Source organism: Ovis canadensis, chromosome 1, assembly GCF_042477335.2.
Source record: "Ovis canadensis isolate MfBH-ARS-UI-01 breed Bighorn chromosome 1, ARS-UI_OviCan_v2, whole genome shotgun sequence".
Lineage (NCBI taxonomy): Eukaryota > Metazoa > Chordata > Mammalia > Artiodactyla > Bovidae > Ovis > Ovis canadensis.
In genome coordinates, this window is record NC_091245.1 from 203,093,849 (window position 1) to 203,165,937 (window position 72,089).

The 72,089-nt window shown below is 41.2% G+C and overlaps 1 protein-coding gene across 1 annotated transcript; it reads right to left on the minus strand.

Moving 5' to 3' along the window:
• Window positions 1–27,780: 27,780 nt before the first annotated feature.
• RTP4 (receptor transporter protein 4) lies at window positions 27,781–32,616 on the minus strand. Its single transcript, XM_069579501.1, is given in 3 exon segments — window positions 27,781–30,088; window positions 32,436–32,589; window positions 32,592–32,616. Coding segments are annotated over 3 exon segments (1,509 nt in total). The 3' UTR covers window positions 27,781–28,758.
• Between the last annotated feature and the right edge of the window lie 39,473 nt (window positions 32,617–72,089).

The window sequence follows — 72,089 nt, forward strand, 5'->3', positions numbered from 1 at the left end:
AAGGATTAGTAGCTTGAAATCAGGTGTGATGGAAGTATCTACACTATGAAAATCAGAAAATGCTACAAGTCAGGGCTCCCCATCTATTGTTTCTCCCCCTGAGATATGGCTTACAGAGCACTACTCCCATAGGCATCTTTAACTCAACATTTTTACTGTTATATTAACATCAGTTCCCTCAAATCTGGTTCTGTTCCAGCATTTCCACAATACTGAGGGGAATCACCATCCATCAAGTTGCCCTGATTGAAACATTAGAGACAACCTTGATAACATTCTCTCTAACTTCTTCATTTCTACTTATTTCTCTGATTAATTCTTTCAATTCTATTCTGTTAAGATATAATTTTCATGTGATAAAATGTAACCATTTTAATCATATAGTTTGATGAGTTTTTGATAGTGATGTATACATTTGAAACACTAAACACTACCCCTTTTAAGAAATAGAGTATTTCACCACCAAAAAAAGTAAGTTTTTTCATCCACCTTCACAACTGGCTTCAGGTAACCATTGATCTGCTTTCTACAATTATAGATTAGTTTTACATATTCTAAATTTTTATAAAAATAGAATATGCAAATACACTATTTTGTATATGGCTCCTTTTGATAGGTGTAAATTTTTTAGATTAATCCATGTGTTGCATCCATCTGCAATTTGTTTATTTTTAATTTTATTCATTTATTTACTTTTAGCTGTGCTGGGTCTTTGTTGCTGTCTAGGCTTTTCTCTGGTTTCAGTGATCAGGGGCTGCTCTCTAAGGTGGTACGTGGGCTTCTCACTGAGGTGGCTTCTCTAGTGGTGGAGCACAGGCTCTGGAGCACGTGGGCTCCAGCAGTTGCAGTGTGCATGTGGGCTCAGTAGCTGCAGCTCCCGGGCTCCAGAGCACAGGCTCAATATTTGTGGCCCATGGGCTTATTTCGGAGAAGGCGATGGCACCCCACTCTAGTACTCTTGCCTGGAAAATCCCATGGATGGAGGAGGCTGGTAGGCTGCAGTCCATGGGGTCGCGAAAAGTCGGACACAACTGAGCGACTTCACTTTCACTTTTCACTTTCATGCATTGGAGAAGGAAATGGCAACCCACTCCAGTGTTCTTGCCTTGAGAATCCCAGGGACGGGGGAGCCTGGTGGGCTGCGGTCTATGGGGTCACACAGAGTCGGACACGACTGAAGCGACTTAGCATGGGCTTATTTGCTCTCTGGCATGTGGGATCATGAATTGGCAGGTAAGTTCTTTACTACTGATCCACCAGGGAAGCCTTATTTCTTTTTATTTCTAAATATTTTCCTACCATGTGTATGTACTGCAATTTGTTTATTCCCTTTTCTTGATAATGTTTATCTAGATTGTTACCAGCTTTTATTTAATGTAAATAACTATTCTTTAAAGATTCATATACATTTTACAGACTATGTTTAAGCCTGTCATGGGTATATGTTTTCATTGTTCTTGGAATTCCAGATACCATAAGGCTCTGTTAGGCAGAGAGGATTTAAATGATGCTGCCAGTGTTTCCTTTTAATGTCTTAGTCTAGCGGCAGAGCAATGTATTATTGCCTTCCTTATTCTCTGAATGTATAGAATTGTTATTTTTTCTTCCTTAGATGTTTGAAAGAATTCTCCAGAGAAGTCTCATAGATTGACACTTAACCTCCAGGAAGAGTCACTTGCTTTGTGATGATGATTAGGCACCCCAGACTTTGGATTGATTGGGAAATTCTTTACACTTGATCCATTCCGCTCTCCCAAAATCTTCTCAGATTCCTAGAATCAGCTTCCCAACCTTGACCAGCTTCTTTCAGTGCTGAGGTGGAGAAAGGAGACTCATTTCAGGCACATTCAGTAGCCCTATTAGAGTTTTATTATGTTTGTTTATCGCTTCAGCAACATTTGGCTTTCTTGGTCAGAGTTTCTGAACTGCACTCTAGACTAGGGTCTCCTAGAAATAAGATGTTAGCAATCCAATGGACCTGGCATTTTTGCAACTGTCCCTGTCAGAGGCTATCCAGAGGCAGAGGGTAGAAGTGGCATCACTTCTTTCCTTCAACCCTCAGTTTAACCAAGGTGAAGAAGGTCCTTGTCTAGAAGTCTTAAAACTTGGTTCTTGCCATCCACTTGCTGGGTGACTTCACCAAGTCCTGTTCCTTCCTTACATCCCATTCTCCCATCTATACAAGGCCATATTAGTTCTCAGGTTCTATGACCTGCTTGAGTTCTTTTGAAATGAATTTCAGGAATGCCTATATAGAAGAAATTAGAGAAATTCTTTATTTCTGAACTACTTTTTTCTTTTACAATAAAAGTTGAGAGTTGTTTAGCTGAAGTTTTTGCCTGAAGTGGAGGCTTAGTCTGTTATCTGGGAAAGAGCCTCGTGCCCTTAGCATTAAGGAAGGAAATGGATCTCAATACCAGAGGGACTCACCTTTGCATCCACCCTCAACCATCCAAGTAAAAGTGTCAGCTCCCACCTTGAAGGTTCCTTTTCTCAAATACTATTGTGGGGGATAATGACTCTTGGCCACTTACCCACATCAGAATGTTGTCACTGCACATTACTTAAAAGGCACTCTAGCACAGCACTTCTCCTGGGTAACTAAAGTGGAAAATGGCAGTCATCACAGGTGCACGTACCTCTGTGGGCTGCATTAGCCATGGTCCCTTGGAGGCAGTTGGGGGCTGCTTAACTGATAGAGAAATTGTAGGCGTGTGGGCTCAGGTTCTGTGAGGAGCAATTACAGCTCAGAATACAGAGCAATTGTGGGATAGAGTTGACAACTGTAATTGAAGAGCATTATATGATGTCAGTGGAGTGAAAAGGAAAGAAAAAAGTGAAATCCACAACAGCAGGATAGAGATGAAAGCCTTGTGTTTGATCATTCTGATGTCCTGTATCTCTGTCTCAAAAGAGGGACTCCATAGGAAACAGATCATGATTTGGGTCTTGGTCTTACTGTTTGCTAACGGTACCATCTTGGATGACTCACTTACACTCTCTTAGGCTTAGTTCTTTCCTCTGTGGAAACTAAGGTGGTAATGTTTTGCAAAACTATTCCAAGAGGTAAATTAATTGCCTAAGTAAAAGACGCTGGAGATAACAAACACCCCAGGACAGCAAACATATTTTCTGAGTTCTCATTGTGTACCAGGCACTGTACTAGCCATAGAGCAAATACAGATAGAAAAGAGACAATTCCTGATCTTCAGGAGAATAGAGGCTTCTGGATGAGATGGACATATACACAACTTGAGATCAGAAAGACTCCTGCAATGCAGGAGTTGAAGGAGATGCAGGTTCAATCCCTGGGTCAGGAAGATCCCCTGGAGGAGGAAACGGCAACCCCACTCCAGTATTCTCGCCAGGAAAGTCCCGTGGACAGAGAAGCCTGGTGGGCTACAGTCCACGGGGTCACAAAGAGTCAGACACGACTGAGCACAGTGCAGCTCTGTGACTGAAACTAGCTATACATATGAAGGCATACTTGTTGGCAATTAAAAGGAACAAACTACTTACTGATGAATGCTAAGTAAAAAGAAGCCAGACACCACCCACCACATAACACATGCTTCTATTTATATGACATTTTTAGAAAAGGCAAACTTCTAGGCAGAAGCTGATCAGTGGTTGTTGGGGGCTAGCTGTTGGAGTGGGGACTGACCACAGTCTGGTAAGAGGGACCTTTTTGGGAAATGTTCATTTGGAACATTTAGAACATTTGGAAATGTTCTAAAATGGATTGTAATGATGGTTGTTTAACTATGTGAATTTACTAGAAATCACTTAACTGTGCACTTATAATGGGTGAATTTTATGGTATGTGTTGTATACTTCAATAAAGCTGTTTAAAGAGAAAGCAAAATGTCTTGGAAGAGAATAAAAACATATCATGGATGAAAGAGAAATGCTGTCAGGCAAATTGCCCAGGAATCAATGTTTGGCACAACATTAGTTGCTCTGTGTTGTGGAAGCTGGGTACTGAATATAACTCCACTCAGCCGGGGAGAATGACTTTCTCAGGCGCCTCCTGCTTGCCAAATTGTCTCCCAGATTTGCCAGCTTTCAGCACGTAGAATGTCAGTGCAATAGGCATGTCAGGCACATGGGTTTTACAGTCCGTTAGACTCAAGTCTGAACTGCAGCTCTGCTGTTTATCAGCCATATAACATGGGCATGTAATTTGGCTTCTTCAAACTTTGGTTCTCTACACATAAACTTGGATTAATAATTCTTATCTTACTGGGCAGTGATGAGGATTATATGAGACTGTTTCAATTATCTATGGCTGTATAACAAACTATCCCAAACTTAATGGATGAAAACAACTAAATGTTACTACATCTAATGATTCTGTGGAAAAGAAGAGAAGCGAAAAGCGAAGGAGGAAAGGAAAGATATACCCATTTGAATGCAGAGTTCCAAAGAATAGCAAGGAGAGATAAGAAAGCCTTCCTCAGTAATCGGTGCAAAGAAATAGAGGAAAGCAATAGAATGGGAAAGACTAGAGGTCTCTTCAAGAAAATTAGAGATATCAAGGGAACAATTCATGCCAAGATGGGCTCAATAAAGGACAGAAATGATATGGACCTAACAGAAGCAGAAGATATCAAGAAAAGGTGGCAAGAATACACAGAAGAACTGTACCAAAAATATCTTCATGACCCAGATAACCACAATGGTGTGATCACTCACCTAGAGCCAGAAATTCTGAAATGTGAAGTCAAGTGGGCCTTAGGAAACATCACTATGAACAAAGTTAGTGGAGGTGATGGAATTCCAGTTGAGCTATTTCAAATCCTAAAAGATGATGCTGTGAAAGTGTTGCACTCAATATGCCAGCAAATTTGGAAAAATCAGCAGTGGCCACGGGACTGGTAAAAGTCAGTTTTCATTCCAATCCCAAAGAAAGGCAATGCCAAGGAATGCTGAAACTACTACACAATTGCACTCATCTCACAGGCTAGCAAAGTAATGCTCAAAATTCTCCAAGCGATACATGAACTGTGAACTTCCAGATGATCAAGCTGGTTTTAGAAAAGGCAGAGGAACCAGAGATCAAATTGCCAACATCCTCTGGACCATGGAAAAAGCAAGAGAGTTCCAGAAAAACATCCATTTCTGCTTTATTGACTATGCCAAAGCCTTTGACTGTGTGGATCACAATAAACTGTGGAAAATTCTGAAAAAGATGGGAATACCAGACCACCTGACCTGCCTCTTGAGAAATCTGTATGCAGGTCAAGAGGCAACAGTTAGAACTGGACATGGAACAATAGACTGGTTCCAAATAGGAAAAGGAGTATGTCAATGGTGCATATTGTCACCCTGCTTATTTAACTTATATGCAGAGCGCATCATGAGAAACGCTGGACTAGAGGAAGCACAAGCTGGAATCAAGATTGCTGGGAGAAATATCAATAACCTCAGATATGCAGATGGCACCACCCTTATGGCTGAAAGCAAAGAAGAACTAAAGAGCCTCTTGATGAAAGTGAAAGAGAAGAATGGAAAAGTTGGTTTAAAAGCTGGACATTCAGAAAACGAAGATCATGGCATCTGATCCCATCACTTCACGGCAAAAGGATGGAAAAACAGTGGAAACAGTGGCAGACTTTATTTTGGAGGGCTCCAAAATCACTGCAGATGGTGACTGCAGCCATAAAATTAAAAGACACTTCCTCCTTGAAAGAAAAGTTATGACCAACCTAGACAGCATATTCAAAAGCAGAAACATTACTTTGCCAACAAAGGTCTGTCTAGTCAAGGCTATGGTTTTTCCAGTAGTCGTGTATGGATGTGAGAGTTGGACTATAAAAAAAGCTGAGCACCAAAGAAGTGATGCTTTTGAACTGTGGTGTTGGAGAAGACTCTTGAGAGTCCCTTGGACTGCAAGGAGATCCAGTCAGTGCATCCTAAAGGAAATCAGTCCTGAATATTCATTGGAAGGACCTCAACACTTTGGCCACCTGATGCGAAGAACTGAGTCATATGAAAAGACCCTGATGCTGGGAAAAATTCAAGGTGGGAAGAGAAGGGGACGACAGAGGATGAGACAGTTGGATGGCATCACTGACTCAATGGACATGAGTTTGAGTAAACTCTGGGAGTTGGTGATGGACAGGAAGGCCTGGTGTGCTGCAGTCCATGGGGTTGCAAAGAATCGGATACCAATGAGCGACTGAACTGAACTGATTGATTCTGTGGGTCAGAAATTCTAGAAGTGCTTGTTCAGGTGGTCTGGGTCTAATCCGCGTGGCATCAGCACAGCAACTAGAGCTGGAAGATGTACTGTGAAGATGGTTTCATTACTCTCATGCCTATTACCTCCAAGATTTTGTTGTCTCTCTCCATATGGCATCTCACGTATGAGGGCCTCTCTGTGAGATCTGAGCTTCTCACAACACAGCGGTTTCAGATAGTTGCCCTTCTTACGTGGCTACTATCTGGAACAGCACCACATCAGTTCCACTCTGTGTTACTGGTCAAAGCAGCCACTTGGCCCACTCACCTAGATACAAGTAGACCCCATCTCTCGGTGGAGGTGAGGTAAGAAGACCACATTTTCACTTTAGCATATGGGTTGGGAGATACCCACATATTTGTGGACCTATTAATATTTGCAATATATAGTGTACCACAGAGCCAATGACAACATTGTACAAAAGTAAGCAAACTTTTACTCTAATGGCCAGATAGCAAATATTTTATTTTATTTCAATTGGAGGATTACTGCTTTACAATGTTATGTTGGTTTCTGCAATACAACAACTCAAATCAGTCATACACACACACACACACACACACACACACATATCTCCCCGTGCTCTTGGGCATAGACTTTGCAAACCATGTGGTCTCTGTCATGATTACTCAACTCTGCTGTGCAACCATGTATATAAAGGTAGTCATAGACAGCACCTAAGTGAATAGTTGTAGCTGTTTCTCAATAAAACTTTATTTATAAACCAGGAGGCAGGTCTGATTGGTCTCTGTGTTATCATTTGTGACCTCCAATATAATGCATGATATTCAATAAAGTGCTTGGTAATAAGAGAAACTACTATTGTCATTGTTATTAAGAAGCTTTGGAAATCACCCAATTCTCTCCTCACCTCTCCTATTTATAAATATAAACTGACTTAGCCAACATTCACTGTTCGCTGCTGCTGGCTATCCGACTCTTTGAGACCCCATACACCATAACCCACCCAGCTCCTCTGTCTATGAAATTTTCCAGGCAAGAATATTGGAGCAGGTTGCCGTTTCCTTTCTAAGGGATCTTCTAGACCCAGGGATCGAATTCGCATTTCTAGTGTCTCCTGCACCGGCAGACAGGTTCTTTGCCACTGTACCACTGCCTACCTGGATGCTCCCTCTTCTCACTTTCCTCCTTCTCTTGCACCTATGCCTCAGTAAGAAACATCAATCAGGCTCTCCCACTCTCACTGCCAGAGAACCGCAGGTTTGGTAGGGCATGAAGTCCATAAAATAAGGTCAGGTCCTCTTTAAGAAAAAGATTACAAAATTAGGAGCAAAAGTAAATATTCCTTTAGAATGAAAAAAGAAACCACAACAAATTGTAAAATGTAAACAGATATCACAAAATTCAGAAAAATGACATAGCCTCATGTCTCTAGAATACTTTTTCCTAAAATTGGATCAGGTTTTTATTTGATTTTGTGACATCATCTATTATAGAGAGAATAAAAAGATAATATAGTTTTCTCCTAACATGGTTAATCGATTTCTTGAAAAATTATGATAGTTTAGGAAAATTCCTTTCTGCTTTACAATTCTTTATTAATAATGCCATGCAAAATTTTAGACTTGTAGGCAAATAAAGGAAAAGTTTTATCAAGTTCCTTTCATATGCGAGCAGGAAGTTTTCAGGGCATTTCAGGTTTCTCTATACGATGACTCATCTTTAATGTTCTGAACCAAGTCACTCATTAATGAGTTTGTTGTTGCTGTCCTTGCTGTGGTGTATATTACCAGTTTTATATTATCTTTCACTGATATTATCATTCCAAGTCAAGTCTACAGAATATTTTAAAATTTTCCAGTGTGTTTATACCATTCACTTCACTTTGTTAATTGCATTAGCAAACAATGCCAGAACCTATTCACTAATGTGATTGGACGTTTCTCTCTTCTTAGTGAATCACTTCTTTGGTAATTTTGTTTTTGTTAGAATTTGCCTCTCAATCTCAGAAAATTTCTATCAATTTCTTTGTCTTGATCACTATTGTCCTGTGTTCCCTTAATTTTTTTTTAAAGTCCTTGAAATTTTTTAATGAAAATTCTCAAACAATCAAAAACAGTTGAAAAGATGGTACAGTAAATATTTACCAAATTTTACCTGAATTTTCCTTCAGTTCTTCAATAAATAATTTTCAAAGGAAAACAAAGTACCCTTCATGTATGTCCAAATCAATAATCAGTAAACTCTCACTTGATTTACTGAAATGCTTCAATATGCTTTTCAAATTGTAACTAATATGATATATTTAAATGTTACCAACTCTCTACATAAAATTGTGCATTTTATCCATGTTCAGAGATGTGAAATACATCAGTGTGGTCCATTCAGCCCAGGCTAAATGTATCTCCAATTCAACTCCCTCATAGCTGGATCTCCAAAAGCCTACAGCCTATTTGATGCCATCAGACATTAGTAAATTTGAGATGAAGCCAGATTTAGTGTGGGAAAAGATTGTGATCTTAATGTAATTAAAAAGCTTTTAATTTGGAAAATTAAGAACAAATAAATACATTGCAAATTTCTATACCAATGCCCAGGTTTTTTTCTTTGTTTTTTCTTTCTTTTTTAAGAGAGAATAGGAAAGACAGGTAATGTAATACAGCAAAAATCATGGGCTGGGTACAGTGATTTCTCCTACTAACTGGACTATGACGCTCTAAATTTCTTCCTCTCTGAGTCTGGCTCTGTGTCTCCAACTCAGTAAGAATTTACCTTAGCCCAATTCTGAGTGTAAAAATACGAGATTGAAGAGGAATACAAATACCCAAGCCAAAATTATGAGGAACATTTGGTTGAAGTGGTTCCCTTAGGTTTTCATTCTTTGGTATTATTTTTCTCCAAACTTCATCTTTCTTTAAAGCCAAATACCAGAAGATCTTTATAAAGTCTCCATTTTCTGGATCATAAATATAATCAAATATATCCTTTAGCTAGAAATATACTATCCCAGAAGTTTAAAAAAAAAATTCACATAATTTACTACACTAGCCAGAACTATTTGCAGAAGACAATTGATTTCCACCAGTACATTCATTAATTTTTATGACACCTTCCCTAAATTTTGGAAACAAATGAATTTATTAATATTTGAAGACACTGGGCAGTATTTTCTAGGCCACTTCATTAAAAAGGCTCCACTGTCAACCAAAGAAGAAAGTGGGGGTCTAGACACAAATTCTGGCATTAGGGCTGGGCTGATAAAAATCCAGGGTTTTGCCACTCTAAAGGGAAAATGGAGTTTGGAAACACCGGAGGCATCAAACTGATTTTCGAAATTGGTGTTTCTCAATCCCATGTGGCGGAGAAGGCAATGGCACCCCACTCCAGTACTCTTGCAGGGAAAATCCCAGGTATGGAGGAGCCTGGTAGGCTGCAGTCCAGTGGCAAAGAGTCGGACATGACTGAGCGACTTCACTTCCACTTTTCACTTTCATGCATTGGAGAAGGAAATGGCAACCCACTCCAGTGTTCTTGCCTGGAGAATCCCAGGGATGGGGGAGCCTGGTGGGCTGCCGTCTATGGGGTCGCACAGAGTCAGACACAACTGAAGCGACTTAGCAATCCCATGCGAACAGAAAAGAATATGCACAGGAGGAGGGCCTGGGTGAGTGAGACTGCTTGCTACTTTTCTAAAGTAAAAACAACAATTTCTACCTCCAGAAAATAACTGTAAGAAAGACCAAGCTACAGAATTTTTTAAACTATTAGAGCTATATAGCAATAGCTGAACTCAGCTGTGGGTGGGAGTAGGGGTGGATTTACTCTTTTGTAATTTCTGGGAATAACTCTGGAGTCAGCTCTGTGGGAGAAGAAACAAAGACATATTAGTTCCTTTGGCCTTAAGGGATAAGACTCCAGCCAAGGGTGCATAGTGGTTCTTATGAGAGACTTTCTGTAGAGAAGAGAAAACACAAGAAAGTCTCAGCAGGGGACCAGTAAACAAGACCCAGTGCAAACGGAAAGACCCCATGGGAGGTAAGCTTCGAGCCAGGGCTTAAGGATGGGTGGCATTTGGACTGAGACAAGAAAATTCTAGGAGTCAAGATAAGCCAATAACCAACAAATCAGTTGCCTTGCACATAGTCCCAGAAATAATGCCCCAGATTCTCAGGAATCTCTTAAAGTTTTGCCTCAGACTCTTGATTCCCAGCATCCTCCTTTGTACTGATATCTTTGTTCCTTCCCCTGTTGCTTCACAGTATATTTTGCTACCCTACCCAGCTCTCTCAGAGAATGTTTCCATTGGATTATCTGCCTAACTCATAATTCAATTTTCATCCCTGGACTTTGTATGGTTTAAAGAAATGAGTAATTTATTGGCTTCTATAACAAAGTCCAGCAGTAAGGCAAACCTTAGGGTGCATGTAAGCCTATAGCCCTGGCTCTCCCTTCCTCTGAGGTTTCATCCTCAGCCTATTAGACAGCTGTGGACATTCCAGACTTCAAATGTGGGTATGGGTTGTCCAGAGAATATATGCGGGTCACTTTTTGGAAATTCTATTTGAAAAGTAAGGAAGGATTTCCCAGAGACTCTCTGCAAACTTCTCCGTTCATCTTACTGACCTCCTTTGTACAGATGTTCATTTATAAACCAAGCACTGTCCAGGGTATGTGATTTTCTCTGGTTAAATCAGAACTTTCCCTGGGGTTGTGGGTGAAGCATGTGAGCTTTGCAAGAGAAAGGTAAATACCTAAAAAAAAAAAATCAAGCTCTTTAAGGAGAACATGAAAGATGAGAACTGGACAGGCCACCCAATGTCAAGGAAATCAGATATTTAGATCCCTCTTGGCTCTGAACTGAATGGTTCCTTTCACTTGCCTGTCTTCGATTTTCTGATCCCAGCTTGGATCCAATGAAGATGACTCCTACTTGTGAAGAGGTCAAAGTTGTCACCAGAGAGGGAAGCAGAATGAGAGAGGCATGATTTTGAGAAGATGAATTAATCATGAAAGATTACAAAGCAGAGTACTGAAGAGCAGAGTCCAGGAGTCCGACTTTCTGATCTGTTGTTATCAGCTGTGGGATAATGGGTATATGATCTCAGTATCAAAGAGCCTCAATTTCCCTGACTTATTCAATGAGACTAATAGCACTGGACTTGGTGTTGTTGTGAAGATTAATCGAGATATTAGTTTGGCATTTCTTAGTTTGGCATTTCTAATGGACGTTCAAAAAAATGGCCTTTTTATTAATATTTCTGAGGAGAAGTGAGAAGACAGTCCACAGGGAACATGTTGGGGAGCATGGTTGGCCAGAGAGACTGGCAGGATGCGCAGGCCTTAAAGGCAAAATCTCGGGAATGAAGAAGGAAGGTTTTACACTGAGAAGAGGGCAAATGGGCTGAAATTACCCCTTCTTGTCTCCATTCTGTTTTGTAGCTCAAGCCTAAGATAAATAAGCCTCTCCAGTGGGATAATTTAGTAGACAGGGTACTAGCTCCCATATCTTAGAATCACCCCTATAAATCACAAAACATGCACCTCAACATAGCTGTGTGAACTTGGGTAAATTGTGTTCCTTCTCTGGGTCTTCATCTCTCAACCTATAAAACAATGATTTCTCATATTCCCAAGGCCCTAACATGCTGCAAGTCAAACAACAAAAGTAGAATTTTGGCACAGCACTTTCAAAAGGCTTCTATCTCCATTTCAGACTTGTGGTGTCCACAGTATATTATGACGTTGGTGTTAAAAATAAAATTGAACTCAGTAAATTTTAAAGATCTTATTACTTTATTCAGTGATTTGTGAATTGAACAGAACCCATCTAGCAGACAGTAAGGAACTCTGAAGACCTGTACAAAATCAAAGATTTAAAGACAGAGGGAGTAGGACATGGAAGTTATACCAGCAAAGAATGGATTAGTTGTGGAAAGATCACCATCCTTTAGGGGCCAGCAGGGGTCTATCAAACAGATTACTTCACTGGTATAGACCAGGTGATTCCAGATTGACTGGTTTGAGGTTCTTTTCCTGGGAAAGGCTGAAGCTGTACTCAAACTAGGCATTTGGTTTAGGTTTTATGATCTGGAGCTTAGCACAAGTGACTCCATACTGGGTTTGTGGTCTCTCTTTTTTAAAAAACAAAAACAAAAAACTCTAACCATAAGAAATTCATCCTTCTTAGAAATTTTCTCTTCTTTTTATATAGAAGATAAAAAGAATGCAAAAGCAAGCCTAAAAATCAGGGCCTGCGGGTAGATGATTCATTCCCATCATGTTATCCTTTGAATGGTTAATAGCTACCCCTGCACAATTATCATTCCTTATCTACCTGAATTCCATTTTAGACAAACAAAGTAATTTTCAAAAAGACAATCTTAAAGAGACACTGAGAAGTCTGATGAACTCTGGTAAAGAAATTATTCCAAGCTCTGCCACCCACAAAGATCTTGCAGGAGCAAAAGGATGGATATTTACGCAGATGCCTTGTCATTGCTGGTAAGCAGCTTGGTGTTACTTGTCTCAGGCTCCCAAATCTTTTGGTAAATAGTAACTCACTTATCCCCAGAGCCTTCCAAAAATGAAGGACATGAGCATTCTCTCTAATGAAGAGACAATAAATTAGAGTTTTCTTAAAGCCAAAAAATTAACACAAGCTTTGCAAATCCCCCTGAGGCCTGGTTCTATATGCAAGTTCTCACTCCCATTTTGGGAAATACATTACAGAATACTTGAATTTAAGAAGCAGAAGGACATTAATGGATATCTGTGGCAAGCGAGTACCTTCAGTCTTAAATCTCTTTAGTTGATATCTCCACTAAGATGTCATTGAGCCTCACTGAAACACATATAATGAAGGCTTCAGTAAAGAATATGCAGAAAAGGAGCCTAGAGACAGTCAAGGACTGTCTTGACTGTCCTTGAGGACTCAGTGTGTGTGGTGGGTGAGACATGGTGATTAAGGACTCCTGTAGGGCACTGGAGGAAAAGAGAGGATTGAGATCACACCTTGAGTTTGGGAAATATGGGGACAAGGAATCAGTCTGGGCTTCTTCATAGGTCAGTGGTAAGTCGATTCTGTCATGTCCACTCCCCGTGACCCATGGACTGTAGCCCACTGGGCTCCTCTTTCCATGGGATTCTCCAGGCAAGAATACTGGAGGGAGTTGTCATTTCTCTGGGGATCTTCCAGACCCAGGGATCTAACCCAAGTCTATTACATCTCCTGCACTGGCAGACAGGTTCTTTACCACTAGCACCATCTGGGAAGTCCTCGCAGGTCAGTGTTTCATAAACAGCACCCTAAGTGAGTGGATGGGCCAGGCAGACCAGAGTAGGGAATATACCATTTCCTAAGCAGTCCTTTCTTCCTTTCACAATTTGGCTCTTGTGCATCTGGGTCTTTCTGGATGGGATGTGGTTGGTCATCCAGTCATGGCCAACTTGTTGTGACCTCGTGGACTGGAGTCCACCTGTGGCAAGGAAAAAATATTGGGTTGAGCATAATGAGACTTCAAATATTATCTGACATCAGATATTATCTTACATCATACTAGTGTTGTCTTGGACAAGTTTTTAAAATTATCTGAAACTTGGAAATAGGTAAAAGAAATTGTTGGATATTCTTTCAGTGCAGACTTAACTTTCAATTTACTGGATGACTTTATATCACTATAAGGCAAAATCTCATTTGGAAAATTTTGTTCAGTAAAGATGCAAATAATTTCTTCCCAGTGGAACTAATAGTCTGAATGTTTACAGTTTATGATCCTGTTAAACATAAGCCAGTTTTTGGATAGCTTGTAACTCAGCAAGCCATTAAATTGCATATACATACCTAGTTTCTCAGATGTTTTTGAGGCCAGTTTTAAATCCTACTGCTTCCCTCATTAATTAATCAGTTCAGTTCCGTTCAGTTCAGTTGCTCAGTCGTGTCCGACTCTTTGTGACCCCATGAATCGCAGCACGCCAGGCCTCCCTGTCCATCACCAACTCCCGGAGTTCGCTCAAACTCATGTCCATCAAGTCGGTGATGCCATCCAGCCATCTCCTCCTCTGTCATCCCCTTCTCCTCCTGCCCCCAATCCCTCCCAGGACCAGGGTCTTTTCCAATGAGTCAGCTCTTCGCATGAGGTGGCCAAAGTACTGGAGTTTCAGCTTTAGCATCATTCCTTCCAAAGAACACCCAGGACTGATCTTGAGCTCAATAAAATCTTTGAAACCTATTCTTTTAACATCTATATGTTCAGTTCAGTTCAGTTCAGTCGCTCAGTCATGTCTGACTCTTTGTGACCCCATGAATCACAGCATGCCAGTCCTCCCTGTCCATCACCAGCTCCCGGAGTTCACTCAGACTCACGTCCATCCAGTCCGTGATGCCATCCAGCCATCTCATCCTGGGTCGTCCCCTTCTCCTCCTGCCCCCAATCTCTCCCAGCATCAGAGTCTTTTCCAATGAGTCAACTCTTCGCCTGAGGTGTCCAAAGTACTGGAGCTTCCGCTTTAGCATCATTCCTTCCAAAGAAATCCCAGGGTTGATCTTCTTCAGAATGGACTGGTTGGATCTCCTTGCAGTCCAAGGGGCCCTCAAGAGTCTTCTCCAACACCACAGTTCAAATGCATCAATTCTTTGGCACTCAGCCTTCTTCACTGTCCTAGCCTCCAATAAAAATAAATAAATTCATATTTTAAAAAATCTGTATGTATATGTGAGAAACATGATTCTAGCTTTTTAAAAATTATACTTTAACAGGCAAACTTCTGCCACTAAAGCTTAGGTTTTCATATCTGTTAAAAAATACATTAGGACTAGAAGTTCTCTAAGAGCCCACTTTAAGGTTTCTGAGCCACTAAGCCACCTGGGATCTCCACCCCCTCTTTCCCAGCTTTCCAGGTTCTCTGGAGAAAGGGCCACACAAACTCTAGAACTGAGAATCAGCTCCTACCAGCACTGTTCCCAGTCATCCAGTCCCGACAGGTGGTCAGATCATACAGAACACATGCCTGCAGCTGTGTTCCCAGGAGCCAGAAGTTCCCAGGAGCGAAGTTCCCAGGAGCCAGATTGTATTGTTTCGCCCAATTTACTCTCATTCCCCTGCCTTTATCTCCTCCAACCATTCCCTATTTCCCACTGTAAACCTCAGGACTTCCTAATTCCACACTCCAGGCTTTTAGTTTAATCCTGAGGATAAGGCATCACCCCAGAGTGTTCACCTCTTTGACATCCCTAAGAGGAAATGGATGACATTTGGCCTCTGTTGAGACACCAGGGGTCAAACAGCTACACTCTTCCCTCCAAGTGCTGCAAAGGGATGGGTCAGGATTTCTCTCTAAACCTGCTTCTGGCTCTAACATCTGATGAGTCTGTCCTTCCAAACCTCCAGAGGCTTCTCTTCCTCTGACTTCTTGGCCTGAAGATGTTTAGACATTATACAAAAGCTGAACTTGCCTTGAATTAACCTGGGGCGGAGACATAAAAGATAGATGAGAGCATAGAACAAGAAAGGCAGGTCAAGAAAGGTCAATGGATGCATTTATCATTCCTTGAAATCCATAGCTTTTGGCCCTGGACTACCATTAATGACCAATACATAGAAAAACTTTTCCTTTTGAGAGAATGACTGATTTTGTTAACAGGAGGTGTTGTGTTTTTTTTTTTTTTTTCTTTTCCCTTTTCCCTTTTGCTGAGCCTTCTCAAATCAGATCTCTGTTTGTCTGAGAATTACCTCAGTGCTTACAGTGTTCATATAATACTTTGCTGTTTCTGTTCCCTGCTTGGCTGCCAGGCCTGACTGCTTAATACTTCCTCATGGCTTGGTTAGATGCTGCTGAATTTCTCTCCATTTCTTTCATCCCTCCAATAACATCTCAATCCATTATTTCATAATTCAAGGTAATTACCCAAAATGGAGATGGACTAATGCTTTCTGGGCTATTATGGGAGTGAAAAGATTTCCCCTTCTTTCCTCCTAGTTTCCTTGGTTGGCCTAATAATTAAACTGTTATAAGACAGATTAGCAGGAGGATGTCAAATAAATGTATAACCCACCTATATCTCCATGTATATGTGGGAAAGACCCAGGGAAACTGAGTAACCCCCCAAGATGGTCAGAATCATCATGTTAAATATTATCTCCAGCTAAACACTAAAGATGTTGAGAGTGGGGAGTCAGCTATAGCAGGTGACTGGGAAAAGCATAGTAAACCAGAGCAAGGTTGTTCAGTAGATTCACATTCTTTCCTTCGTCATTGCAAAGTGTTTCCAGAGATTTCGAATCATCGTCTCTTCCTGGTACAGAGAGGGAAACACTCTCACACGTGGAGATATTTTCCTTAAAAATATAAATATCCCTTACAAAATGGATACTTCTACTCAGTTCTCAGAGTTTTACCTCTGTCTGCTGTTTTTTTAAAAGAATAATCAGCCTAAAATAATGAAGGCTGAACCATGAAGAATAGATGCTTTTGAATTGTGAAGTTGGTGAAGACTTTTGAGAGTCCCTTGGACAGCAAGGAGATCAAACCAGTCAATCCTAAAGGAAATCAACCCTGAATATTCATTGGAAGGACTGATGTGAAAGCTGAAGCTCCAATACTTTGGCCACCTGGTGCGAAGAACTGACTCATTGGAAAAGACCCTGATGCTGGGAAAGATTGAAGGCAAAAGGCGAAGAGGGCAGCAGAGGATGAGATGGTTAAATAGCATCACAGACTCAATGAATGTGAATATGAGCAAACTCTAGGAGATAGTGGAGAACAGAGGAGCCTGGCATGCTGCAGTTCATGGGGTTACAAAGAGTTGGACATCACTTAGCAACTGAACAACAATAAGCTTAACATAATCTTTATGTTAAAGAGGCATGTTTTAGGATGACAAATTCTGCTCTGCTTCAGTCCAGCCTTTTAAACTTCAAGTAAGAAATTTCACAATCCAGAAGCCAAATTGATACGTTGCTTCGTATCTCATTAAACCAATCTCAGTCTTGAGAATAGATCAATTAAGTTAAATGGTTGTGTCTTACTTCAGGAGGCTGTCTTGTATTTGGGATCCCCAAATTAGGCCTTTATTGTGTGAGAAATCAGGTATTTAATATGGCATTTCTATAAAAACAGAAGAAAAACAAAGTTTAAAGATTGCAGCAGACTGAAAACCCAGTATGACTTCTGAGAGCAGTCAGTCTAGAAGATTTCTAGAGAATGTTTCCAGATGTTGGGATCAAAGCATCTTTTGTAGCTTGAATGTCTCACAATGATGTCATCACATGTTTAGGTCAACTTTCTGAGTAGCCAACAAAGCTACTTAAAGATCTTTTACACACAAACTGTTGTGATCTCTCTAAAGTTTATATAAAGTCATTCACATTCAGTTTGCAGGGTTTCAGGGAATGGGGGTAGCTTCTGAGTTTAGTGATTCCAAGTTAAAATGGTAAGAGATTGGTGACATTAGCTTGGAGATTTATAGCCAGATATTAGAGGAAACGAGAAGAATTTGGGATTCAGTCCAGTTTACAGGCAAATAAGAAACCTCAAAGACAATTAACAGCACTAGAATTTAAACTCCACAAAAGTGTGTTACTGAAATAAAATTTTTCTCTCAAAAATCACCCCCATTTCAACAAAAGATAGTCAAATTAAGTCCAAGTTGTAAAATACATCTACTTCCAAACAATTGAATTATTATGATTATTACTGTTTATTTACATAAGTATAGCAAGAATAGTCGGAGAAGGCAATGGCAACCCACTCCAGTACTCTTGCCTGGCAAATCCCATGGATGGACATGAGGTCGCTGGGAGTTGGACATGACTGAGCAACTTCATTTTCACTTTTCACTTTCATCATTGGAGAAAGAAATGGCAACCCACTCCAGTGTTCTTGCCTGGAGAATCCCAGGGATGGCGGAGCCTGGTGGGCTGCCAGCTCTGGGGTCACACAGAGTCGGACATGACTGAAGCGACTTAGCAGCAGCAGCAGCAGCAGCAGCAGCAGCAGCAGCAGCAGCAAGAATAGTGTTTGATCACAGACAGACACTCTTTTCTTAGAGGAACTTTTCTTAAATTTCAGACTGAACTTTTAAAATCCTCTTGAGGCCAGAAAGCCAAACCAAGAGCTTGCCATCAGACATTTCCTGCCACACTTAGAGATTTGGGTGAGTTCTTCTCTTCTCAGGGTACCTAGAGTATCCTGAGGCACTCACACCTCTCAGGAAGTAACCTTCCCTAGTCACCTGATTCGGTTGCTGGGAATGTTGTAAGCAAGGGCAGACCAATATTTCCAAGGGGTTTTATTGGCTTCATAATGTCAACCTTAGTCCTTTTAAGCTGTCTGGTTATATCTGATTCCATGCACATTCTCAGATCCTGGTCAAAGCCTTGATAATAAAACCAGGCTTTCCAATTGTGTCCTGTTAGAAGAACAAATTCTTATTGCATTTATGCAAATGAATATATTGGCATAAAAATAAAAAATGATAATTTCTGAATTTTAGAGGTATCAAGAAAGGAGAAAAAATAAATATGTCATCTTTGCTGATAACTTAAGAGAAAATAGGGAAGGTTTTCCTCAAATCTGGAAAAAGTAAAAGTTTTAAAAATCAACAATGTTTCAAATAAAAAGTCATAAAAATAATAATCATCCCCATCAGTTCATTCAGTCCCACATTATTAATTCTTGTTCTGCTTAAATCTAGCTTTTCTATTAATCTGGAAACTCCTACTCAGTTCAGTTTTATGATATCAAAGTTATTAAGAGTCTTCTCCAGCACCACAGTTCAAAAGCATCAATTCTTTGGCGCTCAGCCTTCTTCACAGTCCAACTCTCACATCCATACATGACCTCTGGAAAAACCATAGCCTTGACTAGATGGACCTTAGTCGGCAAAGTAATGTCTCTGCTTTTGAATATGCTATCTAGGTTGGTCATAACTTTTGTTCTAAGGAGTAAGCGTCTTTTAATTTCATGGCTACAGTCACCATCTGTCGTGATTTTGGATCCCCAAAAAATAAAGTCTGACACTGTTTCTACAGTTTCCCCATCTATTTCCCATGAAATGATTGGACCGGATGCCATGATCTTCGTTTTCTGAATGTTAATTTTCTATTTGATAAAGTGACAATAAAGTGTTTCAAAGGCTAATACAGGTGGTTACATAGTTGCTAACAAAACTTCATTCTTTTAATATTGAGGAGATTCAGTTTTCTTAAGTTATCAAAGTCTTGATTAAGATGACAAAGCACAGGAAATTATTTTGACAAAGCATAGAACTTTTTTTATAGACAGGTTATTTAACAGGTAAAGAAAAATCTTTCACAACCTCTTCATAGATAAGTGAAACAGACCAGTAAAACTTTGTCCTTTAAGTAGATGAAAAAAAATCAAGTTTAAAAAGCTCCATCTAGTCAAGGCTGTGGTTTTTCCAGTGGATGTGAGAGTTGGACTGTGAAGAAGGCTGAGCGCCAAAGAATTGATGCTTTTGAACTGTGGTGTTGGAGAAGACTCTTGAGAGTCCCTTGGACTGCAAGGAGACCCAACCAGTCCATTCTGAAGGAGATCAGCCTTGGGATTTCTTTGGAAGGAATGATGCTAAAGCTGAAGCTCCGGTGCTTTGGCCACCTCATGCGAAGAGTTGACTCATTGGAAAAGACTCTGATGCTGGGAGGTATTGGGGGCAGGAGGAGAAGGGGACGACCCAGGATGAGATGGCTGGATGGCATCACGGACTGGATGGACGTGAGTCTGAGTGAACTCCGGGAGTTGGTGATGGACAGGGAGGCCTGGCGTGCTGCAGTTCATGTGGTCGCAAAGAGTTCAACACGACTGAGCGACTGAACTGAACTGAACTGAACTGAACTATTAATATTAAGGCTTATTTTTAAAACCGTTTCATTTTACTCTGATGAGAGATGAGGTAAAATTTCCTATGCTCATGCTCAGTCTCCCTATCTCTCTGTAGATACAGATATGGCCATAATTTGTCCTCCATTTCTCTGTTTTCCTTTCTTTCCACCCTGAAATAATCAGTTTTACTTTAGGAAAAATTTACTTTCTTTTCCATTAAAAAATGTATATCTGTGTCTCATACCTTGTGTTGTTTTGTTGTTTAGTCAATAAGTCTTGTCCAACTCTTTTGTGATCCCCATGCACTGAAGCCTACCAGGCTCCTCTGTCTATGGGATTTCCCAGGCCAGAATACTGGAATGGGTTGCCATTTCCTCCTCCAGGGGATCTTCCTGACCCGGAAATGGAACTCACATCTCCTGTGACTCCTGCATTGGCAGGCGGATTCTTTACCACTGAGCCAACAGGGAAGCCCTCTCTGTGTTTCCGTCAGTCACTCAGTCCTATATTCCTTGCATACAAAATTGTCTGCCTTATTATTTCTAGTAGTTTACATATACAATTGACCTTTGAACAACTGGGGTTTGAATCTCGTGGGTCTACTTACACATTTCTTTTTTCAACAAATATGTATTGCAATACTACAAGGACCAATCTGAATAGGTCCTTCCATTGAAGGAACCCCCTACACCTGTCTCAGTACATGCATTTTTTTCTCTCTCTTGAACTGATCATTTTTCCAGATGAGAAACTGTCCATTCTTTGTGTATTTGAGCAGAGGGTGAGTAGGATATGACGCTGACTTCTAGGTTTGGTAGTGAGCTAAGGGAGTACCTCTACTCAGTATGCAGAATTTCACTATCTTTTTTTTTTTTTTTTTTACTTTACTTTGCTTTACAATACTGTATTGGTTTTGCCATACATTGACAAAAATCAGCCATGGGTGTACATGAGCTCCCAATCCTGAACCCCCCTCCTACCTCCCACCCCATATCATCTCTCTGGATCATCCCCGTGGACCTGCCTGTCAATACTCCCTCCCTTAACTATGCCCAAGTTACTAAGCCTCAAGTCCCTCTGGGTCAGGGTCTTCAGAGAATAAACCTCCATTCTTCACTCTAGAGTGTTAAGAGTGGTTACAAGGCTGCATTGCAGTGGAGAAAAGGAACTTTTTATAAAGGTTTTAGCCAATCCTCCTACTTCAGACTTCCTAATATCCACCTTCAGAGCTACTTATTACCTACAGTTTTTGAGCCTTTCTGAAACTATGCAACATTTTTTTGCCTTGCACCTCAGTTTTCCTTTGCCTAACTTCTATTACAGATCTCTGCTCTGTTAAATCAGTTACACATCAGTAATCTATCAGCTTGGAGTTTCCACCCATTCTCTTTACCCCTGTGAACTGATGCCTTGTTTCCCCATTTCACTACCATGCAGTGGGATTTTAAGAGGGATCAGAAGGAAATGCATGTGTTTAATCCCCCCATGTTTAATTAGGAGCCATCGACTTATTTTATAGATGGAGGTACTGAGGCTCAGGGAGGGATAATGACTTGCAACAGGTCATATCATATAACCAGACTAAAAATAAAGTCTCATCCTCATGTGTATGCTCATTATGAAAGAAACAAAATGGTATGAAAACAGGAGAAATGCAGACATTCAGTAAAGGGGCTTGAGGATAGGGCATATATAAAAGGAGAGTGCTTATAGACGTGGCATAAGAGGAAATGAAATGAGATGGCTGGAAAAAAAACAAAGAAGTGCTTTCATCCTTGGGTTTTCTGCCATCTTGCAGTTTATTGTCTTAAAATTCCTTCAAGATGTTTATATTCTACAAGAACTCCTCCCTGTGTTTGTGTTGATTTGTTGTTTAGTCAATAAGCCTTGTCCAACTCTCTTGCCATCTCCGTGGACTGAAGCCTACCAGGCTCCTCTGTCTATGGGATTTCCCAGGCCAGAATACTGGAATGGGTTGCCATTTTCTCCTCCAGGGGATCTTCCTGACCCAGAGATGGAACTAACATCTCCTGTGACTCCAGCATTGGCAGGCGGATTCTTTACCACTGGGCCGACAGGGAAACCCTCTCTGTGTTTCACTCAGTCACTCAGTCATGTCGAACTCTTCGCAACCCCATGAATCACAGCATGCCAGGCCTCCCTGTCCATCACCATCTCACAGAGTTCACTCAAACTCATGTCCATCGAGTTGGTGATGCTATCCAGCCATGTCATCTTCTGTCATCCCCTTCTCCTCCTGCCCCCAATACCTCCCAGCATCAGAGTCTTTTCCAATGAGTCAACTCTTCACATGAGGTCGCCAAAGTATCGGAGTTTCAGCTTTAGCATCAGTCCTTCCAATGAACACCCAGAACTGGTCTCCTTTAGGATAGACTGGTTGGACCTCCTTGCAGTCCAAGGGACTCTTAAGAGTCGTCTCCAACACCACAGGTCAAAAGCATCAATTCTTCAGTACTCAGCTTTCTTCACAGTCCAACTCTCACATCTATACATGACTACTGGAAAAATCATAGCCTTGACTAGATGGACCTTTGTTGGCAAAGTAATGTCTCTGCTTTTGAATATGCTATCTAGGTTGGTCATAACTTCCCTTCCAAGGAGTAAGCATCTTTTAATTTCATGGCTGCAATCACCATCTGCAGTGATTTTGGAGCCCAAAAAAATAAAGTCTGACACTGTTTCCAATGTTTCCCCATCTATTTCCCATGAAGTGATGGGACCATATGCCATGATCTTCGTTTTCAGAGTGCTGAACTTTAAGCCAAATTTTTCACTCTCCACTTTCACTTTCATCAAGAGGCGTTTTAGTTCCTCTTCACTTTCTGCCATAAAGGTGGTGTCATCTGCATATCTGAGGTTATTGATATTTCTCCTGGCAATCTTGGTTCCAGCTTGTGCCTCTTCCAGCCCATGTTTCTCATGATGTACTCTGCATAGAAGTTAAATAAGCAGGGTGACAGTATGCACCCTTGACATACTCCTCTTCCTATTTGGAACCATTCAGTTGTTGCATTCCAGTTCTAACTGTTGCTTCCTGACCTGCATATAGGTTTCTCAAGAGGCAGGTCAAGTGGTCTGGTATTCCCATCTCTTTCAGAATTTTCCACAGCTTATTGTGAGCCACACAGTCAAAGGCTTTGGCATAGTCAATAAAGCAGAAGTAGATGTTTTTCTGTAACTCTCTTGCTTTTTTCATGATCCAGCGGGTGTTGGCAATTTGATCTCTGGTTCCTCTACCTTTTCTAAAACCGACTTGAACATCAGGGAGTTCACGGTTCACGTATTGCTGAAGCCTGGCTTTGAGAATTTTGAGCATTACTTTACTAACATGTGAGATGAGTGCAATTGTGCAGTAGTTTGAGCATTCTTTGGCATTGCCTTTCGTTGGGACTGAAATGAAAACTGACCTTTCCCAGTCCTGTGGCCACTGCTGAGTTTTCCAAATTTGCTGGCATATTGAGTGCAGCACTTTCGCAGCATCATCTTTCAGCAGTTGAAATAGCTCAACTAGAATTCCCTCACCTCCACTAGCTTTGCTCGTAGTGATGTTTTCTAAGGCCCACTTGACTTCACATTCCAGGATGTCTTGCTCTAGATGAGTGATCACACCATTGTGATTATCTGGATCATGAAGATCTTTTTTGTACAGTTCTCTTGTGTATTCTTACCACCTCTTCTTAACATCTTCTGCTTCTAGGTCCATACCATTTCTGTCCTTTATCAAGCCCATCTTTGCATGAAATGTTCCTTGGTATCTCTAATCTTCTTGAAGAGATCTCTAGTCTTTCCCATTCTGTTGTTTTCCTCTGATTCTTTGCATTGATCGCTGAGGAAGGCTTTCTTATCTTTCCTTACTATTCTTTGGAACTCTGCATTCAGATGCCTCTATCTTTCCTTTTCTCCTTTGCTTTTTGCTTCTCTTCTTTTCACAGCTATTTGTAAGGCCTCCCCGGACAGCCATTTTGCTTTTTTGCATTTCTTTTTCTTGGGGATGGTCTTGATCCCTGTCTCCTGTACAATGTCACAAACCTCCGTCCATAGTTCATCAGGCACTCTATCTATCAGATCTAGGCCCTTAAATCTATTTCTCACTTCCACTGTATAATCATAAGGGATTGGATTTAGGTCATAGTTGAATGGTCTAATGGTTTTCCCTACTTTCTTGAATTTAAGTCGAATGTGTCAATAAGGATTTCATGATCTGAGCCACAGTCAGCTCCCAGTCTTGTTTTTGCTGACTGTATAGAGCTTCTCCATCTTTGGCTGCAAAGAATATAATCGATCTGATTTCGGTGTTGACCATCTGTTGATGTCCATGTGTAGAGTCTTCTCTTGTGTTGTTGGAAGTGGGTGTTTGCTATGACCAGTGCCTACTCTTGGCAAGCTCTATTAGCCTTTGCCCTGCTTCATTCCAACACCAAGGCCAAATTTGCCTGTTACTCCAGGTGTTTCTTGACTTCCTATTTTTGCATTCTAGTCCCCTATAATGAAAAGGACATCTTTTTTGGGTGTTAGTTCTAGAAGGTCTTGTGGGTCTTCACAGAATTGTTTACTTCAGCTTCTTCTGTCTTACTGGTTTGGGCATAGGCTTGGATTACCGTGATATTGAATAGTTTGCCTTGGAAACAAACAGAGATCATTCTGTAGTTTTTGAGATTGCATCCAAGTACTGCATTTTGGTTCCAAATAGGAAAAGGAGTACGTCTAGGCTGTTTATTGTCACCCTGCTTATTTAACTTCTATGCAGAGTACATCATGAGAAATGCTGGGCTGGAAGAGGCACAAGCTGGAATCAAGATTGCTGGGAGAAATATCAATAACCTCAGATATGCAGATGACACCACCTTTATGGCAGAAAGTGAAGAGGAACTAAAAAAACCTGTTGATGAAAGTGAAAGAGGAGAGTAAAAATGTTGGCTTAAAGCTCAGCATTCCAAAAATGAAGATCATGGCATACGGTCCCATCACTTCATGGGAAATAGATGGGGAAACAGTGGAAACACTGTCAGATTTTATCTTTTTGGGCTCCAAAATCACTGCAGATGGTGATTGCAGCCATGAAATTAAAAGACACTTACTCCTTGGAAGGAAAGTTGTGACCAACCTAGATAGCATATTCAAAAGCAGAGACATTACTTTGCCAACAAAGGTCCATTTAGTCAAGGCTACGGTTTTTCCAGTGGTCACGTATGGATGTGAGAGTTGGACTGTGAAGAAGGCTGAGCACCAAAGAATTGATGCTTTTGAACTGTGGTGTTGGAGAAGACTCTTGAGAGTCCCTTGGACTGCAAGGAGATCCAACCAGTCCATTCTGAAGGAGATCAGCCTTGGGATTTCTTTGGAAGGAATGATTCTAAAGCTGAAAATCCAGTACTTTGGCCACCTCATGTGAAGAGTTGACTCACTGGAAAAGACTCTGATGCTGGGAGGTATTGGGGGCAGGAGGAGAAGGGGATGACAGAGGATGAGATGGCTGGATAGCATCACCGACTCAATGGACATGAGTTTGAGTGAACTCTGTGAGATGGTGATGGACAGGGAGGCCTGGCATGCTGCAATTCATGGGGTCGCAAAGAGTCGGACACGACTGAGTGACTGAACTGAACTGAACTGCATTTCAGACTCTTTTGTTGATCATGATGGCTACTCCATCTCTTCTAAGGGATTCCTGCCCGCAGTAGTACATATAATGGTCATCTGAGTTAAATTCATCCATTCCAGTCCATTTTAGTTCAGTGATTCTTAGAATGTCGACATTCACTCCTGTTTGACCACTTCCAATTTGCCTTGATTCATGCAGCTGACAATCCAGGTTCCTATGCAATATTGCTCTTTAGACATCGGACCTTGCTTTTATCACCAGTTATATCCACAACTGGGTATTGTTTTTGCGTTAGCTCCATCCTTTCATTCTTTCTGGAGTTAGTTCACCACTGATATCCAGTAGCATATTGGGCCCCTACTGACCTGGGGATTTCCTCTTTCAGTATCCTATCATTTTGCCTTATCATACTGTTCATGGGGTTCTCGAGGCAAGAATACTGAAGTGGTTTGCCATTCCCTTCTCCAGTGGACCACATCCTATCAGACCTTTCCACCATGACCCACCTGTCCTGGGTTACTACTCTCTCATTTCAAGCCAGACTCCTCACTGTTTCTATCCCATACTCCATTCTTTTCCAGAAAGATATAATATTTCTAAAATGTTATTCTACTCTAATTGCCCATATTCTCAAATGTTTGCAATGACTCCCCACTGCCTATGAGGTAAAATCCAAATCTCCTCAGTAACTCAATAATCCAAGTCCCTGACCTGGTTGAGGAGAGGGGTTGATAGGGAAACATGGTGGAAGAGCTGGGAGCAACTTGACAAAAGAAGGGATAATAAGCATTGGTGACAGGGAGGAGAAGGTAAAGATGACTCTCAGGTGATACGCTTGAGTGACTGAGGCAAATTGGAACAAGAAAACAGAGATGCTGATGAGCTTGATTTTGAAAGTGGGAATGTAGAGATGGCAGTGTGAGAGCCATGTAAAAATGCCTAACATGCAGATGGAAATAGAGAAAGAAAGATGTAGCTATGCATCACAAGATCTCAGGATTGGCAAGTTGTTACATGCTTCCCATCCAAGGCGAGAAGGATAGGTAGCCTCCTTGAGGGTCACCAGACTACTTAAGCCCACCCAAATATCTCCATTTTAAACAATACCTTTTGATTTGATGACTCTTGAGAAAATCTCTATGGGATGGGATGGGAATATTTGAGTTAGTTTAAGTAGGAGAAAAAAAAGAACAAGAGGAGATAGGTATGACAATATTTCTAACCTATGATCTTTGATGTTGTTGTTAAAGCTAAAGCATATCTATATGCTAAACCATAATTGCCTGATCCCTGCAGTGATGTCAACTTCCTGTTACTGCTATAACAAATTGCCATGAATTTAGTGTCTCAAAAACAGTGCAAATTTACTATCTCATGTTTTTGGAGGTTAAAAGTCTAAAATCTGTCTCACTTAACTAAAGTCACATGTCAGCTGAGCATCCTTCTGGATGCTCCAGAGGAAAATGTTATTTCTTTGCCTGTATGAGCTTTTAAAGGCTGCATGCATTTCTTAGCTCATGGTGTCTTTTTCCACCTTCAGAACACCTCACTTCAACCTCTAGTTCTACAGTTACATTTCCTTTTTCTGACTTTGACCGACTTGTGCGTGTGTACTACCTGCTAAGTCACTTCAGTTGTGTCCAACCCTTTGTGACCCTGTGGACCACATCCCACCAGACTTCTCTGTCCATGGTATTCTCCAGGCAAGAATATTGGAGTGGGTTGCCATGCCCTCCTTCAGGGGATCTTCCTGACAAGAGGAATTGAACCTGCATCTCTTCTGTCTCCTTGCATTGGCAGGTGGGTTCTTTACCACTAGCGCTACTTGGGAAGCCCCTTGACCCTCCTGCCTCCCTCCTATTAGGACCCATGTGATTACACTTGGCCCATCTGGATAATATAGAATAATCTCCTCATCTCAAGATCCTTAAAATTAATCACATCTGAAAAGTCCCTTTAGCCATGTAAAGTAACATATTACAGGTTCTGGAGATTAGGACATAAACATTTGGGGGAACCATTATTCAATGTGCTACAATAATTTTCTGATGAAACTCAGGACCCTCAGTTCTAGTCAAGATATGGTCTATATATATTGATAATAATGAATGAATGAATGCACGCACCAGCAAAAATGTTTTAATGATTTAACAAATATTATTGGTTCCATTATCTGTGAGGTCATTTTTTTAATTTGGAGGATAATTACAATAGTGTGATAATTTCTGCCATACATAAACATGAGTCGGCCATAGGTATACATACGTCCCTTCCCTCTTAAAACTCCCTCCCACATCCCTCCCCATCCCACCCCTCTAGGTTGTCGCAGAGCACCTGGTTTGGGTTCCTTGCATCATCCAGCAAACTCCCACTGACTGTCTGTTTTGCATATGGTAATGTATGTGTTTCAGCACTACTCTCTTAAGTCATGCCACCCTCTCCCTCCCCCACTGTGGCCCCAAGTCTGTCCTTTATTTCTGCATCTCTTTTGCTACCCTGCAAATAGGATCATCAGTACCATCTTTCTAGATTCCATATATACTGTATATATGTGTTAATATAGAGTATTTGTCTTTCTGACGTACTTCGCTCTGTATAATAGGCTCTATTTTCATCCACCTCATTAGAACTGATTCAAATGCATTCCTTTCTGTAGCTAATAGTCCATTGTGTGTATGTACCACAATTTCTTTATCCATTCATCTGCCGATGGACATCTAGGTTGCTCCCTGTCCCAGCTATTGTAAATAATGCTGCAAGGAACATTGGGATACAAGTGTGTTTTTCAATTATGGTTTCCTAAGGGTATATGCCTAGTAGTGAGATTACTGGGTCATATGATAGCTTTATTTTTAGTTTTCTAAAAGGAATCTCCATAGTATTCTTTATAGTAGCTGAATCAGTTTGCATTCCCTGGGTCATGTTTTGAACTACCTACAGAGGAGGTCCAGGAACCATTGGTTATTCTCTAAACTTGACCCTGCATTGGTCCCAGAGCAAATTTTGTCATATTAAAATGGCAGCCACTTCACTGACTACCATGGAAGTAAGACAAGAGAAGACAGCTCTTTTTTTTTTTTAATCATTCTATTCATAAGTATTTAGACACCAGAAAGGTAAACAGAGTGAAAACACAGGCATAGCCCCACCTGAAGAGCTGCTCCTGGTTACGGAAATCATTTGAGGGAGGTAATCTGTAAAAGCTGTTTGAAGCAGACCCTCCAGGTGACCACCTCTCCTCCCTGCCCCAGGCAGCTTGACTTCCACACGAAGGTCCTACATGTGGCCATGTGGGCTGTGCACTTGACCCCACTGGGGGACCTGCCCTCCTTGTAGCCTCAGTGTCTGACCCTACTGTGGCCTTTGGGATTGCCTCCTGTGCAGGCTGTGAGCTTGACCCCTGGGGTAGGGAGCCTGCCTTCCCTGTAGCCTCAATGTCTGACCCTGTTGTGGCCTTTGGGATTGCCCCCTGTACAGGCTGTGAGTTTGACCCCTGTGGTGGGGGGCCTGCCCTCGCTTTAGCCTGACTGGCTGACCTTGATGTGGCCCTTGGCATTGTCCCTCTGGTGGGCTGTGGTTCTGTCGTCTTTGTGGCCTGAAGCTGTGCCCCTTGTGTGGCTTGTGCGTCCTGTGTTGACCGCTGGCCTGACATCCTTATAGCCTGAGAGTACGTCATCCGGGGGGCCTGTGGGCCTCTCCTCAGTGTAAACTGTGAATATGCACCCCCTGCAGGTAGTGGGCCTACTGCTTGATTGGGCCGTGGATCGGTCCACCCTGGGGGAAGTGATCTTGCTACTTGGATGGGCTGTGGGCCGGTTGCCCGTGCCGCCTGTCGATCTCCCCCTGGTGTGAACAGCTGGCCCATCTCCCGTTTAGGCTGAGGGCCTGTCCCAGGCACTTGGATCCCAGCAGTGACATGGCTGGACCCTGAGCCTATAAGGGTTTCAGAATACCCACTCCCCGCTGCTGAGTGGTTCCTAGATCGGTTTTGGCCACACTCGTCACCATTGTGAGGAGAGGAACTCCCAGTGTTCATGTAGGAGAGAGAGGATTTTCCTGGCCCTGTCATGCAGTTTTCTAAGCTCAGTCCACAGTAGCCCAGAATGCATGCTTCACAATTGGCCTTGTCATGGGACCCATCCAAAGGTACTTCTGGTTTCACAGGTATCTCTGAAACCTTCCTGATACCATTTCTGTAGAATTTCTCCAGAACACGCTGCACCAGGTTTTTCAGAATCCTCTGGCTGCTTTCTGGGGAGAAATCAGGCTTCTCAAACTGAGACTGGAAGCACTTCTTGCACCTCTGTCCAAAGATCCTCATGAGCACCTTGCCCGTGGATTTCTGGTTCTCCAGGTACATGTGGAAGAGTATCTGCACTTGGGCGGAAGCCCAGCTTCGACGGCATGAGGAACACTGAAACCTGCACACAGACAGATCGTTGTACCATCAGCTGCTGATGACCTGAGGGAAACGGGCCTGGCCTGGTCTCTGAGAACCCTTTCAGCTTGGAAAAGGGCATGTGATATTGACAATTTCACAAGAATGAGAGGGACTGTGTTTCTAATAAAGCTTCTCCCTGTGGCCCACTGAACTCCCACCCAGATGTGGTCCCAAGTCTGCCTCTTTGCCAGTAAAACATTTCTGAATGTCTCAGAGGGAAAAACATTTCTGCCATTTGCCAGTGAAATGTGGTCTTCACAAGGTCACAGAGAACTCATAGAGTACCTATTCTGAAGCAATGCTTACAGTATTATCCCATTTCATCTTTAAAGCATCCCTCTTAGGTAGGCATTATTGATCCCAATATCCAGATAAGGAAACTGAATCATAAAATGATACATGACTTGCCTAAGGGACTCGCAAAGTTAAATGGTAGAGCCATGCTTCCAGTCCCAAGCTGTTCTCTATCTACTATACCACATTGCCTCTATTGAGCAATGGGGTTTGTTTTCTACGTCACTTAGAACCTGGAAGCACAATACTTGAGTTGGAGACTCAAGTCAGTAATTTACATTGTTGTTGTTATTTAGTTGCTAAGCCGTGTCTTACTTTTGCAAGCCCATGGACTGTAACCCTCCAGGCTGCTCCATCCATGGGATTTCCCAGGCAAGAATACTGGAGTGGGTTGCCATTTCCTTCTCCAGGGGATCTTCACAACTCAAGGGTCAAATCTGTGCCTCCTGCTTGGCAGGAGCTTCTTTACCACTGAGCCATCTGGGAAGCCCATGGTTTATATTAAAGAAGCACTTCTCTAAGCCTCATTTTTTATATTCAAAAAGGGAAAACTATTCAAGAGTTAGATTGTCATGAGACTAAATGAGAATATGTGAAAGCATTTTGTAAACTACAAAGTATTTTTTTAAAAACTGGTTAATATTTTTCTAAAACTATGTTGGTAGGTTGCTTTTCCTATCTTGGAATGACTATCAGGTCAATTCATCTGAACAAGAGAAGCACCTGTTCATTTGGGAGAGCGCCAAAGTGATTAAAGACATCATGAGTCCCTTCAAGCGCTCTGGCTGGTGCAAAGAGAGACTCTTACCTAGTACACTGGGTTCCAAGCAGAGCAGAATAACTGATGCATGGGCTCTAGCCAATGGCTTGAAAACTGTGTTCGGTAGAGCCCCAGGAGGCTTTCTATAACAATATGCTCTGCAGCTAAAAATAATTTATATATAAGTATATATGTGTTCTGTAATATGTAAAATATGAACAAGTTATTTATAAATATGTTACCAACATATATATATAGACTCAAGTCAATAGTTTATATTATATATACATATATACATTGTATATATACATTATATATATGTATAGAGAGAGAGAACTATTCATTGTCTTATGAGAATGGAGAAGAAGGAACACTTACTCTGTCTAGGAATTTCAGGGCACTTGAGTTATTCCCTGAGGAGTAAATAGGGAGGCAGGAAGGAAATGGCCTGCTGAATAGGCAGAACATCATGGACAAGGGTATAGAAGTCTTGAAATGTGTGTCATGGCTAATAACCCATAAGGGAAGAGAGGACATCTCAGGTGAGCTAGGAGCAGGCCAGGAAGAAATATAACAGTTGAAGTGAAGGTCCTTGCATGCCATATAAAAAAATAGACTTGACTGTCCAAATCAGCATTTCTAACCCTCCTACATGGGCAAGGAGGCTGATTCCTAAAACTTGAAGTCTCACTGGAAGTGAGAGGGAGACAGTCAATAAGGGAGGGGCAGTGTTTGGGGACATTAAGAACCAGGTTTTAATTTCTTGCAGCACCAATCCCTCTTCAGGTCTTCAGTAAAGTAATATTCAAAGCCATTAATAATAATAATAGTCAAAGTCTGGCCTTAGTCAGTTCTTGGGGCCATAAAGGAAAGCCCCAGTTCTAGGCTGGTACTGACCAGGACTAGGCTTGTAGGGCTGCTGCAGCCTGCAGAAGCCAGTCCAAACTAAGGCAGGAAGAAAGAGCAGAAGTCTCTATATAGTGGCAGTCTGGAATAAATGGTGGTGAGAGGATGGGGGGGGGCAGATTTATTTCATCCCCTGGGGATTTCCAAAAATATTTAGGGGAGAAACCTTACTAGAGGAAATTTCCTACCATTAAGCCAAAATAGAGGCTTAGAACCATGTCATTTCCATACTAAAAAACTCTGTAACTGCAAAAGGATGAACAGCCTGGTGACACATATTCTTTCTTAAAAGCTCTCAAAAGAATTCATCGGTGCCAAGCTGAGCCTCTTGGCCCAGAAAGGCCCATAGCTAGACAGACTCACATACCTGCCAAATCCTCTCTGCTGGTATTGCCTCCACCCCTGGGCCACACAGTTTGGCCGAAGGTTTGCATCCATCTTCAGGGTCCATCTGGCCCGGGGTCTCTCCTGACAGATCAGCTCTTGAAGTGTCTGCTCCCATTCTTTGACACCCAAAGCTGCCCCCTGCTCGGAGGCCTGGCGTCCATGCTGACAGTGGCGTTCGGTTTCCAGCAAGGAGGAAACCAGTTTCAGTCTCTCGGAACACACGGCAGCTGGTTTCCTGACTTTCATTTCAGGCTGTCCGAGTACACGGAGCAAGCTTTCGTTCTGAGGACAGGGGGCAGCAGGGATTAGCTAGTTTGTGAACAGGTCTTGCTAAGGGATGTCTGAGTGCAAACCTCTGGTCTGGATTCGGGAGGTACCTATTAGTTAGTTGTTGGTTTTTTTCTCTTGTTTTTACACTAGGCAAAGCACTATGCTCGGGCTTCTCTAGTAGCTCAGCTGGGAAATAATTCACCTACAGTGCAGGAGACCCTAGCTCGATTCCTGGGTCAGGAATATTCCATGGCAATCCACTTCAGTATTTTTGCCTGGAGAATCCCCATGGACAAAGGAACCTGGTGTGCTACAGTTCATGGAGTCACAAACAGTCAGACACAACTGAGTGACTAAGCACACACACACACACAAAGCAATATGCTCAGCACTGGGACAAGCAACGTCAACTAAGAAGCAGTTCCTACCCCCACAGGTGCTCACGCCCTCGTGTAGACACTGGAGCGCAGGGGTCGATGTAGGGGAGCACGTGTCCAGGGTGTCTCTCACGTACCTGATGAGTCCTCACCATAGTCCCTTAATGGGGGATGGATTATTCCTGGTATCTTTCAGGTGAGTGGCACAGAGAGCCGGGTTTAGGGGGTTGCCTTGTTCAAAGCCACCCAGCTAGTAAGCAGTATAATCTTGAACTCATTCTTGTGTGACTCTTAACCTGCGATGTCTCCAGCCACCTCCTTCCCCAAGGAGAGCTCAGGATGGTGTTTTGGATTCCAGGTTGGCATCCTGGAACCAGTGGGAAGAACCATCTTGAGACCCTGACCTAGTGATTTGGTCTAGTGAGGTTTCCTGGGTCATGAAGCATGACTGTGGGACAAATGAAAGGATTTCTTAACTCCTCCTTTCACTGTGTAAGTTATCATGCAAAGCAATATACAAGCAGGAGTGGGAGCCATCTTTGGATGTCATGATAGAGTTCCCATTCCTGGGGTGAAGTATTGGGAATGGATGACCTATAAAGTCAAAGTCACTTCTGAGTTTCCCTGGTGGCTCTGTGGTAAAGAATCTGCCTGCTAATGCAGGAGACATGGGTTTGATCCCTGGGTTGGGAAGATCCCCTGGAGAAGGAAATGGCAACCCACTTCAGTATTCTTGCCTGGGAAATCCCTTGGACAAAGGAGCCTGGCAGTCTACAGTCTATGTAGCTGCTAAGAGTCAGACACGAGTTAGCAACTAAACAACAACAACAAAGTCACTTCTAACTCAAAATAGTCTGAGATCCCAGAAAGTAAGCTCTGTCCCTCTGATTGCAATTCAAATGAGGGAGCTAAGATAAGCAGGATGCTTGTGGCCTTGGAAATCCCACTACAACCCTTGGAAGTCCCAGACAGGATCACCCTAAGTCTTCTCAGGCTTTCTAGATTTTAACATGCTCTATTTGGGAGGCAGAAACCTCTTCCCCTATCCTACCCTCCCAGGATATTCAGTTCTATACAAACTCTCCCACTTTCATAACTTTATACATTGAGGGTGCTTATGTCTGCAGAAACAATATAGGATACTCTTGTCTGCACAGATAGTTGTAGGAACTTCAGGTTAAACCCATGGAGTATTATAATTGGAAATCTGTTAGGAATCAACTTGTCCTCTTTTCCTTCTGATTATTATACATTAAAAAAACAGAGACCAGAGACATAGCACTTCCCTAGTGGTCAGTGGTTAGGAATCCACCTGCCAATGCAAGGGACTTGACTTCAATCACTGGTCCAGGAAGATTCCACATGCTACAAGACAGCTAAGCCCACACTCTAGAGCCAGTGATCACGACTACTGAGCCCATGGGCTGCAGCTACTGAGCCCATGCACCCTAGGGCTGGGGCTCTGCAACATGAGAAGCCTGTGCAGCATGACTATAGAGAAGCTTCTGCTCATCACTAGAGAAAGCCCGCATGCAGCAAAAAAAAAGACCCAGCACAGCCAAAAATAAATGAATAAGTAGATAAATGAAAACCAAAAACAGAGACACAAAGGGTCCTCCTGCCCAAGGCTATGCAGAAAATTATTGCCAATAGAGGGCCAGAACACAGACATCCCATTTTTTAGCTCTGAACTCTGCTCACTTGTCCAACCATGCCTAGGCCCTTTCCCCACCCTTCCTCTTCTACTTTCTGAGCCCAAGTCCACCTTTTTGTCCTGTATCTTCAGAGCATCCCTGTCTCCTGACTCCTCAAATGGTCCTTTCCCCCCAGATGTTGCCTTGACTGGTCCATTGCACTCCCTGCCATTTCCCTTGGCCTCTGTTTGATGTGTTTCCTTTGATATACGCAACTGCTCCAGCCCAGCCTGGTCCAAGAACAGAAGGAGCATGGGGAGGCCGTGGGGTATGAACTGAGACTTGAGAACTGGAGGAAGCCCATTATCTTCCTCACCACCATGAAGGGAAAATAAAGAAGAGAAAGAAATCACAGCCTTTTTAAAACCCCATGGATCCACTGTAAACCACTGTTTCTTTGTGCCAAGACATCGTGACTTCAGTATTATCAAATCATGGAACTTACAGTCGGCTTAAAACACAACATTCAGAAAACTAAGATCATGGCATCTGGCCCCATCACTTCATGGCAAATAGATGGAGAAACAATGAAAACAGTGACCGATTTTATTTGGGGGCAGGGTGGGGGGTGGGGCTACAAAGTCACTACAGATAGTGACTGCAGCCACGAAATTAAGACGCTTGCTCCTTGGAAGAAAAGTTATGACCAACCTAGACAGCATATTCAGAAGCAGAGCCATTACTTTGCCAACAAAGTTCCATCTAGTCAAAGGTATGGTTTTTCCAGTAGTCATGTATGGATGTGAGAGTTGGATTATAAAGAAAGCTGCTCACTGAAGAATTGATGCTTTTGAACTGTGATGTTGGAGAAGACCGTTGAGAGTCCCTTGGATGACAAGGAGATCCAACCAGTCCATCCTGAAGGAAATCAGTCCTGAATATTCTTTGGAAGGACTGATGTTGAAGGTGAAACTCTGATACTTTGTCCACCTGATGCGAAGAACTGACTCATTTGAAAAGACCCTGATGCTGGGAAAGATTGAGGGTGGGATGAGAAAGGGATGACAGAGGATGAGATGGTTGGATGGCATCACTGACTCAATGGACATGACTCTGAGTAAACTCCAGGAGTTTGTGGTGGACAGAGAGGCCTAGTGTGCAGCAGTCCATAGAGTCACAAAGAGTTGGACATGACTGAGTGACTGAACTGAACTGAACTGACAGCTGGAAGAAACCTCACACATCATCTCATGACCTTCCCACCCGTGTCACTGAGAGACGAGATATTGAAACAACTTAACCATCTCACACAGGCTTGATAGCAGTGAGTTGAATGTTTTCATCAACTGTTGGTGCCTTATCCTAGACTGGCTAAAAAGTTTCTGAGAGACAGTCAGAAAAGAGAAAGGATCCCCAAAGAACACAAAGCGCAGGTCAGTTTTGAAAAAGAAAATTTAGATACTCAACAGTTTGGAGCTGAAATGAATCTTCAGGGTCACCTAATCCTTGGATGGCACATGATGTCACTGTCCTGTTCTTATTCAAGACAGACATTGCTAATCAATGACTGCACCCTTCTCTTGTGTCTGGGCATAACTTCAAAAACTCTTTCATCAGTGATTTAGGCAGTCATTGCCAACTGAATATAGATGACATTTTTTTTGCCATTTCTGCAACAGTCTAGCTTCTTCATTTTACAAGTTGCAGAAGCTGAGGCCAAGATAGATTGTATTAAACTAGGACTAAAGTACAGTCCATCCTAAAGGAGATCAGTCCTGGGTGTTCATTGGAAGGACTGATGTTAAAGCTGAAACTCCAATACTTTGGCCACCTCATGCGAAGAGTTGACTCATTGGAAAAGACCCTGATGCTGAGAGGGATTGAGGGCAGGAGGAGAAGGGGATGACGTAGGATGAGATGGCTGGATGGCATCACTGACTCAATGGATGTGAGTTTGAGTGAACTCTGGGAGTTGGTGATGGACAGGGAGGCCTGGTGTGCTGCAATTCATGGGGTCGCAAAAAGTTGGACACGACTGGGCGACTGAACTGAACTGAACTGAACTGGAAGTACAGTTTTCATTATCTTAGGCGTGTACCCATTTTCAGAATATCACATGACCTATCACAAAGTCTAGCACAAAGTTTGACCCAAAGAGATGTGTTCTTTTTTGGGACATTTTAAGTGGAGCGAAAAAGAACATTATTGATAGGGATTGAGTGGGTGGGGCTGAGAGAGGAGAAGGAGGCCCTATCTATGGCAGTAATCCATTTGATGTTGCTGTTTTTCAGTCATCCAGTTGTGTCCAACTCTTTATGATCCCATGGGCTGCAGTATGCCAGGCCTCCTTGCCCCTCACCATCTCTCAAAGCTGGCCCAAGTTTATGTCCACTACATCAATAATACCATCCAGCCATCTCATCCTCTGATGCCCTCTTCTCCTTTCTGCCCTCAATTTTTCCCAGCCTCACTGACTTTTTCAATGAGTCGGCTGTTTGCATCAGGTGACCAAATTAATGGAGCTTCAGCTTCAGCATCAGTCCTTCCAATGAATATTCAGGGTTGAGTTCCTTTAATCAACTGGTTTGATTCCTTTAATCAACTGGTTTTATCTCCTTGCTGTCCAAGGGACTCTCAGGAGTCTTCTCCAGCACCACAGTTTGAAGGCATCAGTTCTTTGGTGTTCTGCCTTCTTCATGGTCCAGCTTTCACAACTGTGTATGACCACTGGGAAGATCGTAGCCTTGACTACATGGACCTTTGTCGGCAGAGTGATATCTCTGCTTTTCAACACACTGTCTAGGTTTGTCATCACTTTCCTGCCAGGAAGCAATCATCTTCTGATTTCATGGCTGCAGTCACCATCTATAGTGATTTTAGAGCCCTAGAAGAGGAAAATTGTCACTGTTTCCACATTTTCCCCTTCTATTTGCCATGAATTAATGGCACCAGGTGCCTTGATCTTATTTTTTTAATTTTTTTAGTATTTAGTTTTAAGTCGGTTTTTTCACTGTCTTCCTTCACCCTCATCAAGAGGTTCTTTATTTCCTCTTAGCTTTCTGCCATTAGGTCACATCATCCACATATCTGAGCTTGTTGATGTTTCTCCCGCCTATCTTGATTCCAGCTTGTAACCCATCCAGCCCAGCATTTCTCATGATGTGCTCAGCATATTAGTTAAATAAACAAGGCAACAACAGTCTACCCTGTCGTACTCCCTTCTCAACCCTGAACCAATCAATTGTTCCATACAGGATTCTAACTGTTGCTTCTTGACCTGCATACAGATTTCTCAGGAGGCAGGTAATATGGTCTGGTATTCCCATCTCTTTAAGAGCTTTCCACAGTTTCTTATGATCCACACAGCCAAAGGCTTTAGCGTAGTCAATGAGACAGAGGTAGGTACTTTATTTCAATAATTACTCTAGCTTGGGAATAGATGGATATGGAAGGATTGGCCTGGTTAAAGGAGAGAAGCAAGAAACAAGAAATGTACTCCTTAACGTAGAGATAATTTTACATTTTAAACATCTCTTTCCAGAGGAAACTCTAATTCAAAAATATATACACACCCCAATGTTTATAGCAGCACTTTTTTACATGGAAGCAACTTAAATATCCATTGAAAGATGAATGGATAAAGGAGATGTGATATATATATGTATGTATATATATATATATATATATATATATATATATATATATATTTACACAGACACACAATGGAATATTAGCCATAAAAAGAATGAAATAATGCCATTTGTAGCAACACCAATGGGGCCTAGAGATTATGAGATTAAGTGAAGTAAGTCTGAAAGAGAAAGACAAATATTGTATGATTTCACTCATTTGTGAAATCTAAAAAAAAAAATAAAATACAAGTGAACTTATTTATAAATCAGAAACAGACTCACAGGTATAGATAACAAACTTATGGTTACCAAAGGGAAAAGGGAGAGAAGGGATAAATTAGGAGTTTGGGATTAACATATACACACTACTATAAAATAAACAAGGACCTACTGTATCACATAGGGAACTATATTCAATATTTTGTAATAACAAAAAAGTCTCTTTGATTAGTTAGCATAAACACTATAGGTATATGGAACATAAATACAGAAAGACATTTAAGGTGATCAATCTGGGGAACAGTGAGGCTGAATGATTCCTAACCTAAGTCCGTTTCTCCTGCCTCAGTGTTTCAGAGCACAGAAAGGTGAATTCTGGACTAGGAGTCCCTGGTGTGCTGGTGATGCCAGACAAATATCTTCATCTCTTGGACCCCAGGATGACTTGCTCATAAAGTGGCAGAGTCAGGACTCAAGCTTCTCTGATGCCGCACAAAGTCTCATGAAAGAAGGGGCTCGTCTGAAGGAAAAATGAGTTGCCTGTGGTAGAAGGACAGGCAGAAGGCATAGGGAGCCACCTGTGGGAATCCGAGCGGGGATCTTCCTGCTGCTCCTCTGAGGCTGGCTCTCTCTGAGCTGGGGCTCCTGGGAATGTCCTAGGAACGACTGCCGCTCTGGTTAGGATGTGCATGCATGCTAAGTCATTTCAGTTATGTCTGACTCTCTGTGATCCCATTACCTTGAATGTAATGGGATGGGATGGTTTTACTCTCATCATGGCCTCTGCGCTGCACATATAAATAGTGACAAACACAACAGGGAACCAGCAAAGTTAAGAAACAGCAGAATCAGACAGTTGTCTTGAAGAGATCAAATCATACATTTATCAAATATCTATCACCTGCTGGTTCTTAACCTCAGGCAGGGCATAGCCCAGCAGGAAAGACAGGTATGTAAAAGAGCATCTAGCTTCACTTTGCCATCTCACTTTTCTCAGTTTATCCTTTCAGTTAAGAGCATAGATCTGGAGCCAGCCCAGAGTGGATTGCCATGCCCTTTTCCAGGGGATATTCCCCACTCGGGGATTGAACCCATGTCCCCTGCATCTCCTGCATTGGCAGGTGTTCTTTACCCTGGGAAGCCCAGTCCCTTTAACTTCTCTGTGACTCAGTTTCTTCATCAAAAAAGTAGGGACAGTAACACTACCTACCTAACAGGGCTGTTGTGAAGACTGAATGAGGTTTAACAAATAGTATTGACACCCATTAGGAAACTGACACATGTACACTGCAATGTATAAGATAGATAACTAATGAGAAGCTACTGCACAGCACAGGGAACTCTGTTCAGTGCTCTATGGTGCCCTAACTCAGAAGAAAATCCAAAAAGAGGGGATATATGTATATGTGTAGCTGGTTCACTTTGCTCTGCAGCAGAAATTAATATAACATTGTAAAGCAACTATACTCCAATAATTTTTTAAAAATAGTTATTTGCACTTAGTAAACAAATAGAAGTCTTTTCTAGCTTTCTATTGTTGCTATGTTGCATGTTTCTTTGTAAGTTACCATAAAGTCTTTGGTCTATCTATCTATCTGTAGTGGAACAGGGTGAAAAAAATCTACAAAGTGTGTATATAAGGACTCCGAGAGCACAGTAGTCACTTAGGAACCCAGTCTGGGCAGAGATACATAGTCCTATCATATCTTCTTATCTACTCTGAAACCCGCTCTGTACCGTGGACCTCCCTGGATGAGGCCAGGGCTACCTCAGGATTCATGTCCAGCCCCTGTCTGGATTGTCAACTCTTGTAAAAGGTAAAATACTAGTTGTGAAAGGAGCAGGAAGCCCAGACCCTGCTGCTGCTCAGGCCCAGGGCTAAGCCTCCTGAGCACACCATTCTAGACAGCAAAAATCACACTCAGAAGATAATAGAGAAAAGTTTTTAGATAGAACCAGAAGCGATGTATAAAATCAAAAGAACTGAAACAAAAACAAATTTTCAGAGGCAGTTTATTTCACGTTTTCTGTGAAAACTTGTTTGGTGTCAGGCCTTGCACAGTCCCTCTAGGAAGCTGGGGCTTGCCTTGATAAACAAGCTTTTGGGTATTTTAGGGGAGAAAGAACTATGAGCCTGAAGAGAGCTGGCCCCAGACAGGAGGGTGGCCAACTCCAGGCTGCTTAACCTACAAACAGAGCCCTGGACTCCCCTTCTTGACAACCACTGCCTCTTCTTCAGCACAGGTGGTTTTAGAACCAGAGTCAGAACTATCTGGGCCCTGTTCCAAAGCTGTGGTGAGGCTGTGGTAGAGCAAGGTCTCTAGGTTCCACTTCGTGGCCACCAGGGGCCAAGCCAGGAAGCCAGCAGGCAGAAGCTGCACCCACTGGTGGGCTTTTCTTGCACAGCTGACTCACTCTACACAGTTCCTCACTCCTGCCCCAGGCATCACCCCCTCATTAACCACCGGCACCAAGTTCTCACCTCAGGCTGTGCTTCTAGAAGAACCCCAGCCGAGACAAAGAGCAACTTAATTTTCCTTCACTTCCTGCCCATGTGTGAAAAGGCAGTTTCCAGTCTGACATCGAAGGAGCTTAGAAGTCACCACTCCCATCCCTACAACAAGAAAAAAGCTGGACAAACAACATCAACAACTCTTCTTAGATTCATGAGAGCAAACCGCTTCCCTGAAAACTGGAGGAACAGGTTGGGGGGATACAGAGGATCACAGCTTTTTGCTGTCAAATGCTCAGAAGCAGAAGCCACCACAGGAAATAGTAGCAGCAGAAACTGGAGCCTTAGTAGCCAAGAATGGGCATTACAAATATCCAGGGGGCCCAGGCCTAAGGTGTGGGAGTGTTCCCAGCCATTTGTGAGTTTTCCCTCCAGGAAAAACTCACTGCTGCTGCTGCTGCTGCTAAGTCACTTCAGTCATGTCCGACTCTGTGCAACCTCATAGACGGCAGCCCACCAGGCTCCCCTGTCCCTGGGATTCTCCAGGCAAGAACACTGGAGTGGGTTGCCATTTCCTTCTCCTATGCATGAAAGTGAAAAGTGAAAGTGAAGTCGCTCAGTAGTGTCCTGTGCTTCTGCCAGGGAAGGAGAAAAAAAGGCATTTTTCAAAACACCTAGAACTCTGTTCTTTGAGTCTGCCTTTAAGGAAAACTGTTTCCCTGGAGCATGACACACTTGGATTTTACAAAAGCCTAGCTGACCTGAGGGACAAGAACTATCCAAATGCCAGTCCTTCCATCCTTCACTGAGGGGGGTGAGATGATTCCTCTCCTTCTCTGCTCAAGAATTTGTACAAAGCCCACCAAACCTTCAGCGCTGAGGATGCTTAGTCTGGCATACACTTAGGATGAGGCTACCTCTGTGCTGTTTTCCGCTAGAGGAGCCAGGTCCCACACAAGTCAAACTAATTCTCTACTCATCTCATAATATCTGGGGGAGGAATAAAGAATTCAGCTATCAAGATTTCTAAACATACAGCTAGAATCATTAAACCACCAAGACACAGAAGAGATTTTAAAGGGCCTCTCAGGCCTACTCTTTACTTCCTTGCTTTGTAATGGTTAACATTTGAATTACGAGTAAAAATTCAGATACTGTTTCTAGACTGACTCAGGGAGAAAAGCACTGGACTTAAAATTAGAAGACAAGGGTATAGATTCCACCTCTAATACTTATTGAGTTACTTAAGATCGTTGAACTTTAATGTTTTCATCTACCAAATGGAAATAATAATGCCCATTTCATTAGGTTTAATGGTATATGTATTAATATGTTTTAGATGTGAACCATAACTACAAAATATCAGATAGTATTTTTAAAAAAAAACAAGAAGCTCTTGGATGGAATAGAACATTTGAACTGGATATATAAAGGGTAAAAAAGAGATAAGGACCTTTATATGTAAAGGAGAGAGATATATAAGACTAAGAACCTAGAAAATATCTGTATGTTGTGGAGAAGAAAAGCAGAAGATAAAATGAACAACTAAACTTCAGAGCACTTTATCTTAGATATGTTAATCACCATATTGTTTTTGTTCTTGCAATAGACCAATGGCTTGTGACTCTTAATAAGGAATGTTTCCGAACAGATGTGTATAATGGAGCTTTGTAAAATCTGGAAGTCCAGGCCAACCTCTGGAAATTCTGATTCTGCATGTCTGGGAATAAGGAGGTCAGATAGTTTTTAAAATTTCCAAGAATGATACCAAAACACACTCCTGAATAAAAATCACTATAAATTAAAAGTCTGAGGCTCAGGAAGCTTGAGCAAATCCTAAGATCTAACATGCTGCTGTTGTTTAGTTGCTAACTCGTGTCTGACTCCTTTGTGACCCCCATGAACTATAGCCTGTCAGGCTCCTCTGTCCATGGAATTTCCCAGGCAAGAATACTCTAGTGTGTTGCCATTTTCTCCTCCAGGGGATCTTCCCCACCCAGGGATCGAACCCACATCTCCCGTATTGCAGGTAGATTCTTTACTGCTGAGCCAAGATCTAACACACAAGTGGCAGAAATAGGAAGCGAATCGAGGTACTTTAAATTCCACTTGTGTACTTTTTTTCCACTGTGAGGTTCTGGAAAGCAAGGTCAGCCTTCATTAGTTATTACAGCTGAACTGACTCGGCACCAGAAAGCTGCTTGCTCTCTGATGGATGGAGGCCAAGATACAGCCACAGTCCTAATGTATGAATTTAATTAATGGCAGCACATACTGGAATCCAGGGAGAGTAGCTACAGAAACGAAGGCAGACAATCCAGGACCACGGCAACAAGAAGCAGAAGGCGCCACACAGTCTGCTACTGTTCACACTAATAAGCCGAACTGGTTTTTCACCTCTGCAGCTTTGATCTGGCCATGGAAGTGTAGCTCAGGCCTCAGTGAGAGCCCCAGGGCCTCTCCTGACGTCAGTGAGAATTTTCAACATGTGCAAAGAGCAGCCAGGACCCCAGCCCAGGAGCAGGAAACAAGCAGACTCAAAGCCACAGACTCACCCAGGAGTGGTTTCGTGAGTTCATGAAAGGACTCCTGATCGTGACCTCAATGTAGCTATTTTGCAAAGATTCAGCATTGCCACCCTACAGGATAGTTCATGAGATTCATGCTGGAGTAATTTTACAATATAACCTAGGGTCTTCCACTGAAGTTATTGATTTCACTGGAATTCATTGTGACAGGCTGTTTTGTGTATTTGTCCTTGGGGTACTCTTCATTCTCAGCTACAAGATTGAAGATCAGGTTTTCCATTGTTGTTTCGGAAAAAGAGGTCAAAGCTGTAGCCCTCCTTGCCAACTCTTCAGACATTTTTTTTTCCATTTCATTTTTTAAAATCCAGATACATTATAATCCTGAATCAATGAGGAGGAGTCTGTCTGGCCCTGTGATCACTTTTAATTACAAGGTATCAGTTGCAGGTGTCAGGTCTGAAGAGAGAGATCAGTGAGGGCAGCTACTTCAGAACAAAACCCGCCCTGTACATGACCTGCTCCAGAGATGGAGAGGCTGAGAGATTATAGGTGATGAATGCTGCTTGAGGCATCAGCGCTGTTGAACTATTTTCTCTCCCTGCCCTTCCCTTATAGTCCCACAATTTATGATGCTCTGTCATGTACCATTTTGGTCACGGCCTGATGGTTGTCATCAGGCTGTAAACATTCTGAACTTTTACTTTCTTACGTGTTTTCTCACACTTTGTATTTGTATTCCATGTCACCCAATAATGAATTGACTTTTTTATCTATTTTTTTTATTCTTGTTAAGCTCCTGAGGTTTGCAAAATGAATATTCAGAGTACTGATACGTGGAACTCAGCTGAAAAATTATTCTGGCATAGATATTTAGAAGAAAAAGAGTTATTATTCCAGGGAATTTGATAAACATCAGTTCAGTTCAATTGAAATATTGATATTTCTCTGGGTAATCTTGATTCCAGCTTGTGCTTCATCCAGCCCAGCGTTTCTCATGATGTACTTTGTATATAAGCTAAATAAGCAGGGTGAGAATATACAGCTTGATGTCCTCCTTTCTCTATTTGGAACCAGTCTGTTGTTCCATGCCCAGTTCTAACTGTTGCTTCCTGACCTGGATCAAGTTAGGAGTTAGAGGATCTGGATTTGAATCCAGGCTGTGCCACTAGCTGATTGCCATATGATCTGGACATATTGCCTCAACTCCCTGCCTCAGCTTCCCCTTCTGCATAATAGAACATTGGACAAGATGATCTCCAAGTTCAGTTCCAGATCTGGCATTCTGTAGATAGATCAGTTCTCTGTATCTACATCAGGGGATGTGAAAGAGTACCCAGTGTCCCGAGTTAGTGCTGCTGTCCCAGGTGCACAGTAGAGTAGTGCCTTGAGTGCCATCCTTCAGAAGTGCCATCTCCTGGTGGGCTTATCCTTCAGAGAAAACTGGGGTGCTCCCAGTTAGCTAAGGAGGAAATCTGGAATATACGTGCTGGAAGAGAAAAAAGCTAGTACACAGGGTTAAGTCAGTATCTGAGAAGAGGCAAGAATGGCAAAGTAAATGGGACTATTTACCTTGAGGAAGGGAAAATGCACTACACAGATGTTACCTGGAATGACCGAAAATTATACCGGGGCAAGAGAAAGCAACCTGCAAGTCACTGAGCACATCATGGACCATATTCATTTTAGCCTTCTGAAATATTTCCATTCTTCTCTGCACAATTTCCGTAAGTACAAGTGCTAGAGAGATTTGAAATGTAACAAGTACTATTGAGTCTGGATTTATGGATGAAATCCAATTGAGAACCAAAAACAAAACAAGACATTGCTTAGAATCTGAACATATCCTGAGAAGAATGATATACTTTTACTCTGCCAAGACGAATCAGCTTCAATGAGGAAATTCCATCTTAAATTCCTGACCCCATTCATTTTCAATCACCTTCACCTCTATTTATTTAATTCATCCGATCCCATGGCCATGTTACTTGACTTTGTCATGTTCTAGATTATCAACCTGCTTCCTTCTCTTCCACTCTACTATAGCTATTGCAAACTGTGTCCACTCTCCACAAAACTCTAACCCTGCTGTTTCACTGGCTTACCCTCGGGAGATCGCCTTACCTCATCCATGGGGAAAGATGAAATCTTCAAATGAAAATATTCCTCAACTTTCTGCCACCAAGAGTATAAACTTTATTTTATCTGCATCATCTTTTGTCCTCCTCTACTGCTTTGATAGCAAGATGTCCTTTAACCTAAACTAAGCAATGACATTTTAATTTCCCATTCTATATGTTAACCTTTTTGTCTACCAACGCCCTCATTCAGCATTTAAAGTGTTGAAGTCTTTTTTTTTTTTCTGAAAAAGCCCCCAATCTGAACCCCACATTCTCTTCCAGCTACCAGTGAGCTCTCTCCCTTCACCATACCCAAGTCACTTATACTCACTGCCTCTGTTTCCTTACCTCCCACTTACTCTTCAACCCACCACACCAGACTTCTCTGTCCCCCACACACCATTGAAACCAGTCTAACTCTTGTCTCCCTCAAACTACTATTGCTAAATTTGTTGGGTAATTCTTAGTCTTTATATTATTTGATCTCCATGCAAAATTTTATACTCTTGGCCTCCTTGAAACAATCTTCCTTTGACCTCTATGATACCATACCTTCCTGCTTTGTGGTGTTTTCTTTTTATCCTCAACTTTCTGGCTACTTTCTGAGTTTCTTTGCAATTTTTTTTTTTCTGTGCCTGTTAGTGCCCCTTCAGAGTTCTGCTTTCTCATCTCATCTCATTTGGTCATCCTGGGGATTCTTTATATACCCTGAAGACCATTTACAGTTCCAGTCTCTCCCACGTTTATAACTTTATCTTCTATTATCACCTGAACATCTCTACTTTTATTTGCACAGGACTTTCAATGCATCCAGAATATAATTTATTATTTTATTTCACAAACCGGCTCCTTTACCTTGGTTTCCTATTCCAGCCAATGGCATTACAGCCCTCCAGCTGTTAGCACAAGTAGGAAATCTCAATGCCGACCTCCTCCTCTTCTCCATCTGTTTCTGAGCTCTGTCAAATGAATCATCATGCTCCGCCAGTCGTTCCTTCTAAGTCAACATCTTTCAAATCCCTTCATTTCTTCTCCTGCCATCCTAGTTGGGTAATCAATATCTCCATCCCTCCTCCATTGTCAGTCCATTTTCTAAACTGCACCAAAAGTGATCTATCTAAAATTCAGATCTCACTATGCCAATTCCCCACCAAATACTGTGGTTCCTTACTCCTCTTAAGAGGAAGGCCAAACTCCATGACTTGACCCCATAACCCTTCATGATCTGAACTCTGCTTGCCTCTTTCAGACCAGAGTTCTCAACCTGAGCACTACTGACATTTTGGGCTATATAATTCTTTATTGTGGGAGACTTTCCTGTGCATTCTGGGATATTTAGCAGCATCCCTGGCCTCTACCCACTAGATAATAGTCACACCATCTCCCCAGGCAAGTCTCCAGACATTGCCAAAGGTACCCTAGGGGCAAAATCAGCCCGGGTGGAGAACCACTTCTCGAGACTAATCAGTCACTACACCTGACACCCTATGTAGAACTTACAGTCACCCTATATAGTCACACTAGCTTTTTCTTATTCTTCTACAGAGCCACTTTTTATTTTATATTTGTGACAGCTTTTTAAATACGTAATTCACATAGCATGCAACTTACCCAAAGTGCACCAATTCATAGGTTTTTAGTATATTCACAGAGCTGTTAAACCATCATTGCAATCAATTTTAGAACATTTTCATCAGCCAAAACGAAGCTTCATATCCATAAGGAACCACTCCTCATTTTCCTCCAACCCCCACCCACCCCACCCACTCTAGGCAGACACCAGTCTACTTCATGCCACTATAGAGCTGTCTTTTCTGGACATTTCATATAAATGGAGTCATGCAATACTGTGGTATTTTATAAATAAGCATAATGTTTTCAAGATCCATCCACATTATAGCATGTATCAGTACTTCACTCCTTTTTATTGCTGAATAACAGTCTATAAGATGGTATTTTTGAGGCTTGCTCATTAATATAATGGGTGGGTGTGTGTTCAGTCACTTCAGTCATGTACGACTCTTTGCCACCCTGTGGACTGTAGCCCAGCAGGCTCCTCTGTCCATTGGGATTCTCCAGGCAAGAATACTGGAGAAGGTTGCCATGCTTTCCTCCAGGGGGGCGTCCCAGCTCAGGGATTGAACCCACATCTCTTCTGTCTTCTGCATAGGCAGGTGGGTTCTTTACCGCAGCACCACCTGCGAAGCCCAATATAATGGATACCCTGCATTTTTTTCTCTTTCATTCAGACACTGTCCTTATCTTCATTATATGATTCTCTCTTTGCATACTTCAACTCCTAAGTTCTAGAGAGTTATTTTGTGATGTGGCTTAAACAGGCCATTCTGGAAGCCATTTGTTCTGATCCTATATTAATAATTGTGCTTCTTCTCAGTGAAGACTTTCTTAATCTACACTCTCTATCCTGACCCCTTTCCTTCCCTCTCCCCTCAACTTACAGCTGGGCTTGGTAAGGGCAGAACTTTGGGACTGTTACGCTGGTGCCCCGTGCATTTTGTTTTGGTCAAAGCAGCACATTATTTGCTGTCTATCCTGTCATTAGTCTCACTAATAGAAAGTGTTTGAAGGCAAAGACAATGTTTTATCATTAATACTTCCAGCACCTGGCATGTAGTCTGGCACATGTTAAGCCTTTTAATTTGTGTGTGTGTGTGTGTGTGTGTGTGTAAAGAACAAAAGAAAAAGATGATCACAGGTTTGACAGCCTACCTGGCATTGTGGTTTTCCTGGATCTGGACCTGGCTTAGTCCTGGTCGGGATTCCTAGAGATGGAGTCTTGCCTCTGCATGGGGTCTGGAAGCGCTGGCAAGGACCTGCTGTCAGTCTGTCTGACAGCATTCCCAGGTGGCTCACTGCTGCTTTGCCCCTGCCTTCACCTTCCAATACACAACCAGCTCTCCTGGACTCCTGTTGACCGTCTTCACATTGACTTGCTAATCTGAGTGCCATCTCACTCTCTCTCACTGTTCTCTTGTGATCTCCTGCTTCAGGTTGTCTCTCTCTTTTTCTCTTTTCAAGATTTTTTTTTAATGTGGACCGTTTAGAGTTTCTATTGAATTTGTTACAATATAGTTTCTGTTTTACATTTTGGTTTTTTGGCGTGCACCTCCTGCCCTGGAAGGTAAGTCCTAACCACTGAATCACAAGAGAGGTTCTAGCTTGTCTCTTGAGTGGACCAGGAGTTCAGTCCAAGGAAGTACTGAGTGGGCAGTCTTGTTCAGGCAGCTGGACCCGCTACTGTGGAGGTTAGAGGAAAAGCACGTTTCTCTTGAACACAAGACCCCAAAAAGTAACCTCTCTCTTACTCCCTGCTGACCGAAGCAGTGTGGAAAGATGTGTTCTATGGTTTACGTAAGATTTATGCTGTTTGTTATGTAACAAACAGAGCGTTGTTTTAAGTGCTTTACAAATATTAACTAGCTCAGTCTTCATAATGTTATGAGGTTGCTCCCATTCTTATCTGCTTCTCAGATGGAGAAACAAAGGACTTGAATGTTCACTATCACACAGGTGCTGAGTGGCAGAGCCAGGAATCACACCAGGTTCCCCAGCCCTGGAATCGCTATGCTGCCTCTCTGCTGGGCCTTTCTACATGCTGACCCTCTGGCCAGAAAGCCCCTTTATCTCCTTCTCACCTGGCCAACTCCCACCCATCTCTTAAGTTTTAGCTCAGATGATTTCCTTCTCTGATAAGTAAGCTTTGAACTACCTCCCCAAGCCTGGATTTGGCACCCAATTCAGGAGATTTCCCTGGACTCCTGGCACCCAATGCAGGAGATGCAAGAAATGTGGGTTCAATCCCTGGGTTGGGAAGATCCCCTGGAGAAGGAAACGGCAACCCACTCCAGTATTCTTGCCTGGAAAATTCCATGGACAGAGGAGCCTGGCGGGCTACAGTCCCTGGGGTCACGGAGTTGGACACAACTGAGCACACACGCACGCTGTGTATTCTCAAAGCGAAAGAAAGTGAAAGTGAAGTCGCTCAGTCATGTCTGACTCTTTGCGACCCCATGGACGGTAGCCTACCAGGCTCCACCGTCCATGGGATTTTCCAGGCAAGAATACTGGAGTGGGCTGCCATTTCCTTCTCCGTGTATTCTCAAAGCAGCTGGTATTTCTCCTTTTATTTCACACTTACAAATCTGCTTACTTGACTATCATTTCTTCTATGACCTTAACTCTTTGAGAGCAGGAATATTTTCCATCTGGTAGACCACTGTACTTCCCACATTTAGGAATGAAATACCTGGCAAGAAGGAAGTAAGTGGTCAAAAGTATTTCTTACACAAGTAAGTGAATCCAAATGTCCATATTTAATGTCCAAATTAAGTATTATTTTATGAGATTCTGCGAGTCCATCTTTCTTTCTCTTCTCTAGTTGATTTTTCATTGACAGAGTATCAAAGTGAAATAAAACGAATGCAAAAGCTAAGGATCTTTCCCAAATTCTCACTCTCAAGATTGGATTACATGATTTTAATAAATTTGGTGATTAATATAAAAAACTTACATAATGAAACGAACTATCCCGGTATTGTTTAGACCAGTTCTGGAACTTGTCTCCCCAACTCTGGGAACACACTAAAAGAAATCCTACAAATCTGAATATGTTATAGCTGACTCCTCACCACCCATTTCACCCTCACCCCTGGGTAGCAGCTGTGTGGTGGAGTAAGGAAACGTGACTCGCCCCCATCCCCGCCCTGGAGCAGAAGGAGCGCCAAGACTGGTCTAAGCTCATTAGTGAAACTGCATTCTCCTTCAGAAGTCACATGAAGTCCAGGCGCATCTTTCTGAGTTAGCTGGCTTCCTCTCCTGCAGGTCCACGCAGTCCAGAACTGCCGCAGCTACCTCATCTCCTTAAGGAAGTTCAGTCTAGGAGTGGGGCTGACACTTCAGAGGCAGAGGAAGCAGATCAAAAGAAACTTAGTCCTTGACATCACTGGGCTGTGGCAAAAAAAAAAAAAAAACCACACACAAAACCTAGAACAACAAACAACCTTTGTGGAGTTCACCTTATCTTAGCTAACTGAGCACGTCATTCTCTTTTATTGCCTGAAACTATTTGAAATAGGTTTCCTGGTCCTTGTAATATAAAGGTATGCTGGTATCCGCTGCATGTCCAAGGACCTATGAGCCAGGCACCACAGAACCCTGAGGGTGGGCAGACGAGGCTACTGCCCCAGATCAAATAAAACACAAGAAAAGAAAGGAGCCTTGCAAAGAATGCAAAGATCCCAACCATCTTTGCCCCTGAACCTCTGCCTCCCCTTCTCAGGCTTCCAGAACGTAGAGCAGGAAAGGAAAACTACTTTAAAGCCAACCTCCTCCAATCTCTCCTTGTCTAGACCTAAATGTCTAAAACGTCAACATATAATTGTTGGCAGATCCAGGCTCAATATCTAATACAGAGAAAGCATGGACTTCGGGAATCACAACACATCCTTATATTAAATAAGATTGCTAGGGAAAGAAGAGAGAATATTTAATTTGTTTTCTGAGAATGTTTAACTAAAAGGAGATCTTTTTCTAACAACATCATGCAGTTTGATAAAGGAAAGCCTGTCTTCCTTTGCTAGCCTCAGAATAATAACACCAAAATACAAACAACAGTTCAATTCAGTTCAGTTCAGTCGCTCAGTTGTGTCCGACTCTTTGTGACCCCATGAATCGCAGCACACCAGCCCTCCCTGTCCATCACTAACTCCCAGAGTTCACTCAGACTTACATCCAACGAGTCAGTGATGCCATCCAACCATCTCATCCTCTGTTGTCCACTTCTCCTCCTGCCCCCAATCCCTCCCAGCATCAGAGTCTTTTCCAATGAGTCAACTCTTCGCATGAGGTAGCCAAAGTACTGGAGTTTCAGCTTCAGCATCATTCCTTCCAAAGCACACCCAGGACTGATCTCTTTCAGAATGGACTGGCTGGATCTCCTTGAAGTCCAAGGGACTCTCAAGAGTCTTCTCCAACACCACAGTTCAAAAGCATCAATTCTTTGGCGCTCAGCTTTCTTCACAACAGGGGACTACAAACCAAAGGGTGGTGGTGGGGAACCATCAAAACTGGAGAAAATTCAAAAGATGTCCCCACAAGTCCAAGGAAAGGGAGAAGGAGGTGAACAATTGAGAAACAAATGAAGACAAGACATAAGGAACAACTTTAGAAGATTCTATTTAGGTATTAAATAAAACCAAGAGGAGAAAAGTGCAAATTGAGTAGAAACAATAAAAGGAAGAGAATGAGAAGCATTTTTTGAGTCAAAGACAGTGTTTAAGTTTGAAAAGATTTCATAAAAAGCAATAAAATTAATTAAGAGTCCTGTAGAATTCTTCATTGAGTGGGAAGCTATGGCTTACCTACAAAGAAACAAAGATTAGGTTGGCTTCAGATAATTTCTCATTAATATTAAATGCCAGAAGGAAAAGTAGCAACATTTGCAGAATTTAAAGGGAAAATACTCAAGGCTGAAAAATCTTGCAAGTTCTTTTCACTTGAAAGGGCAGGGAAAGATATTCATAACAAGTAAGAACTCAGTATTTACATCAGCTCTTCCCAGAAATCTTATTAAAATTGTGCCCTAAAAGATAAATAAAATAAAAATTATAGGATGGGAATGTGTTTAACACTTCAATATTTAATGTAAATTTTGCTGTTAGCATGTGACAGGTATTTTTTTTACCATATTTAAGATGTTTTGTATTCTTACTATTTTGCATAGAGTTTTAGTCGCTAATATATAACTTCTACAAGGCAGGGAGTTGTGCCCATTTTATTCACTCCTGTATCCAATGACTAGAAAAGTTTTTAGCACATGGTTGGTATTGAAAAAATGCTTGTTGGAGAAATTATCAACTGACCAGAACTAGATGCTGAATCAAGTCCAATGCCTCTCCTCTATATGTTTTTTTCCTTTCTAATAATTAATGTCATGATTTGCATTCGTGGAGTTCTAATACTGAACCATCTTCGCAATCCTGGAGTGAACTCTTTTTAAAATATTTCATTTTATGTATTTTGGGCCGCCCTGCACCTCTGTGGCTGCCTGGGCGTTCCTCTACCTGCAGCGACCCGGGCTTCATCTCCAGCTGCGGCGCTCAGGCTTCCGGCAGCGGCTTCTCTGCTTACGGAGCATGGGCTCTAGGGCGAAGGGGTTTTCGTAGTTGTGGCACATGGGCTCCGTAGTTGTGGCTCCCAGGCGGGCTGTAGAGCACAGGCTCAGCAATTATGACACATGGGCTTAGCTGCTCTTCAGCATGTGGGATCCTCCCAGACCAGGGATCAAACACACGTCTCCTGCATTGGCAGGCAGGTTCCTCACCACTGAGCCACTCGGGAAGCCCTGGAATAAACTCTTGTTATTGACCATATGATAGTCCTAAATATACAGCTACATTTGATTTTCTAAGATTTTTATAAGAAATCTTACATTAGATGTTGTTTTATATTTTTTTGTCTCTTGTTTCTTTTCCTTTCCTTTCCTTTTTTTTTTTTTTTCTGCCTACCCTGAATCCATTCGCCCTTCTCTTAAAAAGAGGTTCAATTTTCCCTTGGAGAATTACTGCTTTCTCAGTTCTAGACCAGAGGATCAGGTCAGGCTAACTCAGTCTCTGCTCTAGGAGAGGATTTATAATCAACCCTTGGCCAGCTGGAATACCAGTCTTTGGGCCACAATGAACAGTTCCGTGATGGGCACTGGAGCCAAGCCAGACCAATGAGACTTCTTCTCAGAATTTGCCAGGTATTATCAGGGGAGATGTGCTCTTATTCTGCTGGAGTTCCAGCTAATAGAATGCTAGCTTGTACCACTGGTAAACAGCTTGCCACAGCCAGGCGGAAGTGTACTTGGGAATGAAATCAGCACAAAGAGAAGCTTTAAGCATCTGTGCTAGCATGGCAAAAGACATACTCCCATACTTTTGGTAACTTCAGTGTAAGCATCATTTTTCCCTTAAGTCAGCTGACACAATATAACGTTCATATACTAGAATTATCTGTATTTTAATTTTGTATGCTCTCTTAATAAGTTTTGGTATCAGATTTATGTTGATCTCATTAAAAAGATTTGGGAAATTTTTCGTTTCATTTATACTCTGAATATGTTGGAAAGCTAATTATTCTCACCTCCTTCTATTCATTTTCAGCATGCATTAAAGAATAGACACTGGACCTAAGAGGGAATGAAAATACCTTTATTACTGGCAAAGTTAGAGCTCTGTAGCTCTAATAGTGTAATAGCATCCCCCTGAACTGAGCTTCCTTGTTACTGATTGTGCTGGAGAGCAAAGACCTCTTCCACTGACACTCCTGTACCCGCAGACACAAGGTGGGAGAGCCAGAGAGCCCGCCTGAAAGTCAGTTTTGGTTTTTTCAACTTTCCTAAAGAATTATGCGTTTCACTTAGTTTCTTCATGTAGTTATACCTTTCTCATTCCTAATGCTTTATATTTTTGTTTCTTTCCTTTACTCAAAGGAATAAAATTCCTTTATCCTAGGAATTCCTAGGGACTTGCTTATTTTATCTTCTTGAAGAATCACTTCATTTATTAATTCTGTGTTTTATTTTTAGTATTCTAAATCATTAAGTTCTTTTGTTTATTAATTATTATATGTAAGTTGTATATTTGGCTTATTTTGTTAACTTTTCTATTGTCTTGAGTTGAAAGCTTGGTTGTTATTTTTGGCCTTCTTTGAGTAAAATAATAAAAGCATTAAAATCTATAATTCTTGTTAGCATCAACCAAGAGTTTTGCTATGCATAGTTCTTATTTTTGTTGATTTTTAGATGATCTCAGGGTATACTTTTGATTTCATTTACAATTTCTTTAAAGAAACTGTGGAATTTTATTTGTTTGGTTTTCATTTTGTTTTGATCTACAATTCATGTGGCTCTGGTATGATTGTGTGATAGTCCCAGAATGTGGTCAATAAGATTTCTAAGTTTTGAAATTTGTTATTCAGGATTTCCTTTACGACTAAATACATCACACTTCACTTCTATCAGTAAATGAGAATATATGCTCTATAAGGTATCAAGTACTAGATTATCTAGTAAGTTGATCCTACTATTTATGTGATTAAACTCATTTATAGCCTTCTTCTATTCCTTTGTCTATCTGGTTAATCAAATTCTTGTTTAAAAAAAAACCAATTTTGTTTTATCAAATTTTGCTTTTTAAGAATTGTGCTTTGTATATCTTGCTATGTATTATTTAGAGTATATGAAAGTTTATGACAAATATGTTTTCTTTATGGGAATTTGTTTTTGTTTTTTTGGCCATGCTGTGCAGTTTGTGTGATCTTAGTTCCCTGATAGAGTATTGAACTCAGGCCACTGTACTGAAAGCACCAAGTCCTCACCACAGGACCACCAGGGAATTCATACTCTTGGTGCCTTTAATCAAATAGGAAATATTCTCTTTTTCTATTTTTACTGTTGGCCTCAAATTTTACCTTATCTGATATTAATATTGCCAGTTTCAGGAGGGATGCTTATTTTTATATTTTAAGGATATACATTAAATTTTTATTGTGAAATATACAGAAAAGGATGTTTAGAACATAAATGTATGGTTAAAGAATTGCTCATCTAACCACTATCCCTATTGAGTAACAGTGTAGATCACTGGGAGAACTCGAAAAGCCCACTGTTCGGGAACTGTAAAGATGGCGGAGGAATAGGACAGGAAGACCACTTTCTCCCTCACAAATTCCTCAAAAGAACATTTCAACGCTGAGCAAACTCCACAAAACAACTTCTGTAGGCTGGCAGAGGACATCAGGCAACCAGAAAAGCAGACCATTGTCTTCAAAAACAGGTAGGAAAAAATATAAAAGACGAAAAAGGAGACAAAGGAGGTGGGGAGGGAGCTCCGTCCCGGGAAGGGAAGCCCGTCCCGGGAAGGGAATTTGAAGAAGAGAGGTTTCCAAACACCAGGAAACACTCTCCCTGCCGAGTCTGTGGCGAGCCTTGGAAACACAGAGGGCAACAAAACAGGAAGGGAAAAATAAATAAATAATTAAAACCAACAGATTACAAGCCCAACAGTAACTCCCCCAGCGGAAAAGCAGCACAGACGCCTGCATCCACCACTGGGAAGTGGGGGCAGGGCAGGGAAGCGCGGGAGGCGCGGGCTGCAGTGCTTTGTAAGAATCGGGCAGGAATGCCCCACGCGCAACCAGAACGATCTAACTTGGGCTAGCAACCCAGACTGTGGGATAGCTACCGCACGAAAAGCTCGAACATAAGACACCGCCAGGACCGAGCACAGAACAAAGGACGGAACGGAAAAAGCGAGCTGCAGACCATCCCCTGCCGGGGACAGGCAGCCAGAGCCGTAAGGGCTGGAAAGGGGCAATTGCAGACCCGGAGAGACTTTACTTACCTAACTGCAAGCAGGCTCCTTTGCTAAGACTTCTGGGGGTGCTGGACAGTCACCATCTGCCTCACGGGGGGCGCCAGCGGTCCACCCAGAAAGCTGAGCAGCAGTGGCAAGGTGACAAGTCGCGGTGATCACCTTCGCCAAACTCCTGAGCTACTCAGACCTGGGAAGGGCACAAAGCGCAGTCCCAGCCGAATCTGTGCCTCTGAGGGCTGCCTGAGCGCCGAATCTGAGCGGCTTGGACGGGGGAAGTGCACGCAGCCTAGGGCCGGCCCTAGACGGTTCCCGGCTGAACATCGTAGAGCCAGAGCGGTTTGTGCGCTACGAGAAGGGACAGGTCAAGCGGGGCTGAGACACTGTGTGCACACGACAGTGCTATTTATTTGCAGCATCCCCCCTCCCCACAGCGCGACTAAACTAGTGAGCCTAAAAAACCAGCAAACAGAAGAAGTTAAACAGAGGGAACCACCTTGGAAGTGATCCCACACGGCCCACAACATCAGAGAAGGGCCAGATATATTTTTACTATTTTTAAAATCATTCTTTTTTTTTTCTAACCTTTTTTTAATTGTTAAGTCTTCCATTTCTCCTCTAATTTTTATTTCTATAACCTACTATTAAAAAAAAACTTTTTTTTTTTTTTAAGGCAAACACCATATATAGTCTTTGGATGGTTGATGGTGTTTTTTTTTTTGTTTGTTTGTTTTTTAAATAATTCTTGTGGTTTTTTTTCCTTTTTTTCTCTCTTTCTTTTTCTTCCTTTTTCCTTCTGCTTCTTTTCTTTAATATTGTATTTTTGAAAATCCAACCTCTACTCTAGATTTTTAATCTTTGCTCTTACGTTTTTGTTGTCAATTTTGTACATTTAAAAACCCAAACTTCACTACCCAAGTTTACCTGAGAGCGAGATTACTGACTTGACCACTCTCTCCTCCTTTGGACTCTCCTTTTTCTCCACCAGGTGGCCTCTGTCTCTTTTCTCCCCCATCTCTCCTCTATCCAACTCTGTGAATCTCTGGGTGTTCCAGACGTTGGAGAACACCTAAGGAACTGGTTACTGGCAGGATTTGTCTCTCTCCTTCTCATTCCTCTCTCTTATCCTCCTGGCCACCTCTGTCTACTTCCTCCCTCTCCTCTTCCCCGTATAACTCCGTAAATACCTCTGAGCAGTCCAGACTATAGAGCGCACATAAGGAAGTGACTACTGGCTAGCTTGCTCTCTCCTCTTTTGATCTCACCGCATCTCATTCCAGTTACCTCTAACTACCCCCTCCATCTTCTCTTCTCCTTGTAAGTCAGTGAACCTCTCTGAGTGTCCCTCAATGTGGAGAAACTTTTCATCTTTAACCTAGAAGTTTTATCATTGGTGCTGTATTGATGGAGAAGTCTAGAGGCTACTGTAAAAATAAAACTGAAAACCAGAAGCAGGAGGCTTAAATCCAAAGCCTGAAAACATTAGAGAACTCTTGAATTCAGGGAACATTAAGCAATAGGAGCTCATCAAATGCCTTCATACCTACACTGAAACCAAGCTCCACCCAAGGGCCAACAAGTTCCAAAACAAGACATACCACGCAAATTCTCCAGCAACACAGGAACACTCCCCTGAGCTTCAATATACAGGCAGCTCAAAATTATTCCAAAACTTTTGATGTCTCATAACCCATTACTGGTCACTCCATTGCACTCCAGAGAGAAGAAACCCAGCTCCACCCACCAGAACTCCAACCAGGAAACCTTGACAAGCCACTGATAGAACCCCACCCACAGTGAGGAAGCTCCATAATAAAGAGAACCCCACAAATTACCAGAATATAAAAAGGCCACCCCAAACGCAGCAATATAACCAAGATGAAGAGACAGAGGAATACTCAGCAGATAAAGGAACAGGAGAGTTGCCCACCAAACCAAACAAAAGAGGAAGAAGTAGGGAATCTACCTGAGAAAGAATTCCGAATATTGATAGTGAAAATGATCCAAAATCTTGAAATCAAAATGGAATCACAGATAAATAGCCTAGAGACAAGGATTGCGAAGATGCAAGAAAGGTTTAACAAGGACCTAGAAGAAATAAAAAAGAGTCAAATATAATGAATAACGCAATAAATGAGATCAGAAACACTCTGGAGGCAACAAATAGTAGAATAACGGAGGCAAAAGATAGGATTAGTGAAATAGAAGATAGAATGGTAGATATAAATGAATCAGAGAGGAAACAAGAAAAACGAATTAAAAGAAATGAGGACAATCTCAGAGACCTCCAGGATAATATGAAACGCTCCAACATTCGAATTATAGGAGTCCCAGAAGAAGAAGACAGAAAGAAAGATCATGAGAAAATCCTTGAGGAGATAATAGTTGAAAACTTCCCTAAAACGGGGAAGGAAATAATCACCCAAGTCCAAGAAACACAGAGAGTTCCAAATAGGATAAACCCAAGGCGAAACACCCCAAGACACATATTAATCAAATTAACAAAGATCCAACACAAAGAACAAATATTAAAAGCAGCAAGGGAAAAACAACAAATAACACACAAGGGGATTCCCATAAGGATAACAGCTGATCTTTCAATAGAAACTCTTCAGGCCAGGAGGGAATGGCAAGACACACTTAAAGTGATGAAAGACAATAACCTACAGCCCAGATTACTGTACCCAGCAAGGATCTCATTCAAATACGAAGGAGAAATCAAAAGCTTTACAGACAAGCAAAAGCTGAGAGAATTCAGCACCACCAAACCAGCTCTCCAACAAATTCTAAAGGATATTCTCTAGACAGGAAACACAAAAAGGGTGTATAAACCCGAACCCAAAACAATAAAGTAAATGGTAACGGGATCATAGTTATCAATAATTACCTTAAATGTAAATGGGTTGAACGCCCCAACCAAAAGGCAAAGACTGGCTGAATGGATACAAAAACAAGACCCCTCTATATGCTGCTTACAAGAGACCCACCTCAAAACAAGGGACACATACAGACTGAAAGTGAAGGGCTGGAAAAAGATATACCACGCAAATAGAGACCAAAAGAAAGCAGGAGTGGCAATACTCATATCCAATAAAATAGACTTTAAAACAAAGGCTGTGAAAAGAGACAAAGAAGGCCACTACATAATGATCAAAGGATCAATCCAAGAAGAAGATATAACAATTATAAATATACATACACCCAATATAGGAGCACCACAATATGTAAGACAAATGCTAACAAGTATGAAAGGGGAAATCAACAATAACACAATAATAGTGCGAGACTTTAATACCCCACTCACACCTATGGACAGATCAACTAAACAGAAAATTAACAAAGAAACGCAAACTTTAAATGATACATTAGATCAGTTAGACCTAATTGATATCTATAGGACATTTCACCCCAAAACAATGAATTTCACCTTTTTTTCAAGTGCTCATGGAACCTTCTCCAGGATAGATCACATCCTGGGCCATAAATCTAAACTTGATAAATTCAAAAAAATCGAAATCACTCCAAGCATCTTTTCTGACCATAATGCATTAAGATTAGATCTCAATTACAGGAGAAAAACTATTAAAAATTCCAACATATGGAGGTTGAACAACACACTTCTGAATAACCAACAAATCACAGAAGAAATCAAAAAAGAAATCAAAATATGCATAGAAACGAATGAAAATGAAAACACAACAACCCAAAACCTGTGGGACACTATAAAAGCAGTGCTAAGAGGAAAGTTCATAGCAATACAGGCATACCTCAAGAAACAAGAAAAAAGCCAAATAAATAACCTAACTCTACAACTAAAGCAACTAGAAAAGGAAGAATTGGAGAACCCCAGAGTTAGTAGAAGGAAAGAAATCTTAAAAATTAGGGCAGAAATAAATGCAAAAGAAACAAAAGAGACCATAGCAAAAATCAACAAAGCCAAAAGCTGGTTCTTTGAAAGGATAAATAAAATTGACAAACCATTAGCCAGACTCATCAAGAAGCAAAGAGAGAAAAATCTAATCAATAAAATTAGAAATGAAAATGGAGAGATCACAACAGACAACACAGAAATACAAAGGATCATAAGAGACTACTATCAGCAGTTGTATGCCAATAAAATGGACAACATGGAAGAAATGGACAAATTCTCAGAAAAGTACAATTTTCCAAAACTGAACCAGGAAGAAATAGAAAATCTTAACAGATCCATCACAAGCACGGAAATTGAAACTGTAATCAGAAATCTTCCAGCAAACAAAAGCCCAGGTCCAGACGGCTTCACAGCTGAATTCTACCAAAAATTTCGAGAAGAGCTAACACCTATCCTCCTCAAACTCTTCCAGAAAATTGCAGAGGAAGGTAAACTTCCAAACTCATTCTATGAGGCCACCATCACCCTAATACCAAAACCTGACAAAGATGTCACAAAAAAAGAAAACTACAGGCCAATATCACTGATGAACATAGATGCAAAAATCCTCAACAAAATTCTAGCAATCAGAATCCAACAACACATTAAAAAGATCATACACCATGACCAAGTGGGCTTTATCCCAGGGATGCAAGGATTCTTCAATATCCGCAAATCAATCAATGTAATTCACCACATTAACAAATTCAAAAATAAAAACCATATGATTATCTCAATACATGCAGAGAAGGCCTTTGACAAAATTCAACATCCATTTATGATAAAAACTCTCCAGAAAGCAGGAATAGAAGGAACATACCTCAACATAATAAAAGCTATATATGACAAACCCACAGCAAACATTATCCTCAATGGTGAAAAACTGAAAGCATTTCCCCTAAAGTCAGGAACAAGACAAGGGTGCCCACTTTCACCGCTACTATTCAACATAGTTCTGGAAGTTTTGGCCACAGCAGTCAGAGCAGAAAAAGAAATAAAAGGAATCCAAATTGGAAAAGAAGAAGTAAAACTTTCACTATTTGCAGATGACATGATCCTCTACATAGAAAACCCTAAAAACTCCACCAGAATATTACTAGAGCTAATCTAAAGTTGCAGGATATAAAATCAACACACAGAAATCCCTTGTATTCCTATACACTAATAATGAGAAAGTAGAAAAAGAAATTAAGGAAACAATTCCATTCACCATTGCAACGAAAAGAATAAAATACTTAGGAATATATCTACCTAAAGAAACTAAAGACCTATATATAGAAAACTATAAAACACTGATGAAAGAAATCAAAGAGGACACTAATAGATGGAGAAATATACCATGTTCATGGATTGGAAGAATCAATATAGTGAAAATGAGTATACTACCCAAAGTAATTTACAAATTCAATGCAATCCCTATCAAGCTACCAGCCATATTTTTCACAGAACTAGAACAAATAATTTCAAGATTTGTATGGAAATACAAAAAACCTCGAATTGCCAAAGCAATCTTGAGAAATAAGAATGGAACTGGAGGAATCAACTTGCCTGACTTCAGGCTCTACTACAAAGCCACAGTCATCAAAACAGTATGGTACTGGCACAAAGACAGACATATAGATCAATGGAACAAAATAGAAAGCCCAGGGATAAATCCACACACATATGGACACCTTATCTTTGACAAAGGAGGCAAGAATATACAATGGAGTAAAGACAATCTCTTTAACAAGTGGTGCTGGGAAAACTGGTTAACCACTTGTAAAAGAATGAAACTAGATCACTTTCTAACACTGCACACAAAAATAAACTCAAAATGGATTAAAGATCTAAATGTAAGACCAGAAACTATAAAACTCCTAGAGGAGAACATAGGCAAAACACTCTCAGACATAAATCACAGCAGGATCCTCTATGATCCACCTCCCAGAATTCTGAAAATAAAAGCAAAAATAAACAAATGGGATCTAATTAAAATTAAAAGCTTCTGCACAACAAAGGAAAATATAAGCAAGGTGAAAAGACAGCCTTCTGAATGGGAGAAAATAATAGCAAATGAAGCAACTGACAAACAACTAATCTCAAAAATATACAAGCAACTTATGCAGCTCAATTCCAGAAAAATAAACGACCCAATCAAAAAATGGACCAAAGAACTAAATAGACATTTCTCCAAAGAAGACATATGGATGGCTAACAAACACATGAAAAGATGCTCAACATCACTCATTATTAGAGAAATGCAAATCAAAACCACAATGAGGTACCACTTCACACCAGTCAGAATGGCTGCGATCCAAAAATCTGCAAGCAATAAATGCTGGAGAGGGTGTGGAGAAAAGGGAACCCTCCTACACTGTTGGTGGGAGTGCAAACTAGTACAGCCACTATGGAGAACAGTGTGGAGATTCCTTAAAAAATTGCAAATAGAACTACCTTATGACCCAGCAATCCCACTTCTGGGCATACACACCAAGGAAACCAGAATTGAAAGAGACACATGTACCCCAATGTTCATCGCAGCACTGTTTATAATAGCCAGGACATGGAAACAACCTAGATGTCCATCAGCAGATGAATGGATAAGAAAGCTGTGGTACATATACACAATGGAATATTACTCAGCCGTTAAAAAGAATTCATTTGAATCAGTTCTGATGAGATGGATGAAACTGGAGCCGATTATACAGAGTGAAGTAAGCCAGAAAGAAAAACACCAATACAGTATACTAACACATATATATGGAATTTAGGAAGATGGCAATGACGACCCTGTATGCAAGTCAGGAAAAAAGACACAGATGGGTATAACGGACTTTTGGTCTCAGAGGGAGAGGGAGAGGGTGGGATGATTTGGGAGAATGGGAATTCTAACATGTATACTATCATGTAAGAATTGAATCGCCAGTCCATGTCTGATGTAGGGTGCAGCATGCTTGGGGCTGGTACATGGGGATGACCCAGAGAGATGTTGTGGGGAGGGAGGTGGGAGGGGGGGTCATGTTTGGGAACGCATGTAAGAATTAAAGATTTTAAAATTTAAAAAAAATAATAAAATTTAAAAAAAAAAAAAAAAGAAAAACACCAATACAGTATACTAACACATATATATGGAATTTAGGAAGATGGCAATGACGACCCTGTATGCAAGACAGGAAAAAAGACACAGCTGTGTATAACGGACTTTTGGACTCAGAGGGAGAGGGAGAGGGTGGGATGATTTGGGAGAATGGCATTCTAACATGTATACTATCATGTAAGAATCGAATCGCCAGTCTATGTCTGACGCAGGATACAGCATGCTTGGGGCTGGTGCATGGGGATGACCCAGAGAGATGTTATGGGGAGCGATGTGAGAGGGGGGTTCATGTTTGGGAACTCATGTAAGATTTAAAGATTTTAAAATTAAAAAAAAAAAAGAAAGGAAAAAAAAAAAGAAAAGCCCACTGTTCTCAAGCTTCCTTTTGGATCTTACCATTATCCTGATTTGTATACGAATTGGCTCCTTTCTCTTCATATTTTAACCACCTAAGTGTATATTCAGCACTCTAAAATTTAGATTTGCCAGCTTCTGGAAATATACATAAAGAAAATTATTCAGTATAAATCTTTTATGTCTTCCTTTGCTAAATATTATGTTTTAAAGATTTATTCATCTTGTTATGTGTAGCTATTGGTTAGTTCAGTTGAGTCGCTCAGTCATGTCTGACTCTTTGTGACCACATGGACCGCAGCATGCCAGGCCTCCCTGCCATAACCAGCTCCCAGAGTTTACCCAAACTCATGTCCATTGAGTCGGTTATGCCATTGAACCATCTCATCCTCTATTGTCCCCTTCTCCTCCTGCCTTCAATCTTTCCCAGCATCAGGGTCTTTTCAAATGAGTCAGCTCTTTGTATTAGGGGTCCAAAGTAATGGAGTTTCAGGTTCAACATCAGTCCTTTCAAGGAACACTCAGGACTGATCTCCTTTAGGATGGACTTGTTGGGTCTCCTTGCAGTCCAAGGGACTCTCAAGAGTCTCCAACACCACAGTTCAAAAGCATCAGTTCTTCAGTGAGCAGCTATCCTTATAGTCCAACTATCACCTCCATACATGACTATTGGAAAAACCATAGCCTTGACTAGAAGGACCCTTATTAACAAAGTAATGTCTCTGCTTTTTAATATGCTATCTAGGTTGGTCATAATTTCCCTTCCAAGGAGTAAGCATCTTTTAATTTCATGGCTGCAATCACCATTTGCAGTGATTTTGGAGCCCCAAAAAACAAAGTCAGCCACTGTTTCCCCATCTATTTCCCATGAAGTGATGGGATCAGATGTCGTGATCTTAGTTTTCTGATGTTGAGATTTAAGCCAACTTTTTCACTCTCCTCTTTCACTTTCATCAAGAGGCTCTTTAGTTCTTCTTCACTTTCTGCCATAAGGGTGGTGTCATCTGTATATCTGAGGTTATTGATATTTCTCCTGGCAATCTTGATTCTGGCTTGTGATTCTTCCAGCCCTGCGTTTCTCATGATGTACTCTGCATATAAGTTAAATAAGCAGGGACACAATATGCAGCCTTGACATACTCCTTTCCCTATCTGGAACCAGTCTGTTGTTCCACGTCCAGTTCTAACCATTGCTTCCTGACCTGCATACAGATTTCTCAAGAGGTAGGTCAGGTGGTCTTGTATTTCCATCTCTTTCAGAATTTTCCACAGTTTATAGTGATCCACAGAGTCAAAGGCTTTGGCATAGTCAATAAAGCAGAAATAGATGTTTTTCTGGAACTCTCTTGCTTTTTCGATGATCCAGTGGATGTTGGCAGTTTGATCTCTGGCTCCTCTGCCTTTTCTCAAATCAGCTTGAACATCTGGAGGTTCACGGTTCATATACTGCTAAAGCCTGGCTTGGAGAATTTTGAGCATTACTTTACCAGCGTGTGAGATGAGTGCAATTGTGCGGGAGTTTGAGCATTCTTTGGCATTGCCTTTCTTTGGGGTTGGAATGAAAACGGACCTTTTCCAGTCCTGTGGCCACTGCTGAGTTTTCCCAATTTGCTGGCATATTGAGTGCAGCACTTTCACAGCATCATCTTTGAGCAGTTGAAATAGCTCAACTGGGATTCCATCACCTCCACTAGCTTTGTTCGTAGTGATGCTTCCTAAGGCCCACTTGGCTTCACATTCCAGGATGTCTGGTTCTAGGTGAGTGATCACACCATCATGATTATCTGAGTCGTGAAGATCTTTTTTGCACAGTTCTTCTGTGTATTCTTGCCACCTCTTCTTAATATCTTCTGGCTTCTGTTAGGTCCATACCATTTCTGTCCTTTATCAAGCCCATCTTTGCATGAAATGTTCCCTTGGTATCTCTAATTTTCTTGAAGAGATCTCTAGTCTTTCCCATTCTGTTCTTTTCCTCTATTTCTTTGCATTGATTGCTGAGGAAGGCTTTCTTATCTCTCCATGTTATTTTTTGGAACACTGCATTCAAATGGGTATATCTTTCCTTTTCTCCTTTGCCTTTTGCTTCTCTTCTTTTCACAGCTATTTATAAGGCCTCCTCAGACAGCCATTTTGCTTTTTTGCATTTCTTTTTCTTGGGGATGGTCTTGATACCTGTCTCCTGTACAATGTCACTAACCTCCGTCCATAGTTCATCAGGCACTCCATCTATCAGATCTAGTCCCTTAAATCTATTTCTCACTTCTACTGTATAACCATAAGGGATTTGATTTAGGTTATACCTGAATGGTCTAGTGGTTTTCCCTACTTTCTTCAATTTAAGTCTGAATTTGGTAATAAGGAGTTCATGATCTGTGCCACAGTCAGCTCCCAGTCTTGTTTGTGCTGACTGTATAGAGCTTCTCCATCTTTGGCTGTAAAGAATATAATCAATCTGATTTTGGTGTTGACCATCCAGTGATGTCCATGTGTAGAGTCTTCTCTTCTGATTTTGGAAATGGTGTTTGCTGTGACCAGTCTGTTCTCTTGGCAAAATTCTATTAGCCTTTTCCCCTTCTTCATTCCGTACTCCAAGGCCAAATTTGCCTGTTACCCCAGGTGTTTCTTGACTTCCTACTTTTGTATTCCAGTCCCCTATAACGAAAAGGACACCTTTTTTGGGTGTTAGTTCTAAAAGGTCTCTTAGGTCTTCTTAGAAACATTCAACTTCAGCTTCTTCAGCATTACTGGTCAGGGCATAGACTTAGATTACCGTGATATTGAATGGTTTGCCTTGGAAATGAACAGAGATCATTCTGTCGTTTTTGAGATTGCATCCAAGTACTGCATTTCAGAATGTTTTGTTGACTATGATGGCTACTCCAATTCTTCTAAGGGATTATAAGGGATGTGTAGCTATAGCTTTTGGTTATTGGTGGTGATGATGTACAATATTCCATTATACAAATACACAACAATTTATTTTTCTCTTCCACCTTTATCTGACATTTGGGTTGTTTCCCATTGGGGCTATTTTACAATGCTGCTATGAACATTCTTAAACAAGTTTCTTATGCACATATTTCCATTGGTTGTTTAACAATAAGTAGAATTGTTGGATCATGGGGACTAAATTTATTGGAGATTGCCTAACTTATACAAAGGGGTTAAACTGTCACCTGTATGAGTTCCCACTACTTTACATTCTCACTGATATGAGATATGGCTATTCTTTTTAATTATAATCATTCTAGCAAATGTGTAGTGATATTTTCCAGTGGTTTTAATTTTGTATCTCTGGGATTACTATCGAAATTTGGTGCTTTTTCATACATTAATTTCTTACAAATTTTCATCTTTTGTGAAATGCCTATTCAAAACTCTTGCTAACTCTTGGATTATCAGTCATTTTTTTTGTTGTTTTGTTTTATAACTATATTTTTGGATATGAGGACCTCCCTGATAGCTCAGTTGGCAAAGAATCCACCTGCAATGCAGGAGACTCTGGTTTCATTCCTGGGTCAGGAAGATCTGCTGGAGAAGGGATAGGCAACCCACTTCAGTATTCTTAGGCTTCCCTTCTGGCTCAGATGTGAGATGCAGCTCAGATGCCTGCAATGTGGGAGACCTGGGTTCGCTCCCTGGGTTGGGAAGATCCTCTGGAGAAGGGAAAGGCTACCCGCTTCAGTATTCTGGGCTGGACAAATCCATGGACTGTATAGTCCATGGAGTTGCAAACAGTTAGATATGATTGAGTGACTTTCACTTTAACTTTGGATATGAACCCCTTGAAAAAGTATTATCCCACTCTTTGACTTGTATTTTCTCTCTCAATGGTGTCTTCTGATGAGTGTAACTTCTTCATTTTAATATACTCAAATTTTTCATTCTTTTATTTTATGATTATTGCTTTCTTGTCCTTTTGCTAATTTTATTTAGTTAGTTTTGCAGAATCTTAGTTCCCCAACCTGAGATTGAATTTATGTCTGATGCCATAGAAGCTGAGAGTCTGAACCACTGGACAGCCAGGGAATTCCCCATTTATGTCCTTTTAAAGGAAAATTTACCTTCCTTGATGTATAAAAAGATTTGCCTGTTTTGTCTTGTAAAATATTTTCTTGTTTGTCTTCCACATTTAGATCTCAAATTATCTCGGAATTAATTTTTGCATATGTTGTGAGGTAGGGGTCCAGCTAATACCATTTAGTGAAAAAAAAGCTGTTCTTCCTCTACTGGTCTGAATTGTCACTTACATATCAGACATCCATACATACTATCTGCCTCTAGGCTCTCTATTCTAGTCCCTTGGCTTCTTATCCTGTGCTAAATTTACACTGTTTAATGGCTATAATGTTTACATAATTACTAATATTATGTAATTTAAATATTATACTGTTACTTATTACATATTACTTATTAAATATTATACATTGTTTTAATACCTTAGAGTAAGTCTTCATATTTTTACATGTCTTCCTGCCTTGGTTTCTTTTTCAAAAGTATCCTGGCTATGTTTGACTCTTCATATTTCCATATAAATTTTATAATCAACTTATAAAGATAAGCTTTGAGATTATCAGAAACATGATCATAACACTTTAAGATTTTGTTTGGGATTGTATTACATATTTAGATCAATTTGGAAGAAATGGTATGTTACAGTAGGTCTTCAGTCCTTGAGTATATTGTATCTCTCCATTTAGTTTGGTCTTCCTTAATGTTTCAGCAAATTTATGCTTACCTGCAGAGAGGTTTGAACAGCTTTGTTAGATTTTATCCTAGATATTTCATATTGTTATGTCCTTATAAATGATACACTTTTAGAATTTTATATTTTAACTGGATACATTTGATTTTTTTATATTGTATATGCTCATAGTCCCTCAAGAGGAGACCCTTAAAATGCTTTCTTTCATTCTATCCTCTTTCTGCCTGTTAAGATGATTGGAATTTTTACTCTGAGTTGTTTAAACATTTATTGCAGTATTTTATTGTAAGAAACTTGATTTATACTTAAAAATGAGATTTACTGAATTCATTGAATATCAGTATTTTTCTTACATATTTTATCTTCCCCAATCTGATATTTTTTCCTACTGCCATTTTAATGGAAAAAGCATACTTCTTCAAATCCTTTGTAAGAAGTCCATGGCTTAATGCATTTTGAGTCCTTGAAGTTCTTGGTTGGAAAACCAAAGAATCACAGTCCTTTTCCACTGATAGTCTTTAACTATTTCTCAACGTCTTCTAGTGTCCAGGGCTGTGATAAGAACTCTCATGTCAAAGTAATTATCTTGCCCTTGTAAGTAAGCTCTTCTCTCTTTCTGAAAGCTTATAATATATATTTTATGTTCCTGGAAATTAACATTTTCACCAGAAAGTACTTGTTTATATTATTTTTATTAACCTTGTATATAATTCTGTGACTTATAATTCAAAACTGTTGGTCATTTTTTCAGCTTCAGAAAATTTTATTTTTATTTTTTAGTCTAATTCTTCCATTCTTTCTTTTTTCCCTCTTGAGCTGCTTGTTTTTGTCAGTTATGCATCCTGAGTCTCTCTTCCTTTTGTCTCTCACTTTTAGTAATAATTTTCATTCATTTTCCCTTTTGCTCTATATTCTGGTGTATATTTTAAGTCTATTTTTGAGATCAATAATTCAGTTTTCTGTCCTTCCATATATTTTTACTCCTTCTGGATTGTTTTAACTTTAGAAACTATTTTTTAAATTACTTTCCTAATAATTAAATAGTTTTCTTAATAAAAAGAGAGCTGTCTCTCTTTGATAATATCTTCTTGAATCTCATTGAAAATTTGTATCAGAGAGTTCTCTTTCTTGCTCTCTTGCCTCTATTCTGTTTAAACAGGCTCCACTTTATTTTGATTTCTCAATGCTATAGTTCTTCTTTTAGGCTTCTCATTATTTCAAATATCCAGTGTTTCTTTCTTCTTCTCTTTCTCCTTCTCTTTCTTCTTCTTCTTTTCTTCTTTAACTTCTTCTGTATGTGTGCATGTTTATTTCTTATGGAAACAGGCCTAGACTTGCCAGCACCATTAGCCAGTGTAGGTTCCTTCAACAATACTGATATCAGTCTGTTGGTGACTTGAAAGTATTGGACTCTTTCCAAGTAGATCAACAGCAAAGGGTAGACAAGCTAGGATTCCTGAATTCAGATAAAGGACAGACCACTGAGTTCATAAAGTTGTCCAGATTCATGAGAGGACAAATGGGGCACTGAAGAAGATCAATGCCCCTCAGCAGGACTGGCCCACCAGGATAGCTGATGCCAGTAGGGTCAGCTCCTCCTGGGGTCAAACACATAGTAACTGGAAGACTGGCTTTCCCTGGACTTTGCTCCTTGCTCTCCGAGATGCAAGCCATTGCGCATGGCAAGCAAATCTCAGGCGGCTGCCTGAATCATCTCCATGGAAACTGAGACTGTAATAAGGCCAGTGGGACCTCTATCCAGGCTTCCTTGCTTCCCAGAAATTTCTTCACAGGGTTAAGCCATCTCAAAGGAGTGCTGACACAGGGGGTGAGTTCAAAACATACACTTCAAGTATTTCCATTTCCCTTTACTTTTTCAGAAAATATATATATATATATATATATATATATATATATACTTTCATTATTTAAAAACTGAAGGCAAAAATAGCTTTTATTTCTTAAAAAGGGAGCTCATGGCATAGTAGAATCACCTCATATGCTGAGTCCAATACCCTAAACAGGATTCATGACTCAGCCATCCAGGCCTATGTTCCTCCCCAGTGAAGTAGGGGTGATGGAACCAAGGGGTCCAGGCCTCTTCCAAACAACCTTTGAAAATCAAACACTGTAAATGTGAAGATACTTTCTTGGAAGTAAATCACCATGAAGATGCAAGCCAGTGTTACTATTAATATCAATGAGAATTTGAGTTATAATTAAAGAGAAATAGGCTGCCTCATATAGCAATAAAACTCCCTGTCAGTGGAAGCATGTGTGAGAAAGTTGCACAGCCCTCGCTTAGAGACATTTGGCTAGATGGATGAATCAGACGTTAAAATCATTCATCTCTGAGACCCTTTTCAATGTTCTTAAAGTCTGTGATTCATTCAGCACTTGGAAATATCATAGGCCTGGGAACTGAAATGAGAAATCAAGTAGGACCAAATGTATATTCCAAATTGGGGTAAAGTATGACCTAATGCAAACAGACTTCTCTCTCACTAATAACAGAAAAAAATGTCAGTGGCAATTCTTCAGTAAAATGAGTAGCTGCAGCCCATGGTCCTCATCCTGGCAGGTGGACAGCAAGATGGGTCCCAGGATTAATTAGCAAAACTTGGCAAATTCTCTCTTAAGCTCCAGGCTCCAAGGCCACCTACTCCTGCTGCCTCCTAGGCATAGACTTCCAGTCTCCAATCTGTGCCTAGATAAGGTATAAACAGATGAGTTCATAGGCTACAAGTTATCAAGGAAAACCATCCACCCATACACAAATGAAACCTGAGCAAGAATCACATCTCTGTCAATTACCATATCCAATATATTCTGAAAATTAATAAGCCTGTTAAACTTCCACTGGAAACTGACAATAGAGCCCCATCCTCATGAAACAAAGTATCACAATGAAAAATGAAAGGGAAAATTAAATCTGACTGTTGAGGCTTTTCTTGATTTACTTGATTCCTTAATTCAACCAACACTTAGCAAAAACACTTTATGTGTTGAAGCACTTGGCTCAGCACCATGGAGGGGATCCAGAAAAGAATTGGTGACATGTTCTATCTCTAAGATATTTATGGTAATATACAAACTATGTCAACAAACTATGACAAAGTAGAAAATACCCATGATAAGTAGAGGTAGAGAAAGATGAAGGGGTGAGTGGGACATGGGAAGCTTATTTCTCACTTATTCCCTCACAAAGTTCAGGGAGCTTTTCCTGGACAATCAGTATGGGAGTGCAATCCTGAGGAATGAAGAGAATAAAGGTAAGCCAAGCCCCAGGGGCAGGTAAAGATGAGGGACGTACATAGGTAAGGTGATAATAATGGAATCTATCAAGTGCTTGCTGTGTGTCAGGTGCCATGTCAAGCTCTTTAAAACAACTAATTTCATTAGACTGAGAAAACTGAAGCACAGAGAGCTTCTTTGAATTCACGCAGCTTAGAGGTGATAGAATTGACTCAACGTCTGGGTGCAGGTTACATGAGAGTATGTAAAAGTCACTGATAATAGAACAGGAGGCTATTGAACGCCAGGCTTAGGAGACCAATGTGTGCAGCTCTTGACATATTCATCCCAGATGTTGTTATTGAAAAGATTCTGTGCAAGTTATTGACCAGATTTTCCACTCATCACAGTGATTTGGGAAATCTTGAAGAGTTAGACTTCTTTGACAGAGTGAAAATAGTCAGCTATTACTTTCTTCACTGCATGGTTCTCAGCTCTACATTCAGCAGAACTCTGAGACAAACTAAGGAAAAGTTACTGTAGGTTGGAACCACTTGACTTCGGCAGAGAAAGAGTAAGGAACTTTGGTGAGAGTCTCTTCGTGAAATAGGTAACTGAGCAGTGTACAATGAAGTCCCACCACTCTGTTCAGACTGAGAAAGCCCCACTATATGAAGAACAGACAGACTAGACTAGAACAGAAGTCCACAAACTTGGGGTCTGCAAACCAAAGTCAACTTGATACCT